This window comes from Nerophis ophidion, linkage group LG18 (genome assembly GCF_033978795.1).
Source record: "Nerophis ophidion isolate RoL-2023_Sa linkage group LG18, RoL_Noph_v1.0, whole genome shotgun sequence".
Classification (NCBI taxonomy): domain Eukaryota; kingdom Metazoa; phylum Chordata; class Actinopteri; order Syngnathiformes; family Syngnathidae; genus Nerophis; species Nerophis ophidion.
In genome coordinates, this window is record NC_084628.1 from 18309594 (window position 1) to 18381682 (window position 72089).

The 72089-nt window shown below is 38.6% G+C and overlaps 5 protein-coding genes across 6 annotated transcripts in view; 1 reads left to right on the forward strand and 4 right to left on the reverse strand.

Moving 5' to 3' along the window:
* The window catches only part of LOC133537364 (uncharacterized), a 14290-nt gene extending 7339 nt beyond the window's left edge, over positions 1-6951 (reverse strand). Inside the window, exon 1 of the mRNA XM_061878386.1 lies at positions 6466-6951. Within this exon, the coding sequence (XP_061734370.1) occupies positions 6466-6649 (184 nt within the window). The 5' untranslated portion in view covers positions 6650-6951. The remainder of the gene's footprint in view (positions 1-6465) is intronic.
* Positions 6952-12011: 5060 nt separating this feature from the next.
* LOC133536830 (FK506-binding protein 5-like) lies at positions 12012-25648 on the reverse strand. The gene is made up of 8 exons (XM_061877418.1): positions 23884-25648; positions 23597-23805; positions 20160-20405; positions 19519-19656; positions 19368-19440; positions 17455-17585; positions 17267-17339; positions 12012-15912 (listed from the first exon to the last, which is right to left on the reverse strand). The coding sequence occupies exons 1-8, from the start codon at positions 24074-24076 to the stop codon at positions 14801-14803; spliced, it is 2175 nt and encodes a 724-aa protein (XP_061733402.1). The 5' UTR covers positions 24077-25648; the 3' UTR covers positions 12012-14800.
* Positions 25649-30506: 4858 nt separating this feature from the next.
* LOC133536832 (uncharacterized) lies at positions 30507-58055 on the reverse strand. 2 transcript variants are annotated; one of them, XM_061877419.1, is made up of 8 exons: positions 57333-58055; positions 57050-57258; positions 44613-44858; positions 42152-42289; positions 42007-42076; positions 41824-41930; positions 38849-38921; positions 30507-31330 (listed from the first exon to the last, which is right to left on the reverse strand). In XM_061877419.1, the coding sequence occupies exons 1-8, from the start codon at positions 57484-57486 to the stop codon at positions 30909-30911; spliced, it is 1419 nt and encodes a 472-aa protein (XP_061733403.1). In that variant the 5' UTR covers positions 57487-58055; the 3' UTR covers positions 30507-30908. The 2 variants fall into 2 exon arrangements, with proteins under 2 accessions (XP_061733403.1, XP_061733404.1); XM_061877420.1 differs by lacking the exons at positions 41824-41930; positions 42007-42076.
* A 2226-nt stretch (positions 58056-60281) lies between these two features.
* Positions 60282-70397, reverse strand: get1 (guided entry of tail-anchored proteins factor 1). The gene is made up of 5 exons (XM_061877457.1): positions 70064-70397; positions 69823-69988; positions 64095-64162; positions 63881-63995; positions 60282-60583 (listed from the first exon to the last, which is right to left on the reverse strand). The coding sequence occupies exons 1-5, from the start codon at positions 70151-70153 to the stop codon at positions 60510-60512; spliced, it is 513 nt and encodes a 170-aa protein (XP_061733441.1). The 5' UTR covers positions 70154-70397; the 3' UTR covers positions 60282-60509.
* A 154-nt stretch (positions 70398-70551) lies between these two features.
* The window catches only part of LOC133536835 (serrate RNA effector molecule homolog), a 10659-nt gene continuing 9121 nt past the window's right edge, over positions 70552-72089 (forward strand). Inside the window, exons 1-2 of the mRNA XM_061877458.1 lie at positions 70552-70701; positions 71483-71515. Coding sequence (XP_061733442.1) covers positions 70687-70701; positions 71483-71515 — 48 coding nt within the window. The 5' untranslated portion in view covers positions 70552-70686. The remainder of the gene's footprint in view (positions 70702-71482; positions 71516-72089) is intronic.

Consider the following 72089-nt stretch of genomic DNA (forward strand, 5'->3'; position numbering starts at 1 on the left):
TGGACAAGTCGCCACATCATTGCAGGGCCAACATAGATAGACAAACATTCACACTCACATTCACACACTAGGGCCAATTTTAGTGTTGCCAATCAACTTATACCCAGGTGCATGTCTTTGGAAGTGGGAGGAAGCCAGAGTACCCGGAGGGAACCCACGCATTCATGGGGAGGACATGCAAACTCCACACAGAAAGATCCCGAGCCCGGGATTGAACCTTAACTACTCAGGACCTTCGTATTGTGACGCAGACGCACTAAATTTAAATATAAAACAAAATATAATATGTTACCTTTATTTCAGCTATGGTGTCATTTTGATAATTATTATGTTCATATCATAATTGTAACATTTGAATGATGATAAATGAATGTGTTGTGGGAGTTGCGAATGTCACAAATGCGTGGGTTTGAGGAAACACTCCTTTCCAAACACACCTTTAATTGTGGACTGCCAACATGAGAATGCTAACCAGGAAGTACTTACAGTTTAATGGCTTTGTAAAGTTCATTGTGTTCTTGAAACTGCAAGTTTTTTTCCTCAGAATTTTTAACCCACTTGAAGTGTTTTGCCAAAAGGGTTATTAGTAAATGTGTACATTTTCAGATTGTTCTATTTTGGCCAAAGATAAAGAAAACAATAAAAGTTGCCTTCATTTTTATGTTAGCATTTTACCAGTCCGGCTCACGTGGGAATACATTTTCCTCTATGCGGCCCTTGAGCTAAAAGGAGTTTGAATCTCTGTGTGAAAGTCTTAATAAGCAACCACTACATTTAGTGTTCCAGTGGACATTGTGAAATATATAAACAATAACCCCAAATTTCCACTGAATGCGAAACGGCCGCGGACTCTTTCCGTTTTTATATTCAAGTCGATGAGTCAATTTCCAACGCCCGCGGAACGTCATCGACATGCCTTCATGCTAAATATACGCAAAGCTTCAATTTTTGCCGGAGGCCGCAACAAATCTGTTCAATTTAGCAAAAATCCGCTCGTGTTGGACAGGAAGATATGCACAAAATAAATTACTCTGTCTTTTAAAGCAGATCGCATGTTACACTTTGAAAGGTCCTAATGAGTGGCGACGGACATGAGGATGAAAAAATGCTGATTTTAGAGGTAAAAAATTCAAGAATAATGTACAGGCATATTTCGGGAAGCTAAATGGGGTTAAGGGGGTTTGTGTCAAATTTCAGCTGATACGGTGACCAGGAAAGCAGAGTACTGATTGTGTGAAAAGCTCACCAGGGATGATGTTAATGTTGTGTTGTCGCTTGCTGCAAAAAATTAAGTGGAAAGGAACGAGTTTATTTGCTTCTGCTTGTCTGGAAGGACAGAATAAACGTTTTTTGGTTCGCTTTATTACCACTTCACTTATCACGTGACGATACGTGTAAATACTCTTAAAAGTCTGCGCTATTTTGCTGCACGACAGAACCGCGACGGAACCGCAACGGAACGGCGGTGAGGATGGCCGAACGGCAAATGACGGCGCCCTCCCAAATAACACAAAACAAAACAAGAGGGTAAATGAATAATTCAAATGTTACACTTATGATATAACAATTGTCAAAATCACACCATAGCTGAAATTAAGTTAACATGGTAGTATAAAGTTACAACATGGTAGCTTTAAGTATAAAATCAAAGCACAAATTTACAATGGAGTTCATGGTGCGCATGGTGCAATGAATAGTGAGGATCTGAATAAAAAGGTACACATTTGTGTCCCAATGCCCAGAATTGTAATATTTATCTTAGGGCTGTAAAATTATTTTTAAAATCAGATAATCACATTTTGGAATTTGTACGAAACATGATTAATCGCAGCTGATTACTTGCTTGCATAATTACAATTTGCTTCGGAAAAGACCCCACTATATGTAGACAAATCCAATATTATTGTCAGAATGTCATCCGTCGAAAATAAATTGCATGTATGTGATTAATTCTAATATTTTTGTGATTAATCACATTAATTAACTTGTTAATTCTCACAGCCTTTATTTATTTACATCCCCATGAACCAAAAAGTACAAAACTACAACACTTAGAGGATGTCGCGATCAATGTTTTTGGTCTCCGATCCCGATCCGCTTTGGAGTCCCCATCCATACTTTCACAATAAATAATAGGACTGAAAATGTTTAATGGCAAAGTACATCTTTTATTCCATTTAGAATGTGTTAGTATTGTTGTAAATCCGATCATGTGTTAAATGTGTGGTATTAAATACTACAATACTACATACCATTTCTTTAAACGACTCGAGCACAATAAATATAGAAAAGCAAAAACTACTACTGGCTCACATTTAAATAATTTAGGTTTTACTCTCAAAGTCTTCCTGTGTCCAGAGACTTATTCCCTGACTTTGTAAATAACCAAAAAGTTATTTTGTAATTATCAAGTACATACTGATACTATACTAGATATCGATAGTATCGACATCCGGATACTACTTTACGTTGACGCTTTCGGTGTGTGTATCATGCTTAGCCATTTCTTTTCCTCTAGCCCTTCAGTGATAATGATACATGGAAGAAACTGTTTATTTTCCACCATGATGGTAAAGATTAGTATCTTAAAAGTGCCGTGTTTGTTGCAGCTTGCTCTCAAATTCGAGCCGGTGTTCTGGCAAAACATGCACCCTCCTGGAATTCATGCATCTTCTGCATGTTTGTAACAAGGAATATGGAAATATAATTGTATAACTTTTGCCACACTGGGACACAGCTGTGCTAAAAAGGTCAAATCCGATCTGTTAAAAAACGGACAACAATCGACCCCCGATCTGAAACAACCCTGAACAGCTCTGCCTCGGTGGCCAACATGGGAAAATGTCATAAAACGCCATAAAAACATATTTTTAAAACACTTCAATGACATAAACAATTTAAAAAAATGCAAAAGGAAAAATGCTAAACAAAAAAACAACCCCCTAAACACGTGATTAAGAAAAATGCTGCAAGCCAAGCTACTGTACCTCTGGGACAAGACCTGAGAAAGGTACCACCAAACACTGACTGACAATCAAGAAACCGTGCTGCCCAGGTTTTCCTGCACCCCACTTTTCCTATGATTTGGTTTTTGACAAAAATGCACGCCATAACTCAAAAAAGCCAAACACCCACAATCAATAACTTTCATCTGTGATTAATCACGACTAATTATAAGTTTATCTAGGGCGAGCACCGCAAGGACCCAGTTTTTTTCTTCTATATATTTAGACACCATTTTAAGTTTGTTTTAAATGTAAAATTGGCATTTTGCACGAGGGATGGAACAATATTAAAATTGAATATCTTGGTTATCATTAATCTCACTGTATTGTTGAAAGGTGCTCAAAAAGAAGTTATACACATTGTTCAGATTTCCCTTTTAAGAGGGCAAAGTCCTACCAGGGTTTTTTCTTCTAGTAACTTGTCTGAAAAAGGTGAGGGGACTAGAATTGATGATCAACAATTTTTACAAACAATAGCAATATGGCTCTACAAAGTCCGGCCTATTCTCTCTAGATTGTCCCTTTCTTCACATGCTTTTGTCTTCATTGCTACCCCTTCCTGGCGGAGTTGTTTGGGTACCGCCCAACAAAACCCAAAGTTAACCCAAGCGTGTGTTTCGGACACACACATTCGTCCACTCTCCCTTCGTCTCATTCCTAGCACCTCTTCTCACCATCGAAACTAATTACGATACTGTGCATGTTTTTGTTAAGATAACAGGCAGTGAGACTCTCTGTGTATTCCACTCAGCTTTACGGTGGAAAATATTCTCCTAACACTAAAATCTTTTCACCAAGTTGTAGTCAAAAATGTCATTAAATAAATAGACACACAATGCATGTTCTTGGAAGAAGAAACATTAAATACTGTACCGGCTTCTTCAGAGCCATATATTTATGAGTGTTTAAATATGTTTATCTTATTCTGTTTCAATGTGTACAGTTTTTGGAACGTTCACTAATAAAGGCAAACAATTCCAGTTTCTGTGACCTCATGAGAGTCATGTTAGCATTTAAGCCGATCCTTGAGTGCATCCGAGTGCGGACATCAATCACCGTTTTTTTTTTTTTATCATTTTGATTTAAATCCGGTACTTTTATACACGGTTTATCATTAATATCGTTTGTTATGTCATCCTTATTTTCTATTAAAAAATGATCATCTAAGAATTTTTTATCAATCAATCAATGTTTACTTATATAGCTTATAGAAATTTGTTTTCGTTCAAAATGTGCAAAAGTCAAATTTTAATTAGATTAAAAGAAGTACAAAAATTATTTTACGTAAAAAAAAAGGTGTGAACATTTTTTGTCATGGGGGGGCCTCCAAATAAAATTTGGGTTAGGGCCCCAATTTTGCTTGGAGCGGCCCTGCGTAGCAAAGAACGAAGATCGCCAACGAGAGGTAAATTTGAATTTAATCCAGTACTTCTCAATTATTTTCTGTTACGCCCACCCTAGGGAGAAGAAAACATGTTCCGCCCCTCCCACTCTCTGCCGCGACTTTAACTATAAGATTGTTATAAGTACACCTCTGCGTAACACTGTATCCTTATTCAACATGAGAGAAACCAAAAAAAAACTAAGAGATATATGCAAATCGCATTCATTTTCTAGAAATTACATTAAAAAACCTTGAAAATGACATCAAGTAAACTCAATAAATAATAATACATTCAAATTGATCAGCAACATACATATTTAAAACACTTTCACCCCCTAAAACAAGAAATTAATTAAACAATTTGTGCCATTTTTTAAATATAAATAAAAGTGAGGAAGTCAGGATTAATGGCTACAATGAGCACGTTACTATGAATTGATTAACATGAACCCTAAAAGAAGTTGAAAAATTATGGAGTGTTACCATTTAGTGGTCAATTGTACGCAATATGTACTGTACTGTGCAATCTACTAATAAAAGTCTCAAAATCAATCGTTTTGTAGCACACAGCTTTTTGAAGCATGTTGCCGGGGGACCGACTATTTGTGAAGGACTGATTTAACCATTTAATTTGTCATTTATATATATTTTGCATTGCATTTCAGCCTGACAAACTAGCGCTGCAGCTATAGGTTATTTTAGTAATGTATCCATTATTAAAGGCCTACTGAAACCCACTACTACCGACCACGCAGTCTGATAGTTTATACATCAATGATGAAATATTAACATTGCAACACATGCCAATACGGCCTTTTTAGTTCACTCAATTGCAATTTTAAATTTTCCGCAAAGTGTCGTGTTGAAAAAGTCGTGGTATGATGACGCGTACGAGTGACGTCACGGACAATCAGGAAATATAGTTGCACCACTCGCGGCTAAAAGTCGTCTAATTTAACCGCATAATTACACAGTATTTTGGACATCTGTGTTGCTGAATCTTTTGCAATTTATTCATTTAATAATGGAGACTATAAAGAACAATGCTTTTGTTGAAAAGCGGTGAATTGCAGCTGTCTTTAGCACCGAGACACAGCCGGTGTTTCTTTGTTTGTTGTGAAGCAGAGCGGGCAAGCGAACATGTTTTCTCTACGTCAACCAGCATGTTTTTGGATGGGGAAATTGTGATATATATTATACCGGAGACATCAGTGGATTATTCGTCGTCCTGCAGCAGCTGTTAAAAAAGGCAGCTGTGAGCTTGGCTCCTCGGCCTCTCTCTGAGACACTGCGTGTTCACCGCAGCCATCCGACCTCGAGGTATGTCTTTACAATCTTTAAAATCTCACTAAAACACTATTGAAACAATAAGCAAATAAGGGATCTTCCAGAATCATCCTAGTAAATGTGTCTAATTACATCTGAAACGCTCACACTGCCGCCGCCCAGAGACATCACTTTTTTTTTTCTTTCTCTAGTCATTCACTATCAATATACTAATTCACGAATCTTTCATCCTCGCTCAAATTAATGGGGAAATTGTCACTTTCTCGGTCCGAAATTGCTCTTACTGCTGGTGGCTCCCATTATAAACAATGTGAATATGTGTGGAGCCCTGCAACTCGTGACGTCGCGCGCACATACTTCCGGTAAAGGTAGGGCTTTTCTATTAGCGAGCGAAAGTTGCAAACTTTATCCTCGATGTTCTCTACTAAATCCTTTCAGCAAAAATATGGCAATATCGCAAAATGATCAAGTCTGACACATAGAATGGACCTGCTATTCCCGTTTAAATAAGAAAATCTCATTTCAGTAGGCCTTTAAACACACTTGAACGCCTCAATGTGTATTTTGGGGAAAATAGTTGAAATAAACAATGTTTCTGCTTGTCATAACCTTCATATTTTCAAATAATAAATGTACAGCTAGACGACAATACCCACGCCGCTCTTATGTGCGCTCGATTATAGAGGCCGTGCAGAAACGACGTCTGCGTATTAATGGTTCCGGGCCCTCCATTCCTGCACGATTGCATGTGTTTATGTGCACAATATTCCCGCCGAGGTGCATGCATACCTTCCGTTTTTTTGTAAGGATTCAACTTCTTGTCCTCGAAGCTTTTTTGCGCTTTCGTTTGGAAAAGCATGTTGCGATTCTGCGGGTTCATCCTGGGCAGAGATCCGGACAGCGTCTCGCTGACGCGGCTTCTCCCGGCGTCCACCCGCGTCTTGAGCGAAAAGGCCCGCTGGCTCATCCTCATCGCCGGCTCGCACACCTCGTCTCACCGGGAAAGGGCAGGTCCGCGCCGAGAGGGGCGGCCCGAGAGCAGCATCGCCACCAGGAGCGCACACGTCAAGGCTGTGACAGGCCCACCGCGACTGGAGTGGCGCTTTTATTGCCGCTTTCCGTGACGTCACCAACTTCATATCAGAGCACAGAGGCAGACGAAACCGACAGAATTACAGCTGGACGACACGCGTGACGTCATCGCGGCGGCGTTTAGGTAATGCGGCGGCAAGTAGTCGGTCGGTCGGTGAGACTAGCTGGACGGGCGATCCAAATGTCGACACGGCGGGTGGTATCAGTATGTTGCTTATTAATAAATTGTATGTAGTGTATTTATACACTGTTATGATTTATTGTACACAGTACTGACTTTACAATTGTGTGCAATTAAGGAGAAACAATCTACTTTGTTCATATTGTATTGTAAAAGTGTTTACACACAAGACATAAAAGTTTTGAAATTTTGTTTTCTGTGATTTTTTATTGTTCTGTGGTTAATTTTGATTATATACATGATAAAAAAAAATGATGGTTGCTTGAATTTTCAAGTAAAAAGCATCTGCGTCAATATCGGTATTGATTTGTTTGATCTTGTATTGGATTGACGCCAACATTTCCAGTATCGCACACCTGTAATGGCAGGTTATATTGAAACCAAGGGGCGTGGCCATAACTACTACAGACTTATATATATATATATATATATATATATATATATATATATATATATATATATATATATATATATAAGCATTTAAGTCTCACCTTAAAACTCATTTGTATACTCTAGCCTTTAAATAGACTCCGTTTTTAGACCAGTTGATCTGCCGTTTCTTTTCTTTTTCTTCTATGTCCCACTCTCCCTTGTGGAGGGGGTCCGGTCCGATCCGGTGGCCATGTACTGCTTACCTGTGTATCGGCTGGGGACATCTCTGCACTGCTGATCCGCCTCCGCTTGGGATGGTTTCCTGCTGGCTCCGCTGTGAACGGGACTCTCGCTGCTGTGTTGGATCCGCTTTGGACTGGACTCTCGCGACTCTGTTGGATCCATTATGGATTGAACTTTCACAGTATCATGTTAGACCCGCTCGACATCCATTGCTTTCCTCCTCTCCAAGGTTCTCATAGTCATCATTGTCACCGACGTCCCACTGGGTGTGAGTTTTCCTTGCCCTTATGTGGGCCTACCGAGGATGTCGTAGTGGTTTGTGCAGCCCTTTGAGACACTAGTGATTTAGGGCCATATAAGTAAACATTGATTGATTGCTTGATATACACACACCACACACAGACATACATGTTAGGTCAGGAAAAAACACAGGCTATTTCATCCCTACAATCCTGTTTCCATGCTCTTCAGGGGATTTTCTATTTATTTATAAAATCCCCTGAAGAGCAGGGAAACCTGCGAAACAGGCTTGTAAATAATTAAATAAATGATAAATGGTTTGTACTTGCATAGCGCTTTTCTACCTTCAAGGTACTCAAAGCGCTTTGACACTACTTCCACATTTACCCATTCACACACACATTCACACACTGATGGAGGGAGCTGCCATGCAAGGCGCTAACCAGCACTCATCAGGAGCAAGGGTGAATGAAGTGTCTTGCTCAGGACACAACGGACGTGACGAGGTTGGTACTAGGTGGGGATTTAACCAGGGACCCTCAAGTTGCGCACGGCCACTCCCACGCCGCCCCTGAGTACCTGGAGGGAACCCACGCAGTCACGGGCAGAACATGCAAACTCCACACAGAAAGACCCTGAGCCCAGGATCGAACACAGGACCTTTGTATTGTGAAGCACGCGCATTAACACCTGTGCTGCCCTGCTTCGTTGCATTTGGACATCACATGATCTACAACAGTGGTCCCCTACCTTTTTGTAGCTGCGGACCGGTCAACGCTTGATAATTTGTCTCGCGGCCCAACGTGGGGCGGGGGGGGGGATTCTTTTTTTTTTTCATGAAAAAGGGAGTTTTTTTGGGTTGGTGCACTAATTGTAAGAGTATCTTGTGTTTTTTATGTTGATTTAATAAAAAATAAATAAAAAACATATATATTTTTTAAAATATAAATTAATAAAAAATTAATCTGCAGCCCGGTACCAATCGAGCCGTGGGCCGGTACCAGGCTGCAGATTAATTTTGGTTGATCAGTGGTTGGGGACCACTGATCAACAATGCCCCATCCATCCATTTTCTACCGCTTATTCCCTTCCGGGGTCGCTGGGGGTGCAACATTCACACTCACATTCACACACTAGGGCCAATTTAGTGTTGCCAATCAACCTATCCCCAGGTGCATGTCTTTGGAGGTGGGAGGAAGCCGGAGTACCCGTAGGGAACCCACGCATTCACGGGGAGAACATGCAAACTCCACACAGAAAGATCCCGAGCCTGGATTTGAACCCAGGACTGCAGGACCTTCGTATTGTGAGGCAGTGATTCATTGAAAATGTTTCCTGTTGACATTTAGATACTTGTCACGTGAAAGCTCCTTTATGTCACCCATTAGTCCGATTTCTCAAATAGTTTGACTCTACAGTTGTGATCAAAATTATTCAACCCCCACACAATTTTGGTGTTTTAGCAAGTTGGACATTTATTCCGTATTTTGTTCATAGTCATATCAAATAAAGATGTGTCAAATAGACAAATGCAACTTAAATTGTAACACTGTATTTTAAAAAATACCAAAAAAGGACATTTTTCTTAATGTCTCATTGAAAAAATTATTCAACCCCTTGAAGATCATAACTCTTAAGAACAGAATTTGAATAAGGTCTTTTCAATCAGGTGTTGAAAACATCTGTAGATGGAATTAGAACCATAACGAGCAACAATTAAACTGATTGAAAAAGACTGACGCTCAGCTTCTTGTGGATGGTCAATTGTGTATTTGCAACATAGTGAAGTCCAGGGAGTGGTCAAAGAAGTCAAGAGAGGAGGTAATTTCTCTTCATAAGAAAGGATATGGATATAAGAAAATAGCAAAGACATTACACGTTCCAAGAGACCCAGTTGGGAGCATAATTAGCAAGTTTAAAGGTAAAGGCACAGTGGAAACACTACCTGGGCGTGGTAGAAAGAGGATGCTGTGTGCGTACAGTGGTGAAAAACCCCCGGGTAACAGCTGAGGATCTACAACAGGACATTACAGAGGGGGGAACGCAGGTTTCGTCCCAGACAATAAGGCGCGCACTATGAGATGAAGGCCTCCGTGCCAGAACTCCCAGGCGCACCGTACTTCTTTTCTTTCTTTCTTTTCTTAGTTTATTTCGAACATGACATACATACAACATTATACATCAGGTAATTTCATCATTTCGCAATACACAATACATCATGTCCGAAAAGGAGTAGGAAGAAGCAAAGCGTATTTAATCCTACCCCTTTTCCACTTCAGAGCGCCTACAAATACATACATTGATTCACTGACCTTCTTTACAGCAAAAGAGCAAAATGGCATCTGTGAGTGACTACCAGGCACAAGAAAAATAGACTCCAGTATGCCAAAAATCATCTGGACAAACCCCAAAAGTTTTAGGAAACTGTTCTATGGAGTGATGAGACAAAACCGGAACTCTTTGGGCCTATGAATCAACGTTATGTCTGGAGGAGAAAAAATGAAGCTTACAAAGAGAAGAACACCTAGCCTACTGTTAAGCATGGTAGGGGGTCAATCATGCTCTGGGGCTGTTTCTCGGCCTCAGGTACCAGGAATCTCCAGCGCGTTCAAGGCATTATGAATGCTATTTCCTACCAGGATATATTAGCTGCAAATGTCATGAAGTCAGTGACGAAGCTGAGGCTTGGGAGATATTGGACCTTCCAACAGGACAACGATCCCAAGCATACCTCCAAATCAACATCAGAGTGGTTGCAGAAGAAGGGCTGGAAGACTCTGGAGTGGCCTTCACAGTCGCCAGACCTAAATCCTATAGAAAATCTGTGGTGGGACTTGAAGAAGGCAGTTGCAGCACGCAAGCCCAATAATATGAATGAACTGGAGGCCTTTGCCCAAGAGGAATGGGCTAAAATATCTGTAGATCGTTGCAAGAAGCTTGTGTCCGCTTGTATCACGTTTGAAGGATGTAATTACTGCCAAAGGGTGTTCTACTAAGTACTAAAGATGCATGTAACTATGGGATTGAATCATTTTGTCAATAAGATATTAATAAAAATGTCCTTTTTTGGTATTTTGTAAAGTACAGTGTTACAATTTAAGTTGCATTTGTCTATTTGACACATCTTTATTTGATATGACTATAAACAAAATATGGAATAAATGTCCAACTTGCTAAAACACCAAAACTGTGTGGGGGTTGAATAATTTTGATCACAACTGTAAGTAAGCCTCCGACAACCCATGCAAACACCTTAATCTGATGGGGTTCGGTTTTTGAAAAATCGGACTAACACCTGGATTATGCATCAGGTACAAAAGAGCTAGTGTCGACTTTAAGGAGCCGCAGATGCCTGATGTGATGTAATCCGGAAAAGCCACATATGTATGTGCGTTCTATTGGGAATTGTTCTAATAAAGTAGTCAAACAAAATTGTCTTTGATTTATTTGAGAAGCTCGAGCATCTCAAAAGGCACAGGTCCCATTCATAGTAAAGTATGTATAGAGTGCTCAATGGGAGGAGAGATGACTTATTTATACACTGAATACAAGGTGGGAGGGAGTAGGCTCAGTTTGGAGGTGGGTGAGAGCACATGACGAAAACTCTGTGGAAAGTGCCCACACTGAGAATAATGGTGCTTTGTTAAATGAGCAACAAGAAGGAGATACTTTTCGTGTGAGTCAATGCGGACAAGATCACACACAGCACTATTGCAATTTACACAAAACGTACATAAATGTTTTTCAACTCAGCGCTAAAAGAAAATAAGCGCCTTCCAGTGTCCGGAGAGGCACACGGACACTGGGACTTCACATGTAGGTGTGAAATACAAAACACTGAACTATTTGAGAAATCAGACTAATGTACTGCATGGCAATGTAGTGAGTGTGTCAGTCGATAGTTCCAATTATATTAGGAAAAATGTGCTTTAAAAGGGCCTTATTTTGCAAAGAACAACTTTTCTTACCCGTTGTGTATTAGGGCAGTGGTTTTTAACCTTTTTTCAGTGATGTACCCCCTGTGAACATTTTTTTAATTCAAGTACCCCCAAATCAGAGCAAAGCATTTTTGGTTGAAAAAAAGAGATAAAGAAGTAAAATACAGCACTATGTCATCACTTTCTGATTTATTAAATTGTATAACAGTGCAAAATATTGCTCATTTGTAGTGGTCTTTCTTGAACTATTTGGAAAAAAAGATATAAAAATAACTAAAAACTTGTTGAAAAATAAAAAAGTGATTCAATTATAAATAAAGATTTCTACACATAGAAGTAATCATCAACTTAAAGTGCCCTCTTTGGGGATTGTAATAGAGATCCATCTGGATTCATGAACTTAATTCTAAACATTTCTTCACAAAAAAATAAATCTTTAACATCAATATTTATGGAACATGTCCACAAAAAATCTAGCTGTCAACACTGAATATTGCATTGTGGCATTTATTTTCAAAGTTTATGAACTTACATTCAAATTTTCTTGAAGTATTATTTAATAAATATATTTAAGAAAGATTTTGGAATTGTCGCTATTTTTAGAATATTTTAGAAAAATCCGAGGTACCCCTTGGCATATCTTCAAGTACCCCCAGGGTTACGCGTACCCCCATTTGAGAACCACTAGAGATCTGCATAAGTCCCCAAATTTTGAAATTGAACCATTACAGGTACATTTAAAAAATAAAAACAATCCTTATTTCCTTCATACATCCTCCAATGGATCAATTTTTGACATTGGTGACATCAGCGGATGTATCATATATGGTCAAGTTTTACCCGAAGAGTTCCTTTTCTCAACCCCAGGATTGTCAAACTCCTTTTCATTGAGGGCCCTCAGAATGTCGCTTGTAACAGTGGCACACTACTATCATTTTATGACCAAAGTAAAACACTTTTATACTGAAATAAATACACCTACAACTTATTAAATAAAAACATAAAAAAACTACCAGCTTCAGTAAAGTTTAGATCAGTGAAGAAAAGAAAGTGAAAGAATGTTTATGATTGTCTACATTTACATATGCATAAAAAAATTTCTTTTTTTATTATTTGTTTTAATGAATTAACGTTTATGACCATCTTTTTTCCAAAACACAATATAGAATGTGAGATATAACAGGACAATGCATGCATCTATCATTTCTTTTCAAAACGCTTACAATAAAGTAGGACCCCATTTTTATGACTGGATGGGGTCGATGGGACCCCATTTTGAAAATTCATAGCGCCAACACTGCTGTCAGGAAGAGAAAAAATGCTTTATTTAAATACATAAATGTATAAAGCAAGTTCAAGTATCATTGGCAAACTTTCACCTCGGCACGCATATACAGTATGTGTCCTCTTTTTGGGATTTCAGAATATGATCAGCCAAGCTTAATACATGAGGCCCCTGATGTTTAGGGCCTATCTTACAGCGTATCTGTGATGGTTGCTAGACAAACTTGCAACTTTAAGCATAAAAATCAGCCCAGAGACAAGTCTTATCTCGAAACACTCTTAAGTTGAGGTATATGTCAAGTTACTGAACTCAACGTTCTACTATATTTGGACTGACATATTTGTAAAAGTACAAGGGTTCTCTATTGCGACCTTTTTGACCTCGGGGCCCAACTTTTCCACTCCAGAGGCCTGGAGCCCACTCAAATATATAACACTGAATTAGTAATTTTTTAATCATTTTCAATAATTATATCTAACCAACTTAGAGTTTACAACCTTGTAAAATAAAATGAATGCAGAGTTAATCCCAAATATTATTACCAAGGCTTAAGTCAGGCTGATTACAAAAATAAATATGTATCAAATATAATGCAAAAGAAAGGATTCATTACAGTGCTAAAATACAATCCAACTAAATAAAAATGTTAAACTGGTCAGTGGTCTTGATAGGTAAGTCAGGCATTTACGTTTTCTTATTATACAGTGTCCGCCCTAAGATCGGTAGGTTGTGAGTTCAAACCCCGGCCAAGTCTTACAAAAGACTATAAAAATGGGACCCATTACCGCCCTGCTTGGCACTCAGCATCAAGGGTTGGAATTGGGGGTTAAATCAACAAAATGATTCTCGGGCGCGGCCCTGCTGCTGCTCACTGCTCCCCTCACTTCCCAGGGGGTGGAACAAGGGGATGGGTCAAATGCAGAGGGTAATTTCACCACACCTAGTGTGTCCGTGACTATCAGTGGTACTTTAAATATCATCAGACTTTAAAAACTGATGAAAAATAAAAGTACATAGTTATTCAAATGTATTACAATTATTTAATACAATTTAAAATAAATTCTAACTAAATAATGATGAAATGTGTGTCTGAAACAGACAGTCAATAACATTAAAGTGCAGATGAAAATTCAACTTCACCATTTTAGTCATAATTTTTGCACTTAAACTTTTCCATGCCTTTAGCGCCAAACGTGTTTGATCTTGACATTGCTGCCACAAGTGGTGGAAAAGTGCATTACACCTGTGTGGAACTGCTGCCAAACTATTTTTGACCGCCCTCTAGAGGGCGCTCACGGCCCAATAATGCGTTACGAAACACTGGTATATATCCTTCATTATTTCTCTGTAAAAGCTTGGAACACCCAGAGTGAACTGTACTCGTCGTACTGCTTACTCCACTATTGCCCTCCCGTCCTGTAGGTGGCACTAGTGCGCAAATACACAATATATTTGACAAATGCCAAACCCAAGGCAAAAATGATCAGCTTTTTTTGTGTGTGGTTTTTTTTTTTTTACTTTTGAGTCATTTTTGTGTAGTCCTGGTTAAAAAAACAACCAGAAAGTTGCACACAAATAGAAAAAAGATACATTTTTAAAAAAACACATTTAAAAAGCTCCTTGGTGTGCATGTGCTTGGCAGAGGTCTTGAGTGAATGGTATGTACATGGTGTGTCCTCAAGTGTCTTTACACATGCTAGCATAGAAATGTCCACAAGGAGCACGCCCGCTTGGTAGAAAAGTAGGAAAACCCTGTTGTCCCTGATTGTAGCTTTAAGTCTGTGAATGTGAGCCATTCTGTTTGGTCTCCAAGTCCGAGCCGTCGCTGGCGGGGTCCGGCTGGCTGGTCTGCTGGCTGGTCTGCTCGTCGCTGAACGAGTTGTCGTCCGCCTGCTCCAAGGATCGCCTCCGGTTGCGACAGTACAGCGTCTCCTCCCTCACCGGCACGTTGGTGCCTCGGATGTACCTCAGGTGCACGCCGCTGTAGGCCGGCTTGCCCAGGTGCAGGTTGGTGGTGACCGGGGTGAAGTTGTACCTGCGGCGATGTCGAGGCCGCGAGCATCGCTTTGGCGAGCGCTGCCTCGCCGTCTTTGGTGCGCTGAGAACGCAGGAGACCGCGCGTCGTCTGCTGGCTGTCCTGACTTTCTCACCGTGCTCCTCTTTCTCCTGTTTGCGTACGTCCTCCTCGTCTTGGTCATACTCTTCCTCCTCCTTGTACTCCCCACCTTCTCCTCCTTCTTCCTCCTTTCTGTTATCTACCTCCTCATCTTCTCTTTCATCTGTTTCCTCTTCTTCCTCCTCTTCTTCTTCTTCTTCTTCTTCTTCCACATCCTGCTTTTCCTTCTCTGCCTCCTCCTCCTCTCCTATTTCTTCCTTCTCCTCCTCCTCTTCATCCTCCTCTTCACCATACATCTCAATCTCCTGAGAATCCTGAGAATCATCTTCTCCAATCATCCCAAAGTTCTCCCCAAAGATCTCCCCAAATGTCTCCTTAAACGTCTCCCCAAAGGTCTCCCTAAACGTCTCCTCAAGTCGCTCTTCCTCTGACTTTTTCTCTTTCACCTGCACCGCCACCACCTCCTCTTCCTCATCCTTTTCCTCCAGCTCATTTTCCTCCTCCTGCGTTTCCTCTCCTTCCCTCTCCTCTTTCTCCCCACCACCGTGTTCTTCTGACCTCTCCTCTTCTTCCTCCTCGCCATTTTCCTCTTCCTCCTCCTCTTCTACGTCATCCTGCTGTTTCCCCCGTAAGTCCTCCTGGTGGTGTTCCACCTCCTTGACCTCCACCTCCACCTCCTCCTCCTCCTCCTCTTGCTTGCTCTCGTCCCCGTCTGACTCCTCTGATAGCTCCTGTCCTCCTGCTGCGTGATGAAGATCTTGCTTACAGGCTGCAAGTAACAAAGTGATTTCACGTTAGTGCCGCAGGTCATTCATAAAAAATGTCATCACTTCTTCAATCAGTTATTTTGTGTGGGCCTTAAAAGCTTGGAAACAAAGTTTAATGCTTATTAATATAAACATGTATATTTCATCATTTAGTTTAAGTGTCAAATTTTGTTTAATTTGTCATTTCTATGTTATTTTATTTCTAATACATTTTTAAGAGACACCTTTTCCATTCGGCTTAATACAAAACATTTTATTTATTGCGCAGTAACATTTTTCTGCTTGACCTTTAACCCAGTGTCAGTTGAACATCAGTGCATTTGAGGTTATTCTATTGTTTAACATAATGTCATTGAAAAATGTAAGAATTTAAATATTTAAGATCCTCATTGAATTTTGTTTTATTTACATTTTGTAATCATTTCAAAATTGTAATTCATTCTAAAATGTATTTAAGAATTAAAATATATTTCAAAATGTAATGTTTACACTAAGGTTCATTTATTTACATTTAGATTTTTGGTTCAAATTGTATTTGATTTTTATTAAATGTTTGATTTAGTTACTTTTTTAAATTGTATTTTATATTTAATGCCCTAATTTGAGGATGTAAATGGCGTTACATAAATGTGATGTATTATTATTATTATTCAATAATCCATCCATCCATTTACTACCGCTTGTCCCTTTTTTGGGGTCGCAGTGGGGTTGTTGGAGCCTATCTCAGCTGCATTTGCATGTATAATTAATTTAATTGAATATTTTAAATTTTAAGATGGTTTCTCTGTATGGCTTTTAACCAAGTATCTAAAATCTGTGCAAAAAGTACATTTTATTCTTTTACATTTAATTCAATTTAATTTAATTTTTTAGGATCTTAAGACCACTTATCTGTTGGGCTTTTGGCCCAGTATTCAAAATCCTGTTGTGTCAATTAAACATCAGTATCTTATCCCATTTCAAAGTTCATAATTCAATGAAATTTAATTTTAAAAAAAATAAGTTTTATAAACTGTTATAACATTATATTAATAAAATAAAATAATAATAAATTATGTATAATTAAAATATGTTAGTGTTAATTTGTGTTAATTGTAGCCTATGTCGGTAAATTTAATTTTTTATAATTTCATCTTTTTAAGTTTCATGATTTTTCTGCTTAATTTTTGACCCAGATGTTGATTTTATTGCTATTACTAATGTTCTAAAGTTGCACTTTCTACATTTATGTGCCTTATGGTTCACCTTTATAATAATTATTTCTACTCACTTTCAACACTTTGTTTCAACACTTTGTTGTTTTTCAAAATAAAAGCTCCATATATAGAGTTGGTCCAGTGCTACTGGGTCACTCACCTTCACGTTTAGAAGTGTCCATAACGTTGGTATTTTGATGTTCACTTGTCCAAGACCTGTCTGGCGTATATTCCTGCAAATTTCAACAAAAAACAGCATTATTAAGAGCAGAACTAAACATACAAAGCTAATTAAGCATGTCAGAAAACAGTCATCATGAATCCAAGGGCCACAAAGCAACAAGGTACCATGCTGGATGGGCTTCGCCACGATGGTAGCATGAAGTCGTCAGGCTCTGAAAAGTCGGACTTGAGGCGACTGTCGGTATCGCTGGCTCCAGAGACGTGTTCATCAGTCTGGACCATCTTATTTTGCTTGGCTGTCAATCAAACACCAGCGTTAAACTAAACAAAAGCTGAGCAATTCTTTTGACACACTGCGAGAAAAAGCTGCTATAGGATAAAAAGACTACAATTTAGGGGGGAAAAAAACACTAAAAACTAGGGAAATTATCGGCCCATGCAGCTTGTTATATTACTAAATAAGATATCCTAAATTAAGATTTGTATATCTAGAAATTAACAGGACTTTTAAAATAGAAATAAGTATTTTATTCTGAAAACAAGCATTATTATTCAACTTGCAATTCTAAATTCAAGCATCCACGGGATGTTGCTGAATCTTTAAAAAAAAAAAAAAAAAAAAAATATATATATATATATATATATATATATATATATATGAGAGGGAAACCAATATATCTTATTTGAAGTTATTTTCCAAATTTTAACATTTTTAAACCGGAATCGACAACATATAATAATTCATGTTGAAATTAAGATTATGATGAAAAGCCAATGACTAAAAACAAGTAAATATCTCCTAAAAATAGGGCTATTTCCAGAATACATTTTTAAATCTTGGCAAGTGGCAAATCATTCGCAGTGCACGTACACTAAGTGTGTTTACATGCACTAAAAAACTAATAATTCGCTTATATTGGTTGAAACTAACTTGTTGAAACACATGCAGAAACCTTAAGATTATATTGTACGTATGCATGTGTGTACATATGTATGTAAGAATGTATGCATATCTATAATTTTGTATGAGCAAACATGTTTCTCATTATCTGATTCGTATAGGATTATCATTTAGTGGATAATAATTATCATATTATATATCATTATGATCAGTATTAGTGCATCTATTAGGGGGCAATTAAGCCTTACATCTTTGTAATTTCTAGTCAAAACAAACAAACTTGATGCAAGTTACAATCCCCTGAATAGTCTATAGAAAATACAGATTTTTTGAGGAACAAAATATTACTTTTGAGCATCACAAGTTTGTTCTAAGACAGACAAAACTTCACAATACCAGCAAATATAGCTAATACATTTTAATTGCTAATTTCAAGGTAAATTTTAAGTTTGTGAAGCTTAATTAAATATATCATATATCATATATATATATATATATATATATAGTCTTACCAAGACATTTTTGACTCATTACAAGCAAAAATAACTTGTTTTATTTTTTTTTCAGTTTTTAAGAGTGGCATTTTCTTAGTGATGTGCGCTACCACTGATTTTCTTTCCGATACGATACGGAATAAAATTTAGCCTGATATTGGCGATACCGATACTGATAATTGGCGCAAATGTACTTAATGTGTCTGCTAAAACTTAAAAGTTGTGTATTTGAAATAATAACATAGCTTAGATAGAATTATTTACTTTATATTATTTATTATCATCATCATGTACATTTATTTGTATATATTATCTTTTTTCAAATTCTTGAAGTATATTGATGTAGTGGCCTGAAAGATAATATAACCAATCTAATATGGACTAAATCATACAAAGTAAACAAAAATAATGTTTCAAACCCCAACAAAAGAAAGTAACATAATAAAAGCATAAAATACAGTGATTAATAAGGACTATTATTAAAATAAATCAAAATGAATTTACTTGAATATGTTGACGTGAAAATACTGAACATGTATACAAAAGCATTTAATAGACACATTTCCTCAGTCACAAATACTCTCAAAAAACAAAGTATCAAAATTTTATTTGACAATGGATATTAGAAAAGAAGGATCAGGTATCTGCGCTTCAGTATCGATCCGCACATAACTAACATTTACCTTTTTTGTGCGGGCGTCTCCGTAACCTGATTGGACTGATGTTACTCGTCTCCGATTCCGTGGTCCTGTCCGTCTGGAAGAATGATAGAAACCCCGTGAGTGCCGCCATTAATAGTGTGGCTTCAAAAAGGGCCAAAAAAAAACCACGTACTCTTTGTTTCTGGACAAATCTGTTCACTTGTGACGGCAGGCCGACGGACACGTCGCTGGTCTTGCACATCTTCCTCTGCTCCATGGCGACTTGCCGGTTGAGCGAGCCTTGAAGCAACATGTTGCTCTTCTCCAGGAACTGGAACACAGCATCAGAACGCAGACTCGTCATGGCGGCGGTGATCTCCCCCCTTTAAAATCTTACTGACACGGACCATGCGGGGCCACTAATGCGGCCGTGTTATTACGAGTCTATTAGGGCTCTGCCACCTTTGCAGCATGTCGTCAGGGAGTGCATGTACTATGTTCAAGAGCAGTTTTATGGGCTTTCATTCATCTTGTTATACTTATTTAGACAATGACGGAGGCTGACATTCAGGGTGCCAGCCCGCTAAAGAGGAATAGAAAACATGTTGAGCATCAAAAGACATGTTGGTGGTCATTGTGGCGTACTCACCAGTACCCAATAGGTACACCTGCACAATCTAAAGACTAGATCTGGAGTCCTTTACAAGATAATAACAACATCATTGTCATAATAATAGATGCTGGTATTCATTGACGCAGCATGTCTTTGGGTTGTGCACGTGTATCTAATGTAGTGACCAGTGGGTATGCATTCTACCCCGCCCCCGAACACACCTGTATCCTCCTGTCCTTCTCCTCCAGCTGGACGGTGACCTCATTCAGCCTGCGAGTGAGTTCCTCCTTCTCCAGCAGGTTGGGGTTCTGGATGACCTTCCACTGGAGGTGCTGGATCCGGTCTTTAGCGTCCAACAGCTCCTTCTCGGTGGCCTGCAGCTTCTTCGCCAGCTTGTCGCGGCTGGAGCGCGTCTCGCCCAGCAGCTTGCGCAGGGCCTTGACCTCGTTTCTGTGCTGTTCCTGTATCTGTAGACCGGGTCAGGGAGACCAGGTGTTAATTAAAGGACAAAAATACTATTATTAATCACAAAAGAACAATCGCCTTAATGATGAATTAATGCAGATTAATTAACATTAACATGCTCCTTTAACTAAACCGCGGATGGCTACCTGTGAGGTCGCCGTGGATTATTGCGCAATCAGTGATCAGGCTACTGAAAAGATGCCTGAGGAAACTGAGACTGGTATGTTTTTGTGACAAATGTTGCTTCAAAAACAACCATTTAAATAAATTCCTATAATAATAAAACATATTATACATCATAATAATATGTTAAATATAGTAAATGACGTACATTCAAGTAAAACATGTGTGACATTTTGACCCCCAAAAAAAAAATCCCAGTTGTGTCTAATTATTGGGATATTTCTTCTAAGTTAATTTCAATTATCTGAGCAAGTAATTTACTTTGTTTAATCACAATTTAAAATGTCAATCCAAAATAAAAAATAATTGACAGCACAAAATACAACCACATGGCTATAATACAAAAAAAAAAATTGTCTATAATTTAAAAAAATTGTACGTATTTTATTATTTTATTGTACCATTTTACTATTAATTGCAATTAATCACAATTCAAAAGTGTGATGAAGCTAAATAAAATTTAATTGTTTAGAGTGAATGTGCGTATGCTTGAACTTGGACCCGGTTCTAACTGGAACTTAGAGGATATGATTAGCTGTACGGCCTATTTTAAGCATATACATACTGACCATTTTTTATCACTTTATCCTTCATTATCTTAAATTATATCCCAACATAATATATCCCTATAACAGCACTATATAAACACCAAACTGTATAATAAAAACTTGAACTTGTTTATTGTAACGTTTTACTGCATTTATGTGGCTATTTTTGTTTTTATGTCATTGTACTATTTTTCCATTAATCACGATTAATCACATTTCAAAAGTTTGATGAACCAGATTAAAATATATATATATTGACAGCAGTAAAAAAACAACAATACACGACTGTAATAAATACTTGTGCATGTTTATTGTACTATTTTACTGCATTTGTGTGGATATGTTGTCTCAATTGTGTTGTACTGTTCTACTTTTAATTTATGATTATCACAATTCAAAAGTGATTGATTAAAAAATTAATCTTTTCAAAGCACTTAGAAATCAAAAGACTAATGAAAATGTGCACTTGTTTATTGCAAAGGTTTACTGCTTTCATGTGGCTGTTTTATTATGGACTTATTTTATTGTACTAGTTTACTATTAGTCATGACTAATCACAATCCAAAAGTGTGATTAATCTAAATAAAAAATAATTGACAGCACAACATATAACCACAAGGCAATAATAAATACTTGTATTTAATGGACCACAATGGAAACAAGCCTTCTGGCTTTTTGTGTCATCCATTTGCCCTTTTAAAACATTACATGGATTCAATAAACTTCTCAATCAATCAATCAATTTGTATTTATTTTTTTCATTTTACGATTTCACTAGTAATCACGATTAATCACAATTCAAAAATGTGACGAAGCTGAATAAAACTTACTTGTTTGAAAGCACTATAAAAACACAAGGCTATATAATAAAGACTTTCGCTTGTTTATTGTAAAATTTTACTGCATTTATGTGGCTATTTTTGTTATTGTACTATGAAAAAAATTGTTTTGACAGCAGTAAAAAAAACACACGACTAATGAATACTTGTGCTTGTTTATTGTACTGTTTTACTGCATTCATGTGGAATATTTGACTTTATTGTGTGGTACTATTTTACTTTTAATTTATGATTAATCACAATTCAAAACCGACTGATTAAAAAATTAATCGTTTGAAAACGCTAAAAAAACAAAAGACTAATGAAAATGTGCGCTTGTTTATTGTGAATGTTTACTTGTTTATGTCTTCATTTTATTTTGTTTATTGTATTCATGAATTTGGTGATTTTATGTAATTTCTTATTCGATCATTACATTCAGTATTTTTTATATTTTCAGATTACTATTTTACTGCACCACTTTGTCTGAATATGAACAATTTCTAAATTACCCACATTCTATTGCAATGTAATGCATTATTTAAGTACAGTATTTTATTTTTCTTCTATATTCAAACAGTGTTACTGTTCAATAATATAACAGTAGCCAAAAATATGAACTATTATTGTTAAATGAAACCTCTGCTTTGGTTTAAATGAACACTTGGGCCTACTACGCTACTAAATTTCAATGTTGGTCATTAATGTTGCCCTCGATATACTATTGATGATATCACATCATCCATCCATTTTCTACCGCTTATTCCCTTTGGGGTCGCTGGTGCCTATCTCAGCTACAATCGGGCGGAGGTCGAGTACACCCTGGAAAATTCGCCACCTCATCGCAGGGCCAACACAGATGGACTGTCAACATTCACACTCACATTCACACACTAGGGCCAATTTAGTGTTGCCAATCAACCTATCCCCAGGTGCATGTCTTTGGAGGTGGGAGGACGCCGTAGTACCCAGAGGGAACTCACGCAGTCACGGGGAGGACATGCAAACTCCACACAGAAAGATCCCGAGCCCGGGATTGAACCCTGACTACTCAGAACCTTCGTATTGTGAGGCAGGCGCACTAACCCCTCTTCCACCGTGAAGCCCGATATCACATCAATATTTTTATAAATTATTATTTCATATACTGTAATTTAACATGAATAAATTATCCGTGTTTGTGTCCTCATTTTATTTTGTTTATTGGATTCATTAATTAGGGGATTTTGTATACTCTCTTATTTGATCAATACATTCAGCATGTTATATTTTTCTATTTATATTTTACTTCAACACTTTGTCTAAATATGAACAATTTCTAAATCACACACATCCTATTGCAATGTAATTTCTTATTTGAGTACAGTATTTTTTTTTCTATAGTCAAACAGTGTTACTGTTTAAACTGTGTAAAATATAACAATGGCCAAAAATATTAACTATTATTGTTAAAAAACAAAAACCCTGGGCTTTGTTTTTAATGAATACTTGGGCCTACTACGCTACTGTATTTCAATGCATTTTGAGGGCCAAGTGTTTTCTGAGGTTGTACTTGGTGGAAAAGTTTGAGAAATAAAATAAATGGTGCTGCGTGCATGTTTTGTGTTGCAATACCGAATGTGTTGGAGTATTTAAGCCACATACCTGGGAAATACTGCCTTCTAAATCTTGGAACTGCTGCAGCGCCACCGTGTGTCGATGGAGAACGTTCTTCAACAGTTTGTTCTCGCTCTTGGACTCCTTCAGCTGCTGCTGCAGTGTAAAGTTCTGGTTCTTCAGCTCTTTGATGCAGTTGGAAGTCTGCTCCCTGGACTTTGAAGTCTCCCTGAGGGGCGGCAACTTGACTTTGGGGGCTGGACGATGATGCAGAAGATGGGTGTTAAATAACGATCTTAAAAATGTAATTGCTGTGTTTTTTTTTAATGAAATACCTTCAGCTCGCCTGTACGGGTTGAGTTTGTCCTCCTGGCCTTTGCATGCATGGAACTTGGGCTGCAAAAGGCGCTGCACAGGTAAGAGTTTGGGGAGGGAGCAGCTTAGGGAAGGGTCTTTAGTGTACCTGGCAGCAGGAGCATCGCCCTCGGCTGCAGTCCTCGATACAAAGTCCCGCTGATTGAAACTCATCGCTCCCTTTCCTCCCCCCTAGACACACATTGCAAATTGCACGCACACAGCAGGAGACTGGCAGCCATACGCGGAGGATTTTTTTTATTTTTTTTAAACACCCATAATGATATTCATAAAAACATGGCGCGGACGTTACACGGCTGTGAAGCTCCGAATCGGACTTCAGTGTGGCTTTTGATGACGTGATCGGTTGTAAACTCAATATCAGAGCAGCGATACAGACGACGCCTGGCTTTTTACAGGTGGACGACGCGGGCGACATCATACAGATGCTATGACGTCAGCGGCGGCCCGGTGGGCGGGGCGACAACACTGAAGAGAAGTGTTGCGTTCTGCATACTTTTAAACTGTTACGGGTTTTTTTTTTAAGTTTAAAACTTTTCAGCCAACACGGCAAACTGATTGAAGTACTGCTTTGGAAGGGTTGGAGGCGCAACATTTCAACAGAAAATGTTCTAAAACATGGGTCCCCAAACTTTGGCATGCGGGCCGGATCTAGCCCGCTTGCGTTCAAAATCCGGCCGGCGGGAAGTCCCAAGTTAATTTTTTTTTTAATTATTATTTTTTAATATCTGTTTCTTTCTAATCCATTTTCTACCGATTGTTACTCTAGTTGTCTGCTATATTATATTGTCTAACAGGCGTCCAAAAGTTACCTGTTAAAATCAAATACAATTTAAATAAAATCTAACTAATTGTGATGAAACAGGATAACAAATTGCGTAAAGTATAACAATAGCATGAAATAAGATATAAAAAGTTAAACCACCCTTCATGAAGACTGTATATTATCCATCCAATGTATTTTTTGTACAATTTTTTGAAGTGAAATGATGTATAACAGGGGTGCCCACACTTATTCTGCAGGCGAGCTACTTTTCAATTAACCAAATCGAGGGGATCTACCACATTTATATATATCATTTATATTTATTTATTTATGAAAGAGACGTTTTTGTTAAAAAGTTAAATGTGTTTAATGATTATACATGCATGTGTAACACATATGGATGTCTTTCATGAAGACAATAATATAAGTTGGTGTATTACCTGATTCTGATGACTTTCATTGATTGGTATCAGACAGTATATGACAGGGGTCACCAACCTTTTTGAAACCAGTTTGATACACACTTAAATAAATTACCAGAAATAGCCAATTTGCTCAATTTACCTTTAATAAATCTCTCTCTCTCTCTCTCTCTCTCTCTCTCTCTCTCTCTCTCTCTCTCTCTATATATAGGTATTTCGGTCTGTCATCCCGTCGTACATTTTTTTTTTCTTTTACGGAAGTTTTTTTTTTTTAGAATTTTGATGACATGTTTTAAATAGGTTAAAATCCAATCTGCTCTTTGATAGAATATACAACAAATTGGACCAAGCTATATTTCTAACAAAGACAAATCATTATTTCTTCGAGATTTTCCAGAACAAAAATTTTAAAATAAATTCAAAAGACTTTGAAATAAGATTTAAATTTGATTCTAAAGATTTTCTAGATTTGCCAGAATATTTTTTTTTAATATAATCATAAGTTTGAAGAAATATTTCAAATATTCTTTGTCGAAAAAACAGCTAAAATGAAGAATTAAATTAAAATGTATTTATTATTCTTTACAATTTTTTTTTTTTTTTTACTGGAACATTGATTGAAATTGTCAGGAAAAAAGAGGAAGGAATTTAAAAGGTAAAAAGGTATATGTGTTTAAAATTCCTAAAATCATTTTTAAGTTTGTATTTTTTTTTCTCTAAAATTGTCTTTCTGAAAGTTATAAGAAGCAAAGTAAAAAAAAATCATGAATTTATTCAAACAAGTGAAGACCAAGGTTTTAAAATATTTTCTTGGATTTTCAAATTCTATTTGAGTTTTGTCTCTCTTAGAAATAAAAATGTCGAGCAAAGCGAGACCAGCTTGCTAGTAAATAAATACAATTTTAAAAAACAGGCAGCTTACTGGTAAATGCTGCTATTTGAGCTTTTTTTAGAACAGGCCAGCGGGCTACTCATCTGGTCCTTACGGGCTACCTGGTGCCCGCGGGCACCGCGTTGGTGACCCCTGGTATATGATAACGCCCACATTTTCAAATGGAGAAAAAAAGTCCTTTCTGTACAATACCACATGAAAGTAGTTGGTTTTTGGCATCTTATTTATCCAGCTTCCATACACTTTACAAGAAAAACATTGGCGGCAAATTCCGTAGCTTGCTTGATTGACATTCACAAGCGCTTGTGCACGCCAGCTTTCCGAGACTCTTTATTTTTTTAGTGCAGGTGAAGCAAGGCTTTTATTGTGAAGATAGGAAATGTGCAGTCGGTCTTTAGGCCTTTGACGGCAGGTATGGCGCAAGAGTCTGTTGAAACAAAAAGTGTTTCTCGCCTTCTTCGGTCATTTTTTCTTAATAATGATCTCGCAGCAGCCAGCGTCATCTCACAAGACCATCGGGTGCCGTGAATGTCAATAAAGTGACGTCTTGGTGAAGATTGATGATCGCTAATTTTTAGTTCTATTTTTTTTAAAGCCTGGCTGGCGATCGACTGACACACAGGTAAAGTTTTAACAAAATACTTATGTTAAGAAAAGTTAAGCACTGTGTAATTAAACTAAAGTACAACTGCATTACACTATGATGACATGATCGTGATGCAGCAGGATCAGAAATAATTTATGTAAAACAGTTAAAACATTTGCACAAACTACGAGAAAAACAAATCTGCTCCAAAGTCAAACTGTCCCTTTCATAAAGCCTGAATAGTGTTACATAACTATGTGTACAATGTTTTTTAGAGCAATGATGTATAATCTAAAATAAAGTAAAACTACTCACCCTGTGAAGGAACAGGAAGCGGAGCAGGATAAAACTTTCACTTATGAAAATCCTGTGAAATTGGTCATCTGAGTCATTTTGAAATCTCTATTACATTTTTCTTTTCCACGGGCAATGTTTTAACAAAATAAATAATTGTCAAAATCATTCAAATGTAAAGACAAGTTTAAGCTCTGTGTTATTAAAGATAAAGAAAAACTTCTCACCTTGTGGAGAATCATACTGGAAATGGAACAGGAAGCAGAGTGGAGTTATGTAAAGTTAATACATATTTCCAAAGTCAAACTGTCCCATGTATTACATTTCATTTAAGTACAATGTTGTCAGCAACCATTATTAGCGGTGTTACTTCTGTGTGTAAAGTGTATGCATTTGCAGTAAAGCATTGGTAAAAAAAAAATACAAATAAAAAAAATGTTGCAGTATATTTCAGTTCTGATTCTATTGTTATCGTCTTTCCTTCTGCCATGGCAACGTCTTATGAGATTTAGTGACGTCCTCAATGATGATTTTTTTTTCTTCCTAGAAATCTTGGGTTGACCTCTAAAATTGTACCACTTTGGCCCCGTTTACACTGCACACCAAATCCGATTTTTTTGCCCTCGAGTGACACATATCAGATTTTTTTTGCCAGTCTAAACGCTCCCAAGTTCTTTAAATTTGATCTTCAAGCTTCAGATTCAGGCCACATCCGATTAATAACTGATCTTTTCAAATTTGACTTCAGTCTAAATGCAATGCGACCTGAATGTGACTATTTTGTCAGCTTTTGGGCAAGTTACGTCACTCTTGTGCACCACCTCAGCCTGCAGCTGCACGGGGAAAGTGCCCACCTTCTGGAAGACGCCATGCATTGTTCCAGTTCCCTAAAAGAACTGCCCCAGTGAGCTGAACGACTACAGACCAGTGGCGCTCACCTCATATAATGAAGACAATGGAGCGGCTCTTTCTCAGCCTACTCAGACCACAGGTGCAAAATGCCCAGGACAGCCTGCAGTTTGCGTACCAGGCAGGCGTTGGTGTGGAGGATGCTATCCTTTACCTGCTGCACCGAGCCCACTCACACCTGGATAAGGGAAATGGCACTGTGAGGATCCTGTTCCTGGAGTTCTCGAATGCCTTTAATACCATCCATCCCCGCCTCCTCCAGGACAAGCTGGACAGAATGCTAGTGGACCCCTGCCTGGTTGCCTGAATTTCGAACTACCTCACAGACAGGCCACAGTACGTCAGACTGAAGGACATCACGTCTGACATTGATCAGCAGCACCGGAGCACCGCAAGGAACGGTGCTGGCCCCTCTCGTCTTCACCCTGTACACGGCTGACTTCTGCTACAACTCAGAGCTGTGTCACAACCAGAAGTACGCGAATGACACAACCATCGTCAGTTGCATCAGGGACGGCAGAGAGGAGGAGTTTCGGAGCCCAGTGAGGGACTTTGCTGCCTGGTGCCACACGAACCTCTTGCAACTCAACCCGTCAAAGACCAAGGAGCTGGTCACTGACTTTGGAAGGTCGAGTCCACAATCACAACCTATTGTGATCGAGGGAGTTGAGGTACAGACCGTGGACTCATTCGAGTACCTCGGGGCTTGGGTGGACAATAAGCTGGACTGGACTGTTAACACGGACCACCAGTACAAGAAAGGACAGAGCAGGCTGTACTTCCTCAGGAGACTGCGCTCCAACATTTGTAGAAAACTCCTGTGGATGTACTACCAGTCTGTGGTTGCCAGTGTTCTGTTTTTATGATAGTGTGCTGGGGGTGGGGGGCAGTACATCTAAGAAGGACAGCTCCACACTGGAGAAACTGATCAGACGGGCCGGTTCTACAATCGGAATGAAACTAGACTCACTGGTGACGGTGGAAGAAAAGAGGACTGTGGAAAAACTAGTGAGCATCCTGGATGATGCCAGTCACCCTCTGCATACCGTTATCAGTAGCCAGAGGAGCCTGTTCAGTGCTAGACTGCTTCATCCCAAGTGCAGGACCAATAGACTAAAAAACTGCTTTGTCCCACACGCCATTAGACAGTACAATTCTTCGGGGAGGGGGGCGGGAGGTACTAGGATGACAGGGGATTGAAACAATAACAGTACAATATGTTGTCATAACATGGTCACTACTGCCTAGTTTCTCTTGTTATATTCTTATTTTACTATTATATTTATATTCCCATTGTTGCTTTTTATTTTAATTTTAATATTTTTCTATTTTGTTTCTCAAAGTAAAGCCGCTGCTCCTCCACATTGAGAGGAGCCAGATGAGGTGGCCCAGGCATCTGGTCTGGATGCCACCGGAACGCCTCCCTAGGGAGGTGTTTAGGGCACGTCCAACCGGTAGGAGGCCACGGGGAAGACCAAGGACACGTTGGGAAGACTATGTCTCCTGGCTGGCCTGGGAACGCCTCGGGATCCCCCGGTAAGAGCTGGACGAAGTGGCTGGGGAGAGGGAAGTCTGGGCTTCCCTGCTTAGGCTGCTGCCCCCGCGACCCGACCTCGGATAAGCGGAAGAAGATGGATGGATGGATGTTTCCATTTAAACCCCCATTATTTACTTTTTAAATTGATCTCAACTCTGTACACTGCTGCTGGAATTTTAATTTTCCTGAAGGAATCAATAAAGTACTATCCATCTATTTAGCTATCTGAAAGACGCAGTCGCCAGCGGAAGTAGATTTTTCATCACAACATCCTATTTCGGCGAGCAAAGTCTATTTCAAATGACCAAATTTTCGGTGCATCCCTTGTCAATAGTGCGCAAATAATAGGCTATATTTAATATATAAATATTTATTTTTTGATTCTGAAGAAAAAGCGATTGTTGTCAGACCGGAATCGACACTGGCGCATTTGCGTACATGTGAGTTGAAAAATAAAGCTGTCGATAAGGGGTAGGGAACTTATGGCTCTCGAGGCAGATGCGGCTCTTTTGATGACTGCATCTGGCTCTCAGGTAAATCTTAGCTGACATTGCTGAACACGATAAGTAATTAATAATTCCGCTGGTAATCACAGTGTAAAAATAACGTTCAAAATATAAAACATTCTCATGCATTTTGATCCATCCATCCGTTTCTATCGCACCTGTTCAAGAAGTCGCGTTAATGGTCAAAAGTATTTTATTTATTATTGGTTACCTTCAGAATAACAATGTTATTAAAAAGAATAAGAGATGCACGCATTTAGTTGTTGTAATCAGGGAAAGTCCAAAAAAAGAGGAGGCGTAGAATTCTCTTGTCAGAGCGTGGGATGACACTGTACAAGGGTACAGGTCTACACGTTTCTCCTCATTGAGCTAAATTGAATCCAATCTCTGTTTAATTCCTTGCTTCCTGTCTGTTTAATAGATGTCATCGGTGTTTGAACTTTACAGTTGTATTCAGCGTTAAAAATATTATATGGCTCTCACAGAAATACATTTTAAAATATTTGGCTTTCATGGCTCACTCAGCCAAAAAAGGTACCCGACCCCTGCTGTAGATCCACGTTGATGTGTCTCCTCTACTTAACAGCCATAAAAATATTACAATGCTCCCAAATATATTACACTAAATACCTCCATTCTACATTGTATTACTTTTATGTAACAAAAAGACATTTTTAGGGTGTGGAAACTTGTATTTTGTAGTTATAGCAACTTCCTCCCGGTCAACTTCCTTTGATTTCACTTTATCGAGGTGAGCATGCAAGGGGTCACATTGGTGCCACATTGGGGCCTGTGTGTGTTTACACTGGAGTCTAATAAAAATCAAATATTACTTGCAGTCAGCTGGAAAAAAATCAAATTTTGGCCACTTTGGCCTGCAACGTAAATGTAATCTTTGAGCGTTCCATTTTCGCACCTGGCGCCCCCACTCATGTAAGCGTGTTCCGAGTCCGTGTTGCATGTCATGTACACTAGCGAGAGCTACGGCATCCCCACGCAGCCAAAACGGCTCAATACTCGGCCAGGCATTTAGTCGTCGTGGCAACACATCTTGTTTAGTGATGCTGCAACAATCACGAGTAATGTCTGCCATGACTTAAAAAGTCCGACTGAATAGCTCGGTGGTCGTCTACCTCATCTGTGTTTAGTCCTGGTTTCTCAGCCAACGCTTGTGTGGAAGTCGGACCGCCAGATTTCTCTTCTGTGTCGCTGGAGCCCCCCCACTGCTCCAAATTGGTGTGCGCTGGTCTCCCCATGTGCAGGTTCTCCGTCACCGGTGAGTACACGTACTTACGTCGAATTAGGCCGAGCCTCTCTGGTTTTTTATCATCCGTGGGGGAAGTTGAGACGATGGCCTGATCAATTCTGGAGGAGCCTGGACTTTTTCTCTTCTCCTCCCCTTGGTCCTCTTCCTTGGACAACTGCGAGGCCTCCGTCACCTCCTTTTCTTCGATAAAGTCTCCTGCTGTGTGATGATCGGGGGGTTCCTTTAAGTCTGAAACACATTTGGTTTTACTGAACAACAGCGGTAGCAAGCGCAAACACAAAAAGACGCAATTTCGCCAGAGTTTTTTCACCATGAACGCTTCTACTCAATTCTCTTAGACGGGGTGTGGTCGACAAAACAAATAACCACGAGGGTTTCGAACTAGCTGTCGCTCCCGTCGCTCCACGGGGTTCACGCGAGTTGGCCGGCACGCATGACGTTTGCAGTCACGTCCTTCCTGACGCCCTGAACCACCACCAAACATTTTGAGAAACCCTTAAAATATAAAACGTTTCACCATACCTGCCGAGCCTGCATGGGGACTTTTCGTGCATGTTAAGGGCCTTAAAAAGGCGTTCGAACATACACAAAACCCAAAACCAGTGAAGTAGACACGTTGTATAAAATGTAAATAAAAACAGAATACAATGATTTGCTAATCCTTTTCAACCTATATTCAATTGAAAAGACTGCAAAGACAAGATACTTAACACTCAAACTGGAAAACTTTGTGATTTTTTGAAAATATTAGCTCATTTGGAATTTGATGACTGCAACGTGTTTCCAAAAAGCTGGCCCAAGAGTCAAAAAAGACTGGGAAAGTTGAGGAATGCTCATCAAACACTTATTTGGAACATTCCACAGGTGGACAGGCTAGTTGGGAACAGGTGCGTGAAATGATTGGTTATAAAAGCAGCTTCATGAAATGCTCAGTCTTTCACAAACAAGGATGAGGCGAAGGTCACCACTTTGTGAACAAATGCTTGATCAAATTGTCCAACAGTTTAAGAACAACGTTACTCAAGGAGCTATTGCAAGGTATTTAGGGATTTCACGATTTACGGTCCGTAATGTCACGGAAGAAACACTGCACATAAGCGATGATATTTTGTACCTTGGATCCCTCATGCGGTACTGCATCAAAAACCGACATTAGCATGTAAAGGATATCACCACATGGGCTGAGGAACACTTCAGAAAACCACTGTCAGTAATTACAGTTGGTCGCAACATCTGTGAGTGCAAGTAAAAACTGTTCTATGCAAAGCGAAAGCTATTTATCAACAACACCCAGAAACGCCGCCGGCTTCCCCAGGCCTGAGGTAATCTAAGATGGACTGATGCAAAGTGAAAAAGTGTCCTGTGGTGTGACGAGTCTACATTTCAAATTGTTTTTGGAAACTGTGGATGTCGTGTCCTCCAGAATAAAGAGGAAAATAACCATCCGGACTGTTATAAGCGCAACATTCAAAAGCCAGCGTCTGTGATGGCATAGGGGTGTATTAGTGTCCAAGGCATGGGTAACTTAAACACCTGTGAAGGCACCATTAATGCTGAAAGGTACATACAAGTTTTGGAGCAACATATGTTGCCATCCAAGCAACGTTATCATGGACGCCCCTGCTTATTTCAGCAAGACAATGCCAAGCCACGTGTTAAAACAGCGTGGCTTTGTAGTAAAAGAGTGTGGGTACAAGACTGGCCCGCCTGTAGTCTCGATCTGTCTCCCATTGAAAATGAATGGCACAATATGAAGCCTAAAATACCACAATGAAGACCCCGGACTGTTGAACAACTTAAGGTGTACATCAAGCAAGAATGGGAAAGAATTCCACCTGAAAAGCTTCAAAAATTGGTCTCCTTGGTACCCAAACATTTACTGAGTGTTGTTAAAAGGAAAGGCCATGTAACACAGTGGTAACAATGCCCCTATGCCAACGTTTATGCAACATGTTGCTCACATTAAATTCTAAGTTTATGACTACTTGCAAAAAAAAAAAAAAAAAAAAGTTTCTCAGTTGGAACATTAAATATCTTGCAGTCTATTCAATTACATATAAGTTGAAAAGGATTTCAAAATCATTGTATTGTTTTTATTTACAATTTACACAACGTGCCAACTTACTGATTTTGGTTTTGTAGAAGAAAAAACACAGCAATCTCTAAAGGGTCCTTACGGGGCTTTCTTTGCTTCCTGGGCCCTACTGATCCATCCATCCATTTTGTACCGCTTATACCTTTTGGGGTCGCGGGGGGCGCTGGAGCCTATCTCAGCTACAATCAGGCGTAAGGCGGTGTACACCCTGGACAAATCGCCATCTCATCACAGGGCCAACACAGATAGCGTTCCTGTTTTGTAACCCTGTACACTGTTTGTTTTTGTCTAATCTTGAACGTTGTTTGTGCTGAAAACAAAGTTTCATTGTACTTGTGCAATGACAATAAAGACCTATCTATCTATAGACAGACAACATTCACACTCAAATTTACACACTCGATCCAATTTAGTGTTGCCAGTCAACCTATTCCCAGGTGTATGTCTTTGGAAGCCGCAGTACCCGGAGGGAACCCACGCAGTCACGGGGAGAACATGCAAACTCCACACAGAAAGATCCGAGCCCCGGATTGAACTCAGGACTACTCAGGACCTTTGTATTGTGAGGCAGATGCACTAACCTTTCTTCCACCGTGCTGCCCGGGCGCTAGTGATATAAAATAAAATAGTATGAAACCACTTCAGACTGTCAACATTAGGGCTGTGAATCTTTGGGTGTCCCACGATTCGATTCAATATCAATTCTTGGGGTCACGATTCGATAATGTATCGATTTTTTCGATTCGATTCAATTTGATTCTCGATTCAAAAACGATATTTTTCCGATTCAAAATGATTCTGTATTCATTCAATACATAGGATTTCAGCAGGATCTACCCATGTCTGCTGACATGCAAGCAGAGTAGTAGATTTTTTTTAAAAAAAGCTTCTATAATTGTAAAGGACAATGTTTTATCAACTGATTGCAATAATGTGAATTTGTTTTAACTATTAAACGAACCAAAAATATGACTTATTTTATTTTTGTAAAAATACTGGAGACAGTGTGTTGTCAAGCTTATGAGATGTGATGCAAGTGTACGCCACTGTGACACTATTGTTCTTTTTTTTTTTATGAATGTCTAATGATAATGTCAGTGATGGATTTTTAATCACTGCTATGCTGAAATTATAACTAATATTGATACTGTTGTTGATAATATTCATTTTTGTTTCACTACTTTTGGTTTGTTCTGTGTCGTGTTTGTGTCTCCTTTCAAATGCTCTGTTTATTGCAGTTCTGAGTGTTGCCGGGTCAGGTTTGGTTTTGGAATTGGATTGCATTGTTATGGTATTCCTGTGAAGTGGTTTGTTTGAATGATAAAAATAAATAAATAAATAAATAAATAAAATTAAAATAAAAATTAAAAAAATCAACAACAAAAAAAAGATTTTAAAAAAATGAGAATCAATTTTGAATCGCACACAGTATTCGATTCGATTCGTATTCGTATCAATTTTTTCCCACACCTCTAGTCAACATAATTTGTAGCAATTAGGACCAAGATATGAAGTTGTGAACCAGAGTTATTCACGTTTCGTGGCGGACCGTCAGATCAAAGTTCTTCGCCATGCCACGCCCACATCCTGTCATTTGCAAAACATGTATTGCAACTTATCATCATCCATCAGTTTAGTGTCTGTCTCTGATCACCTAAAGTGCAGAAATGACAGTTAGATTGGTGATGGCGTGGGGCAGTCTTTGCCGCTAGGCTCCACCCACAACGGGTAGCTATGAACAGGTGCTGACTCATCAGGCATTTCAGAGTGTCATCAGCGTCATTTCTACTAAATAAGAATAAGATGTAAATTTGTGCAGTCATGTTATTAACGTTCCGTGTTTTGAGGCAAATCATCGGAGCAATGTTTAGCGCCGTGCCATGCACACATCTTATGGCGGAGGCAAAATTTGTTACAAATGTATCATCCATTATATGTGTAGTATCTGTAATTTTAACTGTGACTCATTTGGCCAGAGTCCTTCGGAGGAGATTGTTAAAGTACCACCCTTTTTTTTCCTGAAAAATGGCCAAACAATGTTTGACGCCGTGCCACGCCCACATCTTGCGGCGTAGGAAAAATGTGTTCGCAACTCATTATCCCCTGCATGTTTAGTATGTCATTTTAATTGCGACTCATTTGCTCAACGTCCCAAGGAGGAGTCCGTTAAAGTACCACCCCTTTTTCTCGCCCCCAAAAAACACAAGGCGAAAATCAAGATGGCCGACTTCCTGTTCATTTTCAAGTAATGCTTCCTGAGACTTTTATGTGTGTCCCGTCATGATAGATGTCTCCTGCGATTTGTGTCTCGATACATGAAACTGGTAGGAGGGGCATTTTTTCCCCTAATTTTAAAGGTGACACTAGAGAGCCAACTTTTAAATGTAATTTTCGGGACCCCCAAAATACAAAATTGCCTGAAAAATGTGGGGACTTTACGTGCCTGTTAAGTGCCCCAAATAGGCATCCCAACGTACAGAAGAAAAAACTGTAATTTCAACAGGGCCCTTGCGATACCCCACTTACTGATAAACTAAAAGATTTTCAGTGCTGTACTTGCATACAAATGTTTTAAATGTTTCTATGAAGTTGTACATTTGGGGGTAGAAGGTTATATTTTGCTTTGTGCATATTTTCATAGTTGGTGGCATGTCAAATATTCACTTGATTAAAGTTTTGCTTTATTGCAGTGTTTTTCAACTACTGCGCCGTGAGATGTTGTCTGGTGTGCCGAGGGAAATTATGCAACTTCACCTAATTGGTCCAAAAAATATTTTTTGCAAATCAATAATCATAACCTGCAAATAATGTGCCATTGTCTAGTGTCATTGCCGTATAGCAGTGGTTCTCAAATGGGGGTATGCGTACCCCTGGGGGTACTTGAAGGTATCCCAAGGGGTACGTGAGATTTTTTAAAAATATTCTAAAAATAGCAGCAATTCGAAAATCCTATATTTATTAAATAATACTTCAACAAAATATCAATGTAAGTTTATAAACTGGGGGGAAAAAAATACAACATTGCAATATTCAGTATTGACAGCTAGATTTTTTTGGACATGTTCCATAAATATTGATGATAAATATCCCTTTTTTTGTGAAGAAATGTTTGAAATTAAGTTCATGAATCCAGATGGATCTCTATTACAATCCCCAAATAGGGCACTTTAAGTTGATGATTACTTCTATGGATAGAAATCTTTATTTATAATTGAATCACCTGAATAATTTTCAACAAGTTTTTAGTTATTTTTTTATCTTTTTTTCAAGAAAAACCACTACAAATGAGCAATATTTTGCACTGTTATACAATTTAATAAATCAGAAGCTGATGACATAGTGCTGTATTTTACTTCTTTATCTCTTTTTTTCAACCAAAAATGCTTTGCTCTGATTAGGGGGTACTTGAATTAAAAAAATGTTCACAGGGAGTACATCACTGAAAAAAGGTTGAGAACCACTGCTGTATAGTGTTTGGCAGGGTAACCATGTCGGACTCCAGTAGGTGGCAGTGGGTAGTTAATTGCTTTGTAGAAGTCGGAACACGTCAAGGATAGTTTGTCGTGAACCCAATATGCAGAGCACAGTTGGAGACAGCATGCAATCAAAAAGGTATGTAATGCTTAAAACAAAAATGACCGAAGGGCAAGTCCCGCTAGGAAAAAGAGGGACCCTCTAACTCCAATACCGAGGAGTGGAGAATATAAAGTATTTTTTGGTCCAGTACATATTTTTCATTTTTCATTATTGACATATTTTTGCCACTTTATGTTGTATATTATTTTTGTATGTAAGATTTCCAGATCATTTTATTATCCATGATTACACCCAACAATTTGATTTCATTTACTCTGTCAATGTTTAATCTGTCTATTTGTATTTGTGTTTAACTTTAAGGGTTGGAATTGGGGGTTGGATCACCAAATGATTCCTGGGCGTGGTGCACGCTGCTGGGCACTGCTCCCCTCATCTTCCAGGGGGTGAACATGGGGATGGGTCAAATGCAGGGGATCATTTCATCACACCTAGTGTGTGTGTGACGATCGTTGGAACTTCGACTTTAACTTTATTTCCTTATGTTACAGAATAGCATTATTTTAGTTTTGCTGAGATTCACAAATGTCAAACAATCTCTTTAATTTGTTTATTTCTTCTGTTATTATTTATATTAGCTTCTGTGTGTTCTTTCCTAAACAAAATGCAAATAGTACTAACTTTAACGTGGCCCTATTATGCAAAACCAAATCTTCATACCTAGTGGTGCCCATCTGCATAAGTCCAGAAAAGTTGAAATCAAACCGTGGAGGCATTTTGGAGAGATTTATTAAACAATCTTGCCTTTCTTCAATCCCCTGAACGAGCCGTTTGGAATTTTGTCTGTCCTGTATGCAAATATATCCACATATGGTATATATTTGCCCAAAGAGCTTTGGGCTAGCTATGCCATCATTGTAGTCCGATGCTGTAATCAATAAACAACTTGTTTTTTACTATCCTCTTGTTGTGGGGCAGACTGGCTCGTACATGCTCATGCATCCTCCGCCGTTGGCCTTTCTAATATAAAAGTAGTGTATAAGTCAAACTGACATCTGTCAGTAGGCACGCTGTGGATGCGCTGAAAACTACATGACGGGGAGAAAAGGCAGTGGAAGTGGAAGCATGTAAATAAGACCGCCAACAAAACGGCACATCCTGAAGAGATGGTCAGAAAGCAGCTTAAAGACAGTCTGTAAAACATAATCTATGCAATATTTTGACCAAAGAGCCACCAATACATGTTATGTAGACCGCAAAAAAAAGGTTTTAGGTGTAGAAAAAAATTACAATATGACCCCTTGAAGTCCTTTGTTACCTAACAAATGTCGTTTACAGGTTAAACAATTTTGGTCCCAGTATTGATCCCTGGAGTACGCCGCAAGATATATTTAGCGTTGAAGACATGTGTTCACCTAGCTTCACATAGTGCTTCCTGTTGGTTAGGTAGCTACTTACCCAGTTCAAGACCAGCCGTATGATTGAATTGATCTAATTTGTTAAATTATCATTTCGATTCATTATGCAGCTGCACACGTTTTACAATCAAATTGAATTGGTAATTTCCTGTAAATAAACTTGACTTTCAACCGTGTCTGAAAGTGGGTTATGAATGTGACTGTGGAGCAAAATGCACACCAATGCGTAGGCAGTATTTATCATCTAGACTACAAAAAAATGTGTTGAATGCAGATTAGACTCATCATAACTCCCCTTTATAGGTAAAACTGCTTTATTAATGCGCTATTAATGATAACAAAGCGCTATTAATGATAACAAAGCAGTTGCCTTATCACTACTACAACCATGGTTCTTCTGCTGCTGTGTTGTGCAAAATCCTCCAGACAACCAGCGTCCTCTGCGGTGGATGCTGGGTCTCAGACTAAGGATATACTTGGCAATTAATAAAAATCCAAGGGGTCGAAGAGAGCTATATTTTCATTTCCACTTTCTCATGCACCCCACACCATTATTGTGTGAATGTATGTGTGAATGGGCGAATGTGGAAATACTGTCAAAGCGCTTTGGGCTCCTTAAAAAAAGGGGTAGAAAAGCGCTATACAAGTACAACCCATTTACCATTATTAAAGTTAATGTTGTTTGCAATATCAACTCACCTGGAAATTTCCGAGTACGCTGCACGTCCTTGTTAAAGTATCTAACTGCTACTGACCGCTGCGGTAAGTAATCCTGGGGGAGATAAATAAGTAAGTAGAAATCACCATTTAATTCAATCTAACGTGTTAAAAAATAATGAATTGGCCGAGATCAGGGCTATTCAACTAATTTATTTTGTTTTTCATGTAAGGACGGGGGGCAAGATTTGGCCCCTTCACTATTATCTTTATTTTGTATATTGCTGAGAACCACCATTCTCTGCAGTGGGCATTTAATTATATTTATTGAGTTAGTGGTACTAAATTTTTAAGACTCCTGCAAAAAATCTAGTCAAAGATAATCTACTGTACATCAGTGTTTCCTAAACATAGTTTTGGCCGCCAAAAATATCTTTCTCAGCTGTGGGCCGTACTCATTTGTAACACGCTTTTCCACCACTTGTGGGAGTAATGACGATATCAAACAAACAGAAGAAGTCTGGAGCTAAAGTAAGAGAAGTTTCTTACTTTAGCACATTAGGTTTTTGACAGTTTAGATAAAGAGCATATTATTTATTTATTTTGAGCACAACATAAATGTATGTAAATATACGCAGTATATTTGATTAGTATTAATTGTTCTAGTCAGCCTGAACTAAACTTAAGGTTTATGTATCAAATAAATAAAACTTTTTGTGATTAACACATGGTTTCATATCATTTGACAAGGTATTTAAAGGGGAACTACATTTTTTTTAAATGTGCCTATAGTACACAATCATGATGAAGTTAAGTTAAAGTTAAAGTACCAATGATTGTCACACACACACTAGGTGTGGTGAAATTTGTCCTCTGCATTTGACCCATCCCCTTGATCACCCCCTGGGAAGTGAGGGGAGCAGTGGGCACCAGCTGAGTGGTGATTTAACCCCCAATTCCAACCATTGATGCTGAGTGCCAAGCAGGGAGGTAATAGGTCCCATTTTTATAGGCTTTGGTATGACTCGACCGGGGTTTGAACTCACAACCTACAAATCTCAGGGCGGACACTCTAACCACTAGGCCACTGAGTAGGTTTGTGCATGATCCATCCATCGTCATGAAAGACATGACAATGGATGGATATTTTTTTAATGCTTACTAACTTGCAAGTAAATGTAAATAAAAGTCCACTTACAGCGGAGTCAATGGCTGCTTCTCTATTTTTCCCATAAAATCCAATAAATAACTATTCAAAAAGCGCCAACAATAGTCGATTTACATTTTGTGATTTGAATATTAACCAATTATTAGTGATATTTTTTATTTTAAGCGCTAACGCAGACAATTTATAGCGGCGCCGTGATCACTTCCCTGTGTCCCTATATGTACACTATCAAGTGGTCTGCTGCTTCCTTGCTTCCTCGCTTCCTGTAAGTGTATTCTAGATTATAAATCATGCAACTAACCTGGACAGGAAACGTATGAGTGGGTATGACAAGATGGTACACTTTGACAGCCATTTAGGACCCAAAAGTGGGGAGAACGACGCTAAAAGATGTGTGTTCCCCCCAGTAAGTGATGTTTTACAATGTTTGTTGGCTCTCATGAAGTCTACAGTGAGTAATAATCAGTGAAGGAAAAGAAAAAAACAAACGTTGTGATGCTTTTTTTTAATGAATGCACTGAGTATGCTTAAAATGATCAAATTATATATTTCCTAAATGTTATTATAAATGTGCCTGTTACTACATTACATACATACTTACATCAAAGGCTCCATTGTAAGCAGACTTTTAATCGCATTTATTTAATATTTTGAATGCAAAAAACCCAAAAAACCTCCATCGCCATGTCTTTCATAATGATTGTGAACAATAGGAAAAAATCCCAAAAAGTGCAGTTCCCCTAAAGCTGCAAGTAGGTTGGATATAATCATTGAATAGGGTTAAAATCAAGAGCAAGCTCACTAATTCCGTATTAATATTTGAGTGGGCCCCAGGGCCCGCTGTAGGAGAAAAGTTGGGCCCCCAGGTCAAAAAGGTTAAGAACCCCTGGTCTATATGACAGTGCTTTATTGTTTTTCAGAATATGCTTAAAAAATGTGAGTCTCTTCCAAGAACCAAATCAGTACTAAAAAAAAAGCAGGGCCCTCGCCGGTACATAAATATGGAAAACATTTGTATTTAATTTTTTTAAACTATGTATGTAATTTTGTGACGTTCAAGTTGAACAAACTAGTGATAGATAGATAGTACTTTATTGATTCCTTCAGGAAAATTTGAAAATTTCAGTAATGAAAACGATTTAAGTAATACCTTCCAAAATAACAAACAATTATTGCAGAAGTACAGAACATAAGAGAAAGGGTAAAAAATAAATAAAAAAAAATTTAAAAATAAAAAGGGATTTGCTTGTGGATACTCAAAATTCCAGGGGTTCGTCAATGTAGCCACAACCGCCGTAACTTGTCATTGGTGGATAAGGATGTCCTGTCACTGTGTTGTTGTGGCTACTGGCTGGCTCTGCAGCGCTAACTGTGTTTAATCCTCAGTACCGTGCCATGTTTTGTGTGTTCATGCACGTGTATATTTTCTTCTTTTTTTAAATGTTTACTGGTTTTGCCACTTGCCTGTGCATAAAAACTGCTGCAATAATCTTGTTTGCTTAATTGATTGTTGTTACATTGAGCATGTTCAAGTCAGCAAAAAATGTCAAAAAGTGCGCCAAACTGTGTGCTTCTGTCAGGACTTAGAAGACGTTAATTGTATAATATCATCGCCAAGCAATGATTTTTTTTTTACTATTGTTTACGTTGGCACCCATGCCATTACAGAACCAGGTTTGGGTGCCCATTCCTACTTCCAAGTTTTGTTAACTGAACTCACGAGCCAGTCTGGTGTCATTCCCAGGCCCTATTTGGACCCCGGGCCACCAGTTGAATAGCCCTGGTCTAGATCAATCCAGAAGTGATTTTGGTATGCAGTGTTAAATATGAAATGATAAGAATGACATACCGAGCTCGATGAGCTGTGATTATCATCTGGCTCGGACTTGAGGCAATACTCCACCTCTTTGGGTGCAGGGGGGATTTCATCGGTCTGGATCATCTTATTTACTTTGTCTGTTACCATCGCAAAATAAAAACAATAACTCTGACGTATCGACGCAGACTTCAGAGGCTTTATGCTACTCTCTACCTTTCCTGTTTTCTACAACATCGAGCCTGAGAGCGGAAATGTTGTGGCTTTTCGACTCTCTCCTTCGTTCCTGATTGGAGAAATCCTGTTTACCATCGCTGGCGTGTTACATCTTCTAACTCACGGCATGATGAGTGGAACTTACTTCAACTTCTTTGGTTAGATCGTAAACTTGCGTTTGCAGACAGTAGAACATCTCGTTGCTCCTACACAGCTTCCTCTGCTCCGCTGCCACGTGACGATGGAGAGTACTTTGAAGTAACTTGTTACTCCTCTCCAAATTCTACAACACAAGGGAACATAAATACACTGTATTGTACATTACCTCAAAGATGTGAGTACAGTACACCATCTTAAAACATTTATGTCCTCAGCGGGTAGTAATGCACATACTTTAGTATAATTTAGAGTAGTCAGTAAGCAGCTTATGTAGTAGTATAGATTTACTATCCTATGGAAAACATCATCGTATAAAGCATGGTGACGATGTGATGGTGTGGGGCTGCACGGGTGCTGCTGCCTCTGGCGAGCTGGAATTAATGTTTACCCTCAACATGGTGCAGTTACCTCGTGCTGACAAGTAATGGGAGATGCCAGATTATTTGATTTGATACAATTAGGACATTTTTTTTTCTAAATTAATATTAATGTTTAACCTAATAAAATATATGATTAAGAGTGGCCATTTAACAATTGTGTATTTTTGTAACATATTAGTTGTAACAAATTGCAATCTTTTACACAATTTAACCTACAAAAAACATAGCACGTATGCAATAAGTTACCCTAAAAAATGTGGAAGTGACTCATGCTCGCGGTGGGTACCTCGAACCCATATGGTACCAATTTTTGGTACTTTTAGTAATAACATACGTTTTGGCAATACATATGTATTTCTTGATAATAAAGTCTCTTTTTTAACATTTAACAGTGATCTTAAATAGATTACTTTTCTCTACAGTTGATATATGTTGTTTGCTTACATTTCTGATGTATTCTAAATATTATATAGTAGCCCTTGCACGCAGTTATAATTCAAAGACATTAGATAGCAGACTTTGCACGCAGTTACAATTCAAAAACATTAGATAGCAGTAGTATAGACAAATGTTTCTCAACTGTAGAGGCCCATTGTTGGGCCGCCAAAAAATATCTGTGGTCTGTATGGGCCGCAGCAGTACCCTGTTGCAATACACCTTTTCACCAGTTGTGGCAGTAATGATAACATCAAACAAACAGAAGTCTGGAGCAAAAGTCATAGACATTTCTTGAGCGCAAAAATTATGACTAAAGTGGTGATGCTGTATTTTCATTTGCACTTTAATTTTATCAACAGTTTACTGAAGAAACATCAATTCTTATTTATTACTAATTTAGTTAATTTTAGCACAACACAATTGTATGTTTGCATTTTTTAATCATTTATTTATGAGTCCTTTATAATTCAGTATCTATAGTTATGAGTCTTTTATAATGCAGTACCTTTAGTTAGTACTTATTTATCTAATCAGCCTGACCCAAGCTTAGATGTTTTGTGTTAAAAAAATATAAAAATATTTTTGATTAAACACATGCTTTCATATTTAAAAAAAAAGTAGGTTAGATATAAGTAATAATTAATTAAATATGATTAAAACCAAGACTAAGATTATGAATCCAGTGTTAATATTTGAGCAGGTCCTGAGCCCCCCTGTCGTGGAAAAGCTGGGCCCCGAAGTCAAAAAGGTTGAGAACCCCTAGTGGAGGGGCAGTTTTGTAGAGCAGTGAGTGAGTGTTTAGCCACACCATCTGCAAATAAAACCAACAAAATTGAAGATATGTTTTGTTGCTGTTGCCAGGAAGTAGTCTTTGCCATTAAGTTGAATGTGTCATTCTAGTGTTTTGTTGAGCCCTACAAATGGGTATACTTTAAGTATCGTATTTATTAAACACCAGCTGCTTGATTGCAACGTGCACCCTAATTTGGAGCTGTTGAAAATGCCATGTAAAATTGCTAATGCTAATCAGTAGCATGTGCATGGCATATCCAATGCAGCATCAAAAGAGAGGCCTTACTTTTGAGCGCTTTCTCTCATTAAATGTGAACTTTGTTTTTTAGCAGGCAAAAAGTGTAGCATTTCCTAGCGGCTGAACTCAAGGTGAGTGCTTGTTTGCCCGTCAAGTGCTTGTGGCACTGCACAGTCTGCAACCGAACATGACGTCACGTGCAACAAAGGTATTGAAATAAGGTACCGTTGGGTATTTTTCATTTATCCAATATTATCAATACTTTGAGAGTAATATCAAGCAACACTCAAGCCAAGACGCACCCGCCACCATGTTTGACTTTTAATTTTTTAAATATTTTTAAACACTTGTGTTGCAGTAATGGCTGTCAGTGGACAGTAAATCCACTATACAAGCTGTACACAGACTTCTCTGAAGTGGATCCACGTTTATTTCCCATTGTTTTATGATGAGTTGTCACTTTTGTCAGGTACTGTATACTTTTTACACATGTAAGCATACTAAATATTTATATTTATCTAAATATTATTTTACTACTTTAGTGTCTATGCACGATCACACATTACAATGCATGCTTCACCCGCTCCTCCTACACATACCCATATCCGCTTGTCCTTCTCCCTCATCTCCTCGGCCGCCTTCTCCAACCGTTGGCTGAGCGCCTCCTTCTCCAGCAAGGTGGGGCTCTGGAGGATCTGCGTCTCAAGCTGCAGGATCTTTACCTTCGAGTCGAACAGCTCCTTCTGGGCGTCCTGCAGCTTCTTTCCCAGAGCGTCGCAGCTGTTGCGCGTGTCGCCCAGCAACTTCTGAATGGCCTTGACCTCGTTGATGTGACTGTTTTGAATCTGAGGAGCACATGTTCTGAAGTGAATCCATGGGTTGTTGTTTTTTTATTCTTACCTTGTTGGAAGTTAAAAGTAACTCTTAGCGTGAGACAGTGTTTACTTTCAACATTTCAAGTTGAAATTATTTGTAAAACGTCTGATGTATACCAGTGACAGCTTTAGTGGTATTGTGGAAATTAAGTAATCACTCATAGTCGCACACAGTAGGTGTGGTAAAATCATCCTCTGCATTTGACCCATCCCCTTGTTCACCTCCTGGGAGGTGAGTGGAGCAGTGAGCAGCAGCAGTGATTCAACCCCCAATTTCAACCCTTGATGCTGAGTGCCCAGCAGGGAGGAAATTGGTCGGCCGGGGTTCGAACTCACAACCTACCGATCTCAGGGCGGACACTTTAACCACAAGGCCACTAAGCTGGTCTTATTAATTAAATATAGTACCTTGAAGGTAGAAAAGCGCTATACAAGTACAACCCATTTACCATTTACCATAACATACATTTAAAAATACTGCAATTAACAGGGTCGCAAATAGTTTTACACACTGTATAGATGAGAACCGGGTTGGGAGTCACACAAAGGGCGCCGCCTGTCAAATTGTGGTATGGAAATTTCTACGGAATCTCCTCTGTGTTGACTCGACACATTTACCACAAACCAAATGTTACCCTTAAAAGGTGTGAAGGTGTAAGGTTTGGAATGTTATTGACTAGTTGTTGTAGCAAGAACTTCCAGTTGGGTGTGATGGTCACGTGATATTCCCTTTGCAGCTGGTACACACACTCATATTCCTACGACCTATCAAATAAACAGAAGGCTGGCCTGAAGATATGTTTCCATTGAACCTTCATTACTCAATCTCCAAACTGCCTTTTATTTCGAAACCAGCCTTCTTATGAGGTGTTCCAATCGTTTAAAACTTGGCACACCACATAATCAGATATTAAAATGAGTTTTTAATGCTATATCTTTATCGGCTGACTTACGATTTGGGATTTAACAGTAGTCTTTGACACGGTGGACCATGAGGTTTTAATCATCAAGGGTACAGTGCTGCACGGGTTCATCGTTCTCTGCACTCCCCTCGTATGGGATTCCCCAAGGGTCAATATTAGGCCATTTCTCTTTACCTCCATTTTTACCCCCACTCAGCTCTGTATTCAGGAAGCATGGCAATTTCATTCCACTGGTATGCAGATGACTGATGTACGTATGGATGGTTCTTAATTGTAAACAAAAAAAGACTGCAGTGATGATGACACTGGGACCCCGCCTGTAGTTCTGGGTCTTTTGGCCTCATTTAAAAAAACTACAACATTGACAAATTTGGAAATAAACATGCAGTCAGATTTAAAAGTAGATAGTCAAATAAAAGGCTGTTGTAAAATCAAGCTTTTTATCAACTGCGGCATACATATGCACACATGCCCCCACCCCCAGCCCACAAATTTGCCTCCGCTTCACCCCAGTGGTATGATGAACAAAAGAGCAACGCCCCCATTGGCCAGCAGTTGCGGGCCAGATGCCTGCCCACTCCCCTTCTGTTGCAAGTCTTGTGTTTTCTGTGTCAACATGTGTATATGTAACCCCTCCCCCATATGAGCACAGTCTGAGATCGATCTTTTTTTTTTTTTTTACTCATCCTACCTCAGCGTCTACTAGAGATGCGCGGTTTGCGGTCTCATCCACGGAATCCGCGGGTAAACCGCGGGTTGGGCGGTTGACATGACGAAAAAATTGATTTTAATTAGATTCGGGCGGGTGGCGTTTGAACCATCCGAAAAATATTTAATATGCATGGTTCTGTGATAGGTATCCTTTGCCATTCAAAGTGTCCTTTAATACCCGTGTCATAAAGCGAAGAAGACAACAACAAGCGACGCTATAATTCTTCTGAATGACAGCCGGTAGTCACCTAGACAATAAGTATTAGGGCGTGCTATGAAGCCATTGGCTTTGTTGCCTACTACAACATGTACGATCTGCTTGTCAGTCCAGCATCATGTTGTGTGTGGTTTCCACGGCAACACGCACACGACTGCAAGGCATACTGGGTGACACAGAGGTGTCACTGGTTGTGATATAAACAATTTTAACACTCTTAGTAATATGCGCCACGCTGTGAAGCCACACCAATTAAGAACGACAAACACATTTCGGGAGAACATCCTCACAGTAACACAACATAAACGCAACACAACAAATACCCATAATCCTTTGTATTCTTGACACAGACTATTTTATACACCTCTGATGTATTTCAGGGAGCGGTTGGCGGGCGGGTGCGGTCCTGATAAAATGTTGGTTCGGGTGGACGGCGGGTGGATGACGACTTTGATGATGCGGATGCGGGTGATATAATTGCCTACCCGCGCATCTCTAGCGTCTACCTTTTTTCCACCTTCCTGATCTGTTCCTGTACAATGTTTGAGTACTCTTGAACAGGTTTGTGGAGAAAATAAATTGTGGTAAATAAAGAGCATAGCATAGCAGAGCATAAAATACCATACCACAGCATAGCATATGATATCATACCATCTCTTTTCTTTAAGTTGTTGTTATATTTACTCAAAGTATTTTAATAAATAAATAAATGGGTTGTACTTGTATAGCGCTTTTCTACCTTCAAGGTACTCAAAGCGCTTTGACACTACTTCCACATTTACCCATTCACACACACGTTCACACACTGATGGAGGGAGCTGCCATGCAAGGCGCCAACCAGCACCCATCAGGAGCAAGGGTGAAGTGTCTTGCTCAGGACACAACGGACGTGACCCCCCCAAGAATCAAATCGAATCATGTGGTAACCAAAGATTCACAGCCCTACTAAAAATACTGCAATCACATAAGTTTCAGTTTCAGTTCAGTTTCAGTTTCAGTTTATTTTCAGTCTAACAAAAACATATTCAAACATAGATCACGATTCAAAAATGAATAACACGACTGAAACAGGCAGAAGCAAAAAAGCTTATATGCCCAACATAAATTGTTTACATTCAATTAAGTTACCTTTTCTAATAATTCTGCAACACAAAAAGAAATAGTCATTCAGCATCCACATTCAGGCTGCCCCCCAACAAATACAGAAATATGTACCTACACACATACACTTTTCTGTAAATAGATAAACATACATACTTTCTAAATACAACATTTAACCAAACAAACATACATTTCTAGTTCACATAACTTTTTAAAATACATTGTGACATGTTCTTTTTGAAATTAAATACTGAGTCACTCATTTTTATTTCTTTACCAACAGAATTCCACAAATTAACACCGAGAACAGATAAACATCTACGTTTAACAACTAGTCTTGCTTTTGGTAAAATAAACTTAGATTCATCTCTTAGATTGTATTTGCTGGTCTGTAGAGAGAAGTATTTTTGAATTCCTTCTGGAAGAGTATTTATTTTTGCTTCGAACATTATCTGTGTTATTTTATAATAAACAATATCTTGAAATTTCATAAGTTTTGATTTAACAAATAATGGATGGGTATGGTCATAATATCCTGCTTTGTTTATTAGCCGTACAGCTTTTTTTTGCAGCAAAACAATATCATTAGTTATGGTTTTAAAAGTGGTTCCCCAGAGTTCTACACAGTATGTCATGTATGGAAGTATCAAAGTATAATAAATTGTTAACAAATAATTATAATTAAGTAATTCTTTAGTTTTATACAAAACACCAAGTGTTTTTGATATTTTTGTTTTTATATAATTTACATGTTGTCTCCATGATAATTTATAATCAATTATAACTCCCAAAAACTTAGTATCAAAGACACGCTCAATTTTATCTCGATTTATTTTAATATTTACTTCCTTAGATACCTCAGTTTTGGTACCAAATATCATAAATTTAGTTTTAGCAATATTAAGTGATAATTTATTCATATCAAACCAGTTTTTAAGCACTGTCATTTCTTGTTCTATTTTTACCAAAAGTTCATTAAAAGATTTTCCAGAACAAAGGATAGTTGTATCATCAGCAAACATAAAAAATGTTAAGAAACTTGATGAATCACAAAAATCATTAATGAAAATTGTAAATAACTTAGGACCAATTATAGAACCCTGAGGAATTCCACAAACTATATTTTTAAATCCAGATATTGTATTATCCACCTGAACACATTGTTTTCTATTTTCTAGATAGCTCTTGATCCAGGACAGAGCTGGCCCTCGGATGCCGTACTTATCCAACTTATTTATTAACTGTCTGTGGTCAATGGTATCGAAGGCCTTTTTTAAATCAATATAGATGGCTATTGTAAATTCATCATTATCCATAGCAGTACTAACCTCCTCTAGCATATGCATTACTGCATACGTAGTTGTTCGATTTTCCCTAAAACCATACTGCTGCTGCTTAAGCAAGGTGTTTTTTTCCAGAAAATTATTTAACTGTTTTGTAAAAAGCTTTTCTAAAATTTTTGAAAATTGAGTGAGTATTGAGATCGGTCTATAATTTTCCATAAGATGCTTATTTCCGTTTTTAAAAACAGGAATAACCTTTGCTATCTTCATATCATCTGGGAAGTATCCACACTGGAATGATTGATTACATATGTGAGCCAATGGCTTAGCAATTAAATTAATACATTCTTTAATAATGACCATATCTATGTGATGTATGTCTGTAGATGTTTTACTTTTAAAGGCTCTTACTGTTTGAATTATATCCACTTCTGTTACTCCACTCAAAAACATTGATTTTAAATAAGGGTTTATTGTGTTTTTAGTCAAGCCTGTGTCCTCATAAACAGGTATTTTTTCTGCAAGTGCAGGGCCCATATTAACAAAATAGTCATTAAACTCTTCCACTATCATTTCTTTTTTGTTTATCCATCCATCCATTTTCTACCGCTTATTCCCTTTCGGGGTCGCGGGGGGCGCTGGCGCCTATCTCAGCTACAATCGGGCGGAAGGCGGGGTACTCCCTGGACAAGTCGCCACCTCATCGCAGCGCCAACACAGATAGACAGACAACATTCACACTCACATTCACACACTAGGGCCAATTTAGTGTTGCCAATCAACCTATCCCCAGGTGCATGTCTTTGGAGGTGGGAAGAAGCCGGAGTACCCGGAGGGAACCCACGCATTCACGGGGAGAACATGCAAACTCCACACAGAAAGATCCCGAGCCTGGATTTGAACCCAGGACTGCAGGACCTTCGTATTGTGAGGCAGACGCACTAACCCCTCTGCCACCGTGAAGCCCTTCTTTTTTGTTTAGTTTTATTATCATTTATAAAGTAGCTCGGAGTCTTATGATTTTTACATCTATTACCTAAAACCTGGTTGATTGTGTTCCAGGTTTGTTTAATATTATTTTTGCTATCTTCAAATTTCTCGTTATAATAACTTTTCTTTTGCTTTCGTAGAATAGAAGTCAACTTATTTTTATAAATTTTATACTCCCTTTCATTTTGTTCAGTTTTATTTTTTAAGTAACTATCATACAGAACATTTTTTCTATTGGAGGCCATTACTAGACCCTTCGTCATCCAAGGCTTATTTTTACTCACTTTCTTTAGTGTGGACTTCAGGACTGGACTGCAGGAAATATAAAGTTCTAACCATTTAAACAGAAATGCCCTGTATGAATCATTACAATTTTCAATATACACCCCTTCCCAGAAACATTTTGAAAGCTCATTCTTAAATGCTTGTATTCTTTTAGGTGTCCTTAATCTTGTTAATTTGAACAATGTTTTTTGTGCTATATTATTTACAATCATACTTTGAATATTCACAAACACTGGAAAATGATCTGTGATGTCACTAAGGAGTATTCCACCTTAAGCATTACAGCATTTTTAAATAACATGCAGCAAATGCCAAAAACACACAAAACAGAATCTTGACAAGAGGATACCAGACCTATCCATCCATCCATCCATCATCTTCCGCTTATCCGAGGTCGGGTCGCGGGGGCAGCAGCCTAAGCAGGGAAGCCCAGACTTCCCTATCTCCAGCCACTTCGTCTAGCTCTTCCCGGGGGATCCCGAGGCGTTCCCAGGCCAGCCGGGAGACATAGTCTTCCCAACGTGTCCTGGGTCTTCCCCGTGGCCTCCTACCAGCTGGACGTGCCCTAAACACATCCCTAGGGAGGCGTTCGGGTGGCATCCTGACCAGATGCCCGAACCACTTCATACCAGACCTACCAGTTGGAAAATGTCACTCTATAATACATTAAAATATTATGACAAGAGTGTTGAACAACGATGTAAAGAAAAATGCACCTTTTAATTCCACAAACTTTTTCCTGGGTAATTTGCTAGTGTCTTTAAAGGGCAGCATCTGCCTATCATTCACAAACCATGTAAGACAAGAACACACACGGCCACCGCTGCTGCTCACTGCTCCCCTCACCTCCCAGGTGGTGGGACAAGGGGATGGGTCAAATGCAGAGGTTCATTTCACCACACCTAGTGTGTGTATGACTATCAGTAGTACTTTAACTTTTAACATAATAATAATAGTAATAATAATAATAAAAGTGTGGGGTGGCTAAAAATGCAGCTAATGGGAGTACACCATTCCACTCATAAAGACCTCTAAACAAACGTCCCAAAACACGCCAACAATACTCTATTTACATGTCGTGACCTGAATAGCAACCAAGTATTAGCAATATTGTTATTATGAGCGCTAACGCAGACAAACTATTTTTAATGGCGCCGTGATCACAGAGAGCTAACTAGCTTATGGTGCTGCATCGCCTCTGAGTTGGTGAAAGTCGATTCTAGATTATAAACCAAGCCTCTCACCTGGATAGTAGGATGCGGAAAAAAACTGAGAAGTTGGTCATCTTTGACCATCCAATTAAGACCCGGAGATGGCGTGAATGATACGTAAAGTTGCTCGTTTGCAGCACTTTTTTAAAAATGATTAATTCTTCATCCAAACAGGAAGACATAAACATCTCATTAGTCGGCATCCCAGTGAGAACAGACATTGTACACAAAGTGATTTTTTTATTATGTTTATGATTTTTACATCTTGTTTACACTTTGTGTATCCATACTGCTGCATGATGCTTATTCATGATGCGCACTTGTGTTGTTGTTGAAAGAAACAGCAAACATTATGATGCATCTGTAAAATTAAGACGCCTCTGTATGCTTAAAATTAGCAAAAAACGCTAACTATAACATGTTATTATGATTGAGCCTGTTACTAAATTACGTATATATTGTACTTACGGCGATGATGGAAGATTTTGGGTGATTTTTAGAGTTTATAGGGAATAGAACGATGACCAATTGCTCTAGAATGCAAAAAAAAGAAAAACTTGTTTTGTATTACATAAAGAATGATAGGCAAAATCCCCACAAAAGTGCATTTCCTCTTTACAACTATAAACTTACAGCATTTTCTTGTGCAGTTGTTTCTAGATTATGTTCATCTGTAAAATTAAGACGCCGCCGTATGCTTAAAATGAGCAAAACACGTTAAGTATTACATGTTATTATAATGTGCCTGTTACTAAATTACATATATACTTACAGCGATGATGGAAGCTTTTGGATGGTTATTAGAGCACTTTATAGGGAATAGAGCAACGTCCACTGGCTTCATTGTTAGCTGACTCTTGCCAGCATTTATTTTTGGAGTTAGAATGCGAAAAAAAAAAGTGTTTTGTATTACATAACGAATGAGACAAAACCCCCAAAAAGTGCATTTCCCCTTTAAAACTACAAACTTGCAGCATTTTCTTGTGCAGTCGTTTCTGGATTGTGTTCATCATTAAAATTAAGATGCCGCCGTATGCTTAAAATGAGCAAAAAACGTTACATATAACATCCACGTCCAACCGGCAGGAGGCCACGGGGAAGACCCAGGACACGTTGGGAAGACAATGTTTCCCAGCTAGCCTGGGAATGCCTCGGGATCCTCCGGGAGGAGCTGGACGAAGTGGCTGGGGAGAGGGAAGTCTGGGCTTCTCTGCTTAGGCTGCTGCCCCCGCGACAAGACCTTGGATAAGCGGAAGAAAATCGATGGATGGATGGATAATGAATTATATACTGTGCACTTTATAGGGAATAGAGGGACGGCCCCTAGTTTCATTGCTAGCTGACTCTTGCCAGCATTTATTTATGAGGTAGAATGCAAAAAAAGAAAACATGTGTTTTATATTACATAAAAAACGATTGGGAAAATCCCCCAAAAATGCATTTCCCCATTAAAACTATGAATTTGCGTTTTCTTGTGCAGTTGTTCCTGGATTGTGTTTGTCTGTAAAATTAAGACGCCACCTTATGCTTAAAATGAGGAAAAAACGTAACTATTACATGTTATTATGAATGTGCCTGTTACTAAATTACATATATACTTACAGCGATGATAGAAGCTTTTGGAAGTTTTTTTTTTACAGCACTTTATATGGAATAGAGCGACGACCACTGGCTCTATTGTTAGCCGACTCTTGCTAGCATTTATTTATGAGCTAGAATGCAAAAAAACTAACAAAAAACATGTGTTTGGTATTACATAAAGATTTATAGGCAAAACCTGCAAAAAAAACGCATTTACCTTTGAAAACTATAAAACTTGCAGTATATATTGTGCAGTTGTTTCTGGATTGTGGTCATCTGTAAAAATAAGATGCCGCCGTATGTTTAAAATGAGCAAAAAACGTTAAATAGTACATGGACGTCCGTCCGGCAGGAGACCATGGGGAAGACCCAGGACACGTTAGTTAGACTATGTCTCCCAGCTGGCCTGGGAATGCCCCGGGATCCCCTGGGAGGAGCTGGACACTTCGAAGTGGCTGGGGAGAGGGAAGTCTGGGCTTCTCTGCTTAGGCTGCTGCCCCCGCGACCCGACCTCGGATAAGCGGAAGAAATGGATGGATGGATGGATTATGAATGCGCCTGTTACTAAATTATGAACAAACCCCGTTTCCATATTAGTTTGGAAATTGTGTTAGATGTAAATATAAACGGAATACAATGATTTGCAAATCATTTTCAACCCATATTCAGTTGAATATGCTACAAAGACAACATATTTGATGTTAAAACCGATTTTAAAAAAATGTGTTTTGCAAATAATCATTAACTTTAGAATTTGATGCCAGCAACACGTGACAAAGAAGTTGGAAAAGGTGGCAATAAATACTGATAAAGTTTAGGAATGCTCATCAAACACTTATTTGGAACATCGCACAGGTGTGCAGGCTAATTGGGAGCAGCTGGGTGCCATAATTGGGTATAAAAAGAGCTTCCCAAAAAATGCTCAGTCTTTCACAAGAAAGGATGGGGTGAGGTACACCCCTTTGTCCACAATTGCGTGAGCAAATAGTCAAACAGTTAAAGAACAACGTTTCTCAAAGTGTAATTGCAAGCAATTTAGGGATTTCAACATCTACGGTCCATAATATCTTCAAAAGATTCAGAAAATATGGAGAAATCACTCTACGTAGCACTTTATAGGGAATAGAGCGACGACCCCTGGCTCCATTGTTAGCCGACTCTTGCTAGCATTTATTTATGAGTTAGAATGCAAAAAAACTAACAAAAAACATTTGTTTTGTATACATAAAGAATGAGAGGCAAAATCCAAAAAAATTGCATTACCCTTTAAAGGCCTACTGAAACCCACTACTACCGACCACACAGTCTGATAGTTTATATATCAATGATGAAATATTAACATTGCAACACATGCCAATACGGCCGGCTTAGTTTACTAAATTGCAATTTTTCTTGTTGAAAACATTGCGGAATGATGACGCGGATAGGTTGATTGGCAACACTAAATTGGCCCTAGTGTGTGAATGTGAGTGTGGTCTGTCTATCTGTGTTGGCCCTGCGACGAGGTGGCGACTTGTCCAGGGTGTACCCCGCCTTCCGCCCGATTGTAGCTGGGATAGGCGCCAGCGCCCCCCGCGACACCAAAAGGGAATAAGCGGTAGAAAATGGATGGATGGATGGATGACGCGTGCGCTTGACGTCACGGACTGTTAGGAAATATTAGGGCAAAACCACTTGCTGCTAAAAGTAGTCTCTCTTCATCACACAATTAAACAGTATTCTGGACATCTGTGTTGCTGAATCTTTGGCACTTTGTTCAATTAATAATGGAGAAGTCAAAGTAGAAAGATGGAGTTGGGAAGCTTTAGCCTTTAGCCACACAAACACATGGTGATTCCTTGTTTAAAATTCCCGGAGGTGAAGCTTTACTATGGATCAGAGCGGTCAAGCGAACATGGTTCCCGACCACTTGTCAACCGGCAGGTTTCGGTGAGAAAATTGTGTTAAAAAGTCGCCTCTTACCAGAGATCTGTGGAGTTTGCGCCGTCCATGCAGCTGCCGTGACTTCCCTCAGACACTGGCCTCAAGACACCCATGGACACACCCCTCCAACTATCAGGTACTATTTAATCTCACTAAAACACTAGCAACACAATAGAAAGATAAGGGATTTCCCAGAATTATCCTGGTAAATGTGTCTAAAAACATCTGAATCTTTCCCAATGCAATTGTCTTATTTTTTTATTTATTTTTTTTGTAGTCCTTCGCTATCAATATCATCATCCACACATCTTTCATCCTCGCTCAAATTAATGTGGAAATTGTCGTTTTCTCGGTCCGAATAGCTCTTGCTGCTGGAGGCTCCCATTAAAAATAATGTGAGGACGTGATGAGCCCTCACCCTTGTGACGTCATCGTCTGCGACTTCCGGTAAAGGCAAGGCTTTTTTTATCAGCACCAAAAGTTGGGAACTTTATCGTCGATGTTCTCTACTAAATCCTTTCAGCAAAAATATGGCAATATCGCTAAATGATCAAGTATAACACATAGAATGGACCTGCTACCCCAGTTTAAATAAGAAGATCTCATTTCAGTAGGCCATGGGTGTCAAACTCTGGCCCACGGGCCAAATTTGGCCCGCCGTGCAATTTCATTTGGCCCTTGAGGCAATATCAAATTAACATTAGAGCTGGCCCACCGGTACTATACAGCGGCTCTACACTGCATTCGCTACTAATACTCATACTTGCCAACCCTCACGATTTTCCAGCCATTCTCCCGAATTTCTCCAGATTTCCACCCGGAAAACAATATTGGGGGCATGCCTAAAAGGCAATGTCTTTAGCGTTGTCTACAAAATGTTGTCACGTCCGCTTTTCCTCAATACAAACAGCGTGCCAGACAAGTCATATAATATATGCGACTTATACACATACTTAAGTGAATCCCGTGCATACTTGCTCAACAGCCATACAGGTCAGACTGAGGGTGGCGGTATAAACAACTTTAACACTGTTACAAATATGCGCCGCACTGTGAACCCACACCAAACAAGAGTGACAAACATATTTCGGGAGAACAGCCGCACCGTAACACAACATAGACACAACAGAACAAATACCCACAACCCCTTGCAGCACTAACTCTTCCGGGACACTACAATATGCACCCCCCACTACCACCTAACCCCACCCCACCCATTGCATTGTTATTTTATTTTAAGATTTATTAGCCTGTGGAAAAATGTAATGTTGATATTTACCTCAGAAGGCTGCAAATATAGAAAAGAGGCATTAAATGTTTTATTTATTTTACCATAAGTTTGTTTGTTTTTTGAAAGTTGATTTTACACTATTAAGTTGTATAAGTATTGCTTGTTCCATATTCAGTGGTAAAGCAAATCAGTGTAGCAAACTGTGCAATTATTAACAATTTATTCATGCACTTTCTCTTGCTACTTCAAGGCTTGAATGTTTGATTCATTCATTATTATTTTATTTTCAAATGTATTATTAGCCTGTGGTAAAAGTTTGTTTTGATATTTACCTCAGAAGGCTGCAAATTGAAAAGACGCACTCATTTTTTATTTAAATTTTATTTGATATGCCATTGATATTTTTTTATTATTATTATTATTATTTGAAACTTGATTTTGCATGTCACTATAAAGTTATATAAGCCTTGCTTGTTCAATATTCAATGCAAAACTTGTTTGGGTCCCTATCAAAAGGATAATTATTTCAACCTTGGCCCACTCTGTATTTGAGTTTGACACCCCTGTCTTTAAAACTACAAACTTTAATTTGCATTTGCACTTGCATGTGTTCAAGGGCAGCACTCTTTGTATGCATTTGTTTTGGAAACTGCAGCGTTTCTGTGATTGCAGCATTTGTTTCCTGTGCTTGCTCAGGTCACGCACCTGAGTAATGCTGCCCTCCAGGTGTTGGTAGTGCTGCAGCGCCGCCGAGTGGCGGTGCAGCACATTCTTCAGCAGTCTGTGGCCTGTCTTGACTACTATCAACTTCAGCTGAAGGTCGCCATTTTTGCTGTTGAGCTCATTTAGGCTGCGCCTGGCAGTCAGTTGGCATGTCTCCACCTGACCGATTGGCGGCAATTTTGTCCTGCCATCTAAAAAAAAAAGAATTGCATTTATTAATTGGGCTTAATTTGACTGCAGAACCGCGTGCATGCTTGGAAAGTACCTTCACTTCTAATAAAGGGAGTCTGCCTCCTTGTCTCCGTGGCTTTGGCTGCGTGGGACTTGCACGCCTCAGTGTGGAGTTTAGGCAGGGAGCACCGCGAACCATCGCCGTCACCCCGACTCTTCGCTGCAGAACTCCGCCGGTTGGCACTCATCGCGGTGCAACGGAACGCCAACAAACGCAGAAGCTGAAACACTTAACTTTTTTTTATGTTATCCCAACCCCTCCCTCCAACAAGACTTGAGCCTTTATGGTGTCATTGGTGCAAAACAAAGAGCGAAACGAGATGTCACTGTTGTTGGCACACGTGGTTTGATATCACGTGACTATGTTGTCGACGACGCCGGAAAGCCGGTTTAATAGTTGTCACGTGACTACCGTGTCTTGTCGCTAACCCCCTGTCTCAGAATAAAAAGTATCACAGCACATCAATATTTAAATAGAACCTTACCTTATAACGAACATTAGTCAATATTACATATTGTCTATTAAAACTGGACCCTCAAAAGCCGCTGTACTAGAGCATGTAAGATAGCGCATTTACGACACTATTTAAACTACAAACATTAATGGTTACTCGTGTTTTAAGATGTTAAAATACTCCGCTGATATGTGTAGTAAAATTACCACGTTAAGTGGATTAAAATGTGCCAAATAAGCGCAAAAACAGAGACAGAGACGGAGGGGCGGCAAGATCGCTAATCCGCTAGCGTTTGCAATGCATTCTGGGACTTGTAGTGCGATATGATATTGTTTAGTTCAGCGGCCTTTGCTTTGTTTTCAGCTGCCCACGGGCACATTTAAAAAACAAAAACATAAAAAGTGGAAAAACGAGCAAAAAGATGGAATTTAACGAAAAATGTTACAATATTGACACAAGTAACACAAAGCTACTTACTTAAAAACTGTCATTACTCAAAAAAAAAAAGGCTATTACTTCGCATCAAATGCTCCATTTAAAAAAGTGTTGGGGAAAATATCACGTTTTTTATGTTTTGCCATAAGAAGAAAAGGGTTTCTTTTGGGGGGTGAATAGCATAAAACACAAAAGAAAACAATACGAATGTACGGCAACCGATTGATCTGAGGTTGATATTTATTTGAAGTAAAAAAGAAAAATTCCATCCATCCATCCATTTTCTGCCGCTTATTCCCGGTCGGGGTCGCGGGGGGCGCTGGCGCCTATCTCAGCTACAATCGGGCGGAAGGCGGGGTACACCCTGGACAAGTCGCCACCTCATCGCAGGGCCAACACAGATAGACAGACAACATTCACACTCACATTGACAAAAATTATATGACTTATTTTTAACAATTCAATAAGCGAAACTTGTCTGGGTCCCCGGGACCTTGAACATTTGTGAAAAATTGAGGGGAGCCCTAATGGTTACAATATATATTATACTGGTTTTAAAAATGGAAAAAAATCAAAATGTCCTGCACATGCTTTCATTTTTGAGTGCGTGGCCATCAGTGGAAACATTTTGGAAACCCCTGGTTTAGTTCATTTACATAAAACAGTGTGGGTTCACAAAAAAAGTGTAAGTTGTGACATGGTAAAACCTTAAAATACCACTACTAAATATATGTAAAAATTAAATACAATATATAAAATTAAATTTGGGGTGTTTTGTTCCACCGCCTATTAAAAAAACAAAGATACATTTTGTACATTAAAGATGCTAAAACTAGTCCAATGTATAATCTATATATACTACCTGGAGACAAATTCACATCATAACTGATATGGACAGCAACAAAAATGTGTGTCCTAATTAATATTTATCTCATCAATTTTTTTTCACGATGGCGCTGCTGTTGGCAGGAGCTATGTGCTCTTGTGTCATCCTTTTGTGTTTCCCTCTTGTTTTCATGTGTTATATATTTTTTTGCCTTTTGGTCGGGGACCCTTTGGGACTGTGTGACAAGGGGTGGCACTTTCGTGACCTCTGCGGTGCTTTTTTGTGGACTTGTGGATCTGCCTCCTGGGAGCCTTTTGGCCATGGAGACCAGCTGCTGGGTCTCTGCCACACCGGAGTCAGTTTGGAGAGACTGAAGGAGATGCTGATGAGGGGACAGGGCTGCGGAGCTAGCACTAAGCGCCGGGACAGAGAGGGTTCGCCGTGTCTTGGCTGGGTGAGCAGGTGTCGGACACCTCAGTCTCCTTGGACGTATCGTCGCTCATCCATGCGGACTGGACACTGGCCGAGAGTTGGTTGGCGGCCGAGAGTTGGTTGGCGGCTCTCTTGGTTGCTTTGTTGGGTCTGCTCCTGTCTCTGGCCATGCTCCCTCCACCCCAGTGGACGATGGCGTGGAACACAGCAGAGACCACCACAGTGTATATGTTTCTTTTACTTTTTATTCATAGCTGTATGTAGATGTCATTTGTGTTCTTTGATGTTTCCCTCTTACACACATGTAAGAGGGATGTGTACTATGGCTATGAGTTTTTTTTCCCCCATTGGCCTGTCTGGACCCCTTCTCCAGGGCCCAGGCTTAAACAATTTTTTTTATTTTATTTTATCTTATTTTAATCTTCTATTTTTTTCTCCCACCCCACCCACTTGTTTACCTGTATCTCATCTTTTTTGTAAGGGGCGCTGGAAGCCGGCAGACCCGTCAGCAATCCTGTTCTGTCTCCCTGTAATGTTTTGTCTAAACTTGAATGGGATTGTGCTAAAAAAAAATTTTTTATTTTATTTAAATTTTCCTGAAGGAATAAATAAAGTATTATCTAATCTAATCTATTTTTAAAATATGCTGAGGCTCAATAAAAAAATAAATAAAAAAGACGTGGGCTGAAAATGTACCAAGTCCGCACCTTTAACACAACTAGTTTAACTATTGGTTTATTATTTCTGAATATTACTGAAGTCTTACACTTATATGCTTGTCATAATAGTTGCCATATTTCATATTAACTGAAATTAATAAGTAAAACAAAGTATGTTGTTTTTCCAAATGTTTTATTTAAAAAAAACAGTTTTTAGACATTCACAACCTTATTAATTTAAAATAAATAGACAACATAATAAATTATCAATAAAAAATACCTCCATGTCACTCAAAACTTATGTCACAAAGCCAGACAGACAATACTAAAATGTGCCCAATGATGGGATATGTATTTCAACAACACAAGTTGTAAGGAACTTTTAATGTTGCAGCTCATTTTTTTTAACTGAATGCTTGGAGAGCCAGCGTAACCACTTTGTTGCACACTACCAACCAGCATGTGATCCCCACTCCACCTGGAAGAATAGAAAAGCTCTGAGAGTAAATTCTGGATTATGTTTGCTCAGCGGATGGAAGAAAGATGGAATGTAATCTTTTAATAGTGCTGCACAATTCTACAAAAAAAACAATGTGGACCCAAAATGAGATTATACATTTCTGAAATTATTTTGTTTTCATCATATAAAGGGATCCCAGTGAGGTAAAAAAAAAGAAAAAAGAAGCTTGCTTTGGAAGACATTTCATTCCTACATAGAAATTCTGTAAAAATGCAAGAAAAACTGAATAGTAATGATTCTATTATTATCAATTGATATTAGATTCTAGAAACAGAGAGCCACACTTATTTTTATGACAGTATCAACTCATCAGTAGTTCATTGTTTTTGTTGAGAAAATATCTTCACCATGACAATATAAGCTATTCCAAAAGGTACAACATCCATGGTTTATTTTTTTAGTTAAATGATTTGTTCGGTTTGAGAAGATACCCTCACTCCATCACTGTAAGGCATTTTATGAATACATGAGATATGATGGATATACAGTATTTGGTAACAAATATTGTAATTGTAAAAACTCAAATATGTTGTTGAAATAGCGAGTCAATTAGTACAAGTTGTGAATTTAAGATTGTATTCATGGTATCTACTACAAGTGTGTTTGCTCAATCATAACATTGATCTTTTAATTACATGTAATCTTAATTTCATGATTATACTGTATAGAGCTTTTTAGGCAACTTTGGCCATGCAGCACTAGATCTAGTACAGGTTAATGGTTTTTACTATGGTCAATCATGATTAAAATCATGGCAAGTATAAAATATATTACTTGTATTTCTGTAACACTGATAAATTTGACAATAAAACTGTCAAAGGCCCCCTGTAGACTGCACATCAAATCTTAGACTTACGACAAACTTTAAAGATCCACAAAGGAAAATGTTCCACACAGTAGCTCAGATACAAAGGATGCAAAGGTTTAGGATGGAAATGATAATGCACTCAAGGGCACAAAAAGAGGGCAAAAACAAAAAGGTATAAAGTAGACTAAAAATGTACCAAATATGATCTTTTTGCCCTCAAGTGACACAGATCTGAATTTTTTGGCAAGTCTAAATGCTCCAAAGTACAGTACAGGCCAAAAGTTTGGACACATTTTCTCATTCATTGCATTTTCATGACTATTTACATTGCAGATTGTCACTGAAGGCATCACAACTATGAATGAACACATGTGGAGTCATGTACTTAACAAAAAGAAGGTGAAATAACTGAAAACATATTTTATATCCTAGTTTCTTCAAAATAGCCACCCGTTGCTTTGATTACTGCTTCGCACACTCTCGGCATTCTTTCGATGAGCTTCAAGAGGTAGTCACTTGAAATGGTTTTCACTTCACAGGTTTCCCTGAAGCTCATCGAGAGAAAGCCAAGAGTGTGCAAAGCAGTAATCAGAGCAAAGTGTGGCTATTTTGAAGAAACTAGAATATGAGGTGTCGTCTTGTCCAGAGTGTATCCGCCTTCTGCCTGAATGCAGCTGAGATAGGCTCCAGCGACAACCCCCGCAACCCCAAAATGGACAAACGGTAGAAAATGGATAGATGGATGGATAGAATATAAAACATGTTTTCAGTTATTTCACCTTTACTCCACGTGTTCATGCATAGTTTTGATGTCTTCAGTGACAATCTACAATGTAAAGAGTCATGAAAATAAAACACATTGAATGAGGATAAGGTGTGTCCAAACTTTTGGCCTGTACTGTAGATCAAATCTGATCGTTTGGCATCAGATTCAGGCCACATCAGGAGGTAGTCCCGAATCCGGGTAGAATCGGATCTTTTCAAATGTGACATTGTCTAAGCGCAATGCGACCTGAATGTGATTTTTGTCGTCAGCTTTGGGTGAGCTAAGTCACTTGTGTGCGCCGAAAAGACAGTCGTCAGCGGAAATGGACAGATCATCACATTATCAGGTTTCGGTTTCTATTTAAAACAACCACATTTTTGACGCATTGCTGGTCAATAGGGCGCAAATAATAGGCTATATGTAATATATGAATATATATTTTGATTCCGGAGAAATAGCGATTGTTGAAGGACCGTAATCGACACTGTGGCGCAATTGCTTACATGTGAGTTGTCTGTGTCTCCTCTACTTAACAGCCATAAAAAGATTACGACCCTCCCAAATATATTACACTAGATACATCCTTTTGTAACATTTTATTACTTTCATTTACCTTCACGTAAAAAAAACACTCATTTCTAAGGTGTTGCGACTTATTTTCTTTTGTAGTAGTAGCAACTTCCTCCCGTTCAACTTCCTTAGTTTTCACTTTATCGAGGTGCGCATATAAGTGACGCCAAAGCCACATTGTGGCCTGTGCGCGTTTACACTAGAGTTTGATCAAAATCACATTTTACTTGCAGTGTAAACAGTCAGCGGGAAAAAATCTGAGCAAAAAAAAAGTCTGAATTGGGCCACTTTGTCCTGCAATGTAAACGTAGTCAAAAATAGTGCAAACAGCTAATGTTTAACATTTAAAAGTAAACAGTTGCAGTCCCTTATACAGGTTGAAAAGGGCTGTTTCGGTAATGTATTTACTACCAGGCAAGCAGTGACTTCTCACATTCTCCACCACTAAAAGCTGTTGATCATACAATGATATGAATTTGATTAGTTTACTGCAATTGCCGACTCCCTGTTGGGATTCTTGTGAAAAAAAAATTTCTGCTGGAATTAATCTGTCAGAGATTGTTGTGGTTATCCCACTTCGTTAGCTTTAACCGCCTTACCTTCATTGTGTGCGTCTGCATGGTGGGCTTTCAAGTGCTTCATCAAGTTGCTTGAATTCAAATATCCTACATGTGCCTCAATGTTGCCGTTCGACTTGTTGGCTGCTCGAGTTTGTAATATTGCCACACCGCTGACATGCTGTTTGCTTTGGTAGTGCAGTCTGCCATTGGTGCAAAATGAGTGGACGCTTTGGCTTGTGTGTGCTTTAAGTCGTGAACCCAAGATTCCTTACAAAATTAATATTAGTATGGTGTCCCAGATTTAGTTACAAGTACTCACCATAAAATACCTCTAAAAAAATGCTATATCGGCATCAGAACATCCCTATATTTAACATCCCTATATTTAGTGATTATTTGGCGTAATACTAGATGGAGCCCGTATACCACTAGTTTGAAAATTACTGGTAATTCTAGTAACTAGCGGACGCCTGGGATTGCTGCATATAGTAGTGAGCTGCAGTAGATATAAATCACGGTTTGAAACACAAATGCGAACAGGGGATAGTTACCAGTGACTCCAGTTGGGAAAGCAACAAGGCGCTCCACGGGGGCAATCCATTTACTAGGAACCACTGTCACTGGGTCAGAATAATACTTCCATATCAAAGATATCATCAATGCAGCCTGTATACACAGATACAAAAATACTCACTTTATGCAAACATTTAAGACAAAAAAAACTTGAATATGTTATGAAAACGGAATACTTCGGCATTGACCTACCTGCAGTATGTAAAACACAATGCTGACAACCCATTTCATTTTGGCTTGTTGTCCAGTCCTGGATTTTACTAGGAACAAGAGGAATCATAATTCCATAAATTATTTTTTTGTAAGACAAGAATGTAGGTATGTGACAATCAGGCGCTGACCTACTTATCAAGGTGGTTTGCAATGTGTGTCATTATTTTCTGTGTGTGTGGGTGGTGTATTTTTGGAGTAATTGAAGAGCTTGATGATTTGTATGCATATATGTCCTTATAATCCTGAAATATGAATTCAATCTGAGCATTGAAACGTGTTTTGTGTGACCTAAAACTGTCTGTCTGAGGCCGCTGTCATTAAAATCCACAAAAATGGTGTATTATATAATCGAGCAAAACTCCACAATGGCCAAATAGTATCATACTAAAGCACATTCATTTGCTGTGAATGGCGTTTTTTTCCCATTTCCGCCGCTAAATTAAATAATAATACATTAAAGAAGTTTTATTTTTCATTGAGTGATTTTCTTTGGGTGACTTAAGTTCATGTATTTATGAAAGATAATTAAAAAAAAAATGTTTTGAAGTTAATGTTCCAAAATATAAGTCAGACATTTCTCTATTGCAGTGATTGCCAAACTGTGGTAAAGGTCGCCATCTAGCTGTATTCCAAAAAAAAAATACAAAATCACTTAAGTATATAATTACGTAATTCAAGCCGTTATTAAAAGGTTTATCAGTCTTTAGTGTGTTTTTGTTTCAGGAAGCAGTCACTTAATTACATCACAGTTATATTTAACTTTTAAGTACATTTTCGTGCAATCTTTAAAAACTGTTTTTTGATATTTTAGTGCAATGTTTTATTTACATTTTTTTATTTGATTCACTATCTAAGAACGTTTTACTTTTCCAGTGTCCAAATAATGAAATACACTTGTTGAATAAAACCTTTGGTTTGTTATTAATGAATACTTGAGCCTACTATGCTACTGCATTGTAACATTTTGAGGTGGTAGAAGATTGAGAACCACAGCTCTATTGTAGTCATAGATAATTCAAGACAAAAAAACAAAACATGTGTAGCTCCCTTGTTATTTGGCCCATCACAATGTTTCAAGAACGATTGGAAATATTTTCCAAAGTCTTGTCAATAGTATCAATTGCTTTTGGATCATTTTGACTTTATTAAATGGATTTACATTATTATTTGGTGCAGCCGGGCCGGAGCAGGAGGGGATAGAAAGAGAAAAAAAGGAAGACAGAGGGGGAAATCGTGGGGACAAGAGGGGAATAAGACAGAGACGACGACAAGCAAACACAACAATAACAACAACAATAGAACAACATCAGTAAATAGGATATGTACAAATATGATGGTAAAAGTGTTAGCAAGAAGCAGTTACTGAAAAAATACAGAAATGACAGTGAACAGTATTACACTACAAATGGAGCAATAAAAATACCAATGGAAATAGCACTATTGATAATGACTTATAATAATGTTTACCTCTATTATCCACAATACAACTGTTCAAATGCAAAAATACTCATATGGAATGATAACTTCAAATACAGAAGAAAGCAGATAAATGGAGGAAGCAGACTATATAAACCTTGTAGATTGTTGTAGTAACAATAGGTTAAGTTTGGTCAGTGTGCCATCTTACCCAGTTTCCCCTAGCTAAGTTGAGTTTGAGTTTATTTGGAACATGCATGCATACAACATGATACATCACAACTTCCAGTTTCTATATTCAACATATTCGAAAAGGAGATTATTTAATCCTTCCCCTTTTCATTTACATAACATTTGCTAAAACTTGTGTTCACTTCCTGTTCTCCATTTATTCACAATATACTTCATAAGTAATCACATCTTTTCTAGCTCATTTTTGAAAGCAATCATCCTCTTCTCTGTGCAAAGTCTTCGAAATTTCCTTTGGTCTTCCATGTTCTTCTTGTAGTTTCCATCATATATTGTTAAAACTGGCAGATGATTACTAACGTCGGGTATAAGTAGACCACTTGTAGAGTGTCCGCCCTGAGATCGGTAGGTTGTGAGTTCAAACCCCGGCCGAGTCATACCTATAAAAATGGGACCCCTTACCTCCCTGCTTGGCACTCAGCATTAAGGGTCGGAATGATTTCCGGGCGCGGCACCGCTGCTGCCCACTGCTCCCCTCACCTCCAAGGGGGTGATCCAGGGTGATGGGTCAAATGCAGAGAATAATTTTGCCACATCTAGTGTGTGTGTGTGTGTGTGTGTGTGTGTGTGTGTGTGTGCGTGTGTGTGTGTGACAGAAAATCATTGGTACTTTGACTTTATTATCAAAATCATAGGCAAAATGTTTGTGGCACAGTGTCCTGTGATTCTGCTTGGCTTTGTGATTTTAGGGTATAAAATGATGATGTACATTACCGCCTTTTTTTTGCTTGTTAGGGATTAATAAGTCAATATTAAAGTCACCACATAAGAAAATTATGTTTTGATGTTAATGTATGTTTGTTCTAAAACATGGGTCCATAAACTTTGGCCTGCGGGCCGGATCTGGCCAGCCTGCGTCCAAAATCCAGCCCGCGTGAAGTCCCAAGTTAAAAAAAAAAAATGTATTATTATTTTTTAATATCTGTTCTTACTAATCTATTTTCTACCGCTTGTTACTCTCATTGTCTCCTATAATATATTGTCTAAAAAGGTGTCCAAAGTTACCTGTTAAAATAAAATAAAAATAAAATCTAACTAATTGTGATAGAACAGGATAAGAAATTGTGTGAAGTATAAAATTAAGATTCAGAAAGATATAAAAAGTTAAACCACCCTTCATGAAGCCTGTAGTGGTTAGAGTGTCCGCCCTGAGATCGGTAGGTCTTGAGCTCAAATCCCGGCCGAGTCATACCAAAGACTATAAAAATGGGACCCATTACCTCCCTGCTTGGCACTCAGCATTAAGGGTTGGAATTGGGGATTAAATCACCATAAATGAATGCCGGGCGCGGCACCGCTGCTGCCCACTGCTCCCCTCGCCTTTCAGGTGGTGATCCAGGGTGATGGGTCAAATGTAGAAAATAATTTTGTGTGTGACAATTATTGGTACTTTAACATTAACTTTATTATCAAAATCATTGGCAAAATGTTTGTGGCACAGTGTCCTATGATTCTGCTTGGCTTTGTGATTTTTTTTGCTTGTTAGGGTTTAATAAGTCAGTATTAAAGTCACCACATAAGAAAATTATTTTTTGATGTTAATATATGTTTGATGAAACGTGATTATATGCATGAGTGTAGTATGTATATGTACTTGTGTATGTACAGTATGTGTAAGTTTGTAAAGTAAATGTATTTCATTTAGATCAGGGGTCACCAACCTTTTTGAAACCAAGAGCTACTTCTTGGGTACTGATTAATGCGAAGGGCTACCAGTTTGATACACACTTAAATAAATTGCCAGAAATAGCCAATTTGCTCAATTTACCTTTAATAAATAAATCCATATATATAAAAAAAATGGGTATTTCTGTCTGTCATTCCGTCGTACATTTTTTTTCCTTTTGCGGAAGGTTTTTTGTATAGAATAAATGATGAAAAAACACTTAATTGAAGGGTTTAAAAGAGGAGAAAACACGAAAAAAATTAAAATAAAATTTTGAAACATAGTTTATCTTCAATTCCGACTCTTTAAAATTCAAAATTCATCCGAAAAAAATGAATAAAAAAATTGCTAATTCGGATCTTTTTGAAAAAAATACAAAAAGAATTTATGGAACATCTTTAGTAATTTTTCCTGATTAAGATTAATTTTAGAATTTTGATGACATGTTTTAAATAGGTTAAAATCCAATCTGCACTTTGTTAGAATATATAACAAATTGGACCAAGCTATATTTCTAACAAAGACAAATCATTATTTCTTCTAGATTTTCCAGAACAAAAATTATAAAAGAAATTCAAAAGACTTTAAAATAAGATTTAAATTTGATTCTACAGATTTTCTATATTTTCCAGAATAATTTTTTTGAATTTTAATCATAACAAGTTTGAAGAAATATTTCACAAATATTCTTTGTCGGAAAAACAGAAGCTAAATTGAAGAATTAAAATAAAATGTATTTATTATACTTTACAATAATAATAAAAAAATACTTGAACATTGATTTAAATAGTCAGGAAAGAAGAGGAAGGAATTTAAAAGGTAAAAAGGTGTATGTGTTTAAAAATCGTAAAATCCTTTTTAAGGTTGTATTTTTTCTCTAAAATTGTCTTTCTGTAAATTATAAGAAGCAAAATAAAAAAATAAATGAATTCATTCAAACAAGTGAAGACCAAGTCTTTAAAGGCCTACTGAAGCCCACTACTACCCACCACTCAGTTTGATAGTTTATATATCAATGATGAAATATTAACATTGCAACACATGCCAATACGGCTTTTTTAGTTTACTAAATTACAATTTTAAATTTCCCGGGAGATTCGTCTTGAAAACGTCGTGTAATGATGACGTGTACGCAAGGCGTCACAGGTTTTTAGGAAGTATAAGCACTCCGCACACACACAGCTAAAAGTCGTCTGCTTTAACGGCATAATTACACAGTATTTTGAAGATCTGTGTTGCTGAATCTTTTGCAATTTGTTTAATTAATATTGGAGAAGTAACAGTAGAAAGATGGAGTTGGGAAGCTTTAGCCACACAAACACACGGTGATTCATTGTTTAAAAATCCTGGAGGTGAAACTTTCCTATGGATCAGAGCAAGGTCAAGCCAACATGGATCCCGACCAAATGTCAACCAGCAGTTTTCAGTGAGAAAATTGTGGTTAAAAAGTCAATTCTTACCGGAGAAAAGCTGAGCCTGTGCCGTCCATAGCTGCCGTTGACTCCACTGAGACACTACGCGTCAAGACACCCGTGGAGAGACCCTTCCGACTATCAGGTACTATTTAACTCACTAAAACCCTAGCAACACAATAGAAAGATAAGGGATTTCCCAGAATTATCCTAGTAAATGTCTCTAAAAACATCGGAATTCGTCCCAATGCAATCGCGTCTTTTGTTTTTTTTCTAGTCCGTCAGTATCAAGATCCTCAAACACGAATCTTTCATCCTCGCTCAAATTAATGGGGAAATTGTCGTTTTCTCGGTCCGAATAGCACTTTTTGTTGGAGGCTCCCATTAAAAATAATGTGAATATGTGAGGAGCCCCCACACGTGTGACGTCATCGTTTGCGACTTTCGGTAGAAGCAGGGCATTTCTCTTAACACCGAAAGTTGCGAACTTTATCGTAGATGTTCTCTACTAAATCCTTTCAGCAAAAATATGGCAACATCGCAAAATGATCAAGTATGACACATAGAATGGACCTGCTATCCCCGTTTATATAAGAAAATCTCATTTTAGTAGGCCTTTAAAATATTTTCCTGATTTTCAAATTCTATTTGAGTTTTGTCTCTCTTAGAATTTAAAATGTTGCGCAAAGTGAGACCAGTTTGCTAGTAAATAAATAAAATGTAAAAAATAGAGGCAGCTCACTGGAAAGTGCTGCTATTTGAGTTATTTTTTTAGAACAGGCCAGCGGGCTACTCATCTGGTTCTTATGGGCCACCTGGTGCCCGCGGGCACCGCGTTGGTGACCCCATTTTAGATGTACTGTATATAATTTACATTTTAAATGCTTTGTCACGTACCAACATATATTACCGTTTTAATAAGGCAAGAATGCCACTTTGACAGCAGCCTGCTTTGTCTTCTTACCATGTGTTTTGAGCTTATCCGTCATTTTGTTGATCTTGCGATCCAATCGTGCATACCGAGCGAACTGATCCATCATGCTGATAGACGACTGCTCCTTCTTCATCGCCTGGATTTCTGCCCTCATTTCGGTCTCCTCTTCGGCATCCTTCTGGACCGTCTTGCAGAGCTTCGGCACACATAGAACACGCTAACTCAGGAACACGGGTGATAACAGAGAATGTATGTGTACACATATACTTACAAATGAGGAAATACTCGGCAAGAGTGTTTTCATCAGATTACAGAGGAAAACTGAGCCTAAAACGAGAAACCAGGCGTAACCAGCCGCCATGTTGTTTTTTTTCTTCTTCGTTGGTTCTTCTTTGTCTGACTCAGAAGCAACACACACACTGCCACCCACCGGATGCTAAATCACTGCCGGCTACATATATGTGATTTATACATAGTGATTTTCGTTCGTATGTTTTGAAATGTCTGTGGTTGTTTATATATTCCTCTCATATGATGGAATGCAGACCACACCGACTGGGAGGAGGAAGACCTCAAAAAGACCACATAATTCAAAATGGTGACTGGCATCTCGTCCTGTCCACACAGGTAAGTTGCTATGGTTCAAAAAGATGTTGCCTCCCGCTCTAAGCCAATCACTGTAATAAAGAAGGCGGGACTTCATCCGTCCGGCCATATGATTGGCTGAGACGTAAATCATGTCGAATGGGAGAACCAATCCGGTTTGATCTCGCTCTGGTAGTGCTTCGACGCTTATTTGAAGTTGTAGGCAGAGTGTTTTGGAGGTAAATGCCTTCAAGGTGTGGTGTGTTCTGACTTATTCAAGTGTCGAAGGCTCTCAACCACTAACCAGAAATGGGAAAAAAGAAGGTATGTAGCTTCCAAATGCAGTCCGGAGTATTTAAATCCCGTCCGTTTTTTCTGCATGAGTTATTTAAACAGATTGGCGTAATGTATACTTCCGCCTCGTCGACGACACGCAAGTGCTGGCGCCTTTTTTTTTTCATTATTGAATTTCATGTGACCTTGTGTGGCTTCATGCAATTTTTAAATGTTGAACTTTGTCAAAGAAAACCAGAAAACAATCTTTCCAGGAGGGAGACAAAGGGGTGTAACATTCTTCAGTCGAAGCACAGGTTGCCATTCGAAAAGAGTGTCCGTGAACGTCTCATTTACTCCTCTCCCCTGCATGCGTGTACTTGAATGCACCTTCGAGTGCAACTACGATGTTTATTTTGAATATATCGTTATTATTTACAAACACTTCGACTGTAGGGGGAAAAAATGCAAATGCGTGGCACCATCGTTGTCCTTTTTAGTCGGAGCGCAATGGCGGTCTGTAAGAAGACACGCCTTCTCCCGTTTTTTTTTGTACACCGAACAAACAAAGCCTGTACAGTCATGTCGTTTTTTGTCCTTACAATTTTATCTGCGTGGTTTTGATCTGTTCCTTTTGAGTGAGTGTGCAGAAGGAGGTGCATATTGATGGTGGCGCGTACTCTTCTCGCTTTAAAACCACCAATCGTGCTAAACACATGCACCCAAGAATGCCCCCGCCCCCATTGCATAATATCGTTATGTCTTCAGGGTTAGGAGTGTTTGTTGTTCCTGTTCTGAGATGTTTTTAATGCTTCTTTTTCTTTCCTTATAGAATACAGAGGCTGCTGCAGATGGAAGCCCAGTGGTTAGTATTGAAATTGATTGCATTGAACCAGCGGTCCCCAACCACCGGGCCGCGGACCGATTGGTACCTGGCCGCACAAGAAAAAAATATATATACATATATATATATAATTTTTTAAATTATGAAATCAACAAAAAAACACAATATATATACATTTATATACATTACATATCAATATAGATCAATACAGTCTGCAGGGATACAGTCCGTAAGCACACATGATTGTATTTCTTTATGGGGTAAAACAATAAAAACCTTTTACAGGCGGGCCAGGAAAGTACCCGCACTCTTTTACTACGAAGCCACGCTGTTATAACACGTGCCTTGGCATTGTTTTGCTGAAATAAGGTGGGGCGTCCATGATAACGTTGCTTGGATGACAACATATGTTGCTCCAAAACCTGTATGGACCATTCAGCATTAATGGTGCCTTCACAGATGTGTAAGTTACCCATGTCTTGGGCAATAATACACCCCCATACCATCACAGATGCTGGCTTTCGAACTTTGCGCCTATAACAATCCGGATGGTTATTTTCCTCTTTGTTCCGGAGGACACCACGTCCACAGTTTC

Excerpts from the sequence above, each read along its gene's own strand:
- LOC133536830 (XM_061877418.1), bottom strand. The coding sequence starts at position 24,076 with ATGAGTTTCAATCAGCGGGACTTTGTATCGAGGACTGCAGCCGAGGGC. Across the intron at positions 19,441-19,518 it reads GATTTGTCCAGAAACAAAGA|ACGGACAGGACCACGGAATC; the intron begins GTACGTGGTTTT and ends TCATTCTTCCAG. Across the intron at positions 15,913-17,266 it reads GGACACTTCTAAACGTGAAG|CCTGTAAGCAAGATCTTCAT; the intron begins GTGAGTGACCCA and ends TGTTACTTGCAG.
- LOC133536832 (XM_061877419.1), bottom strand. The coding sequence starts at position 57,486 with ATGAGTGCCAACCGGCGGAGTTCTGCAGCGAAGAGTCGGGGTGACGGC. Across the intron at positions 57,259-57,332 it reads TCCCTTTATTAGAAGTGAAG|ATGGCAGGACAAAATTGCCG; the intron begins GTACTTTCCAAG and ends TTTTTTTTTTAG. Across the intron at positions 42,290-44,612 it reads AGAAGGACAAGCGGATATGG|AATTTGGAGAGGAGTAACAA; the intron begins GTATGTGTAGGA and ends CTTGTGTTGTAG.
- get1 (XM_061877457.1), bottom strand. The coding sequence starts at position 70,153 with ATGGCGGCTGGTTACGCCTGGTTTCTCGTTTTAGGCTCAGTTTTCCTC. Across the intron at positions 63,996-64,094 it reads TTGTGTTTTACATACTGCAG|GCTGCATTGATGATATCTTT; the intron begins GTAGGTCAATGC and ends CTGTGTATACAG. Across the intron at positions 60,584-63,880 it reads TTTCCCAACTGGAGTCACTG|GTGGAGTGGGGATCACATGC; the intron begins GTAACTATCCCC and ends CTATTCTTCCAG.